We start from the raw sequence: 60,240 nt of genomic DNA, 5'->3' as shown, positions 1-60,240 counted from the left end.
CCTATCCTATATCGTTAACCTTGTATAAAATAAAAACTACTGTGGCTAGGTGGTTGCAATTTAGTATGTTTGATGATTGGAGGGCGGATGATCAACATACCAACTTGCAGCCCTCTAGCCTCAGCCGTTTTTAAGATCTGAGGGCGGACAGAAAAAAAGTGCGGACGGACAGACAAAGACGGCACAATAGTTTTCGTTTACAGAAAACTGAAAAAGTTTACTCCAAGTGTTAACAAACATTGACGTGAACAGGTGTAATTACTGAACACTTGTTTTGGTAATACCTACGTAATCCATCAACATTTGTGGGTCTCTCAGTTCGTGAATGCCGAGAGATCACGAAAAATCGTATATAATCTCTTCTTCCTTCCCAACTTCTGCTTAAAATGACAGGCATAAGGAAACTAATCTAAAGGGTCTCCCTTCGCCCCCCCACCCCCACACCGCCCCTCACTCTCTCTCTCTCTCTCTCTTTCAGCACACAACACACAACACAATAAATAATATAATATATATATATATATATATATATATATATATATATATATATATATATATATATATATATATATATATATATATATATATTCCCATCCATTTAAGAGTGCAAGGTCTCCATTTTTTCTTTTATCATTTGTTGAAATGCATCAGGAAAAACTCGCTTCGTTGGAAAGACATGGCTAAAACCCCACGAAATCTCCTCTCGTCTTCTTCTTCTTCTTCTTTTGACAGAAACCACATTTTCGGAACCGAAATTCATCCTGTACCTAATCCTTTTGGAAAAACTTCATGAAATAAAAAGGTGATTCACTTTTGCAATGTTCCTGCAAGCTGACGCTAAAAACAATGATCTCTCTCCAAATATGAAAAATTAATAAAACTTTACGAATGGCTCGAGCAATGGGATGGCATCAAAGAGTTCGGCTCCGTAGGGATGTAGTGCCGTCAGTGCACCTCACGGGGTGCACTGTAGGCATTACTAGAGGTTCTTTGAAAGCGTGCCTTCGGCTCCTAGCTGCAACCCCTTTCATTCCTTTCACTGTACCTCCATTCACAGTGCAACTGAGAGGTTTCCCTCCCGTTACATCTTTCAGACCCACCTTCCTCAATTTCCTTCCCAGCGCTGAACGACCTCATAGGTCGCAGTGCTTGGTCTTTGGCCTAAACTCTATATTCAATTCAATTCAAAGTGTTCGATTTGACACTAACAAAAGAAATATCCACTGAGACAGACAACTCCCACTCAGTGTTACAAGTAACGAGCTACTCCACGTGGATCGAATATTTCAAAAAGATAATTTAGGGTCCGGGTTTGGACAATTGGAATTGGATTGTCAAATTTAGGTCAAAAGCCAAGCGCTAGGACCTATTAGGTCATTCCGCGATGAAGCGGAAATTGAGAGTAAAATGGTTTGAAAGGTGTAACAGGAGGATAACCTCGCAGTTGCACTAAGAAAGAACTGTTAGAGGGTGGAAAGTCACATGGAAGAAGGAGAATTCGGACGGAGGTACAGTAAAAGGAATGCAAGAGGTTGCAGCTAGGGGTCGAAGGGAAGCAGCAGAGACCCTTGAGATAATGCCTGGCGCATCGCAAGAGGTGCATTGACGGCGCTACCCCCCCGCCCCCCCACGGGGAGGGTTTGGCCTCTATCGTCAACTTGCAGGTGGCCACTGCACATTTCAGTGCGTCAAGTTTTTCGTTTTGGAAAGAAGCTATGAATGATGTTTGTCAGTCTTAAGGCGAGATTTACCATTCTATAATACATTTGAGCTGAGCAGTTTTGAGGACATGCAACACAAAGCGACATTAATAATTGCAAAGACGCTTTCCCTAAACATAATATTAATTTAGCAGTCCACTGTCGTTCCTCACTTTTCTAAAAAGGCGAGTGCAGCTCTTACAAAGTTCTGAACACCTGTGCTGCAGATAATGAGTAGGAGATACCACAGTGACCTTGCTGACGAAGTACGAGTTCCAAGGTGCACTGATACAAATCCCTGAATTCTAAACTTGACATCAGAAGAGAAATTGGGCATCGGCAGTCATATGCAATACTCAAAAAGATTTTTGTGATGAAGGGAAAGGATTTTTGTGATGGAAGAAATAGATTTTTGTGATGAAGGGAAATGATTTTTGTTATAAAGGGAAAAGGGTTTTGTGATGGAGGGAATAGATTTTTGTGATGAAGGGAAAAGATTTTTGTGATGAAGGGAAAGGATTTTTTGTGATGAAGGAAAAAGATTTTTGTGATGGAAGGACTAGATTCTTGTGATGAAGGGAAAAGGTTTTTGTGATTTTTTTTGTGATGAAGGGAAAAGGGTTTTGAAAGGAAAAGGATTTTGTGATGAAAGGAAATGGTTTTTGTGATAGAGGGAATAGATTTTTGTGATGGAGGGAATATCATAGAAAATATGGTACACTTTTTTTCCACGAACGTGAAATTTTTAGCTTGCAATAACGTGATCAAAAATGGAAAATGATTAACCTTAACTAATACATAATGCTTGTTTGTTAAAAAAAAAAAAAAATAAAATATATATATATATATATATATATATATATATATATATATATATATATATATATATATATATATTGCTTTCATTCACATACAAGCAAAAGACCATCTTTACGTTATGTTTGTTAATCTATCCGCTGGTGTGTTGTATGTTGCTAGTGATCCTGCATAATTATTATTATTATTATTATTATTATTATTATTATTATTATTATTATTATTATTATTATTATTATTATTCAGAAGATGAATAATAATAATAATAATAATAATAATAATAATAATAATAATAATAATAATAATAATAATAATATTATTATTATTATTATTATTATTATTATTATTATTATTATTATTATTATTATTATTATTCAGAAGACGAAACCTGTTCATATGGAACAAGCCCATCAGAGGGGCCACTGACTTGAAATTCAAGCTTCCAAAGAATATTAAGGTGTTCATCAAGAAGAAGTAGGAGGAGGTAAAAGAAAAAAATCAATACATTAACAAACAGATAAAAATGTATTAAAAGATATTAACGTGATTATCCTCGTTCATACTGTATAAATTATAACAGATAATTTTTACTTCAGTAATTCTGTATTTCGCTGTTAATACTAAATTCAAAACTTTCATTCAAACATTCAAATATCATTTGATACCAAAAAGATTCTCAGCGTACAGGAGAAAATTGACCAGTAATTAAAATCAAATTCAATCAACTTCTGTGGGATAGGTAATTCGACCACAAAACGGAGACCTAACCACAGAAATGGAATATAAAATAAGAGTTTAGGCCAAGGGCCAAGCACTGGGACCTATGAGGTCACTCAGCGCTGGAAAGGAAATTGACAGTAAAAGGTCTGAAGGTGTAACAGGAGGAAAACCTCGCAGTTGCACTATGAAATAACTGTTAGAGAGGGTGGAAAGCAAGATGGAAGAAATATAATATGAATGGCGGTATAATTAAGGGAAGGAAAGGGGCTGCAGTTAGAGGCCGAAGGGACACTGCAAAGAACATATATAGTAATGCCTACAGTGCACCACCCGTGAGGTGCACTGACGGCGCTAACCCCCCTGCGGGGGACCCAACCATAGGACCGCCTTCGTCACGTCACTGACTGAGGCCTTCTGTGGCCATAGGGAACAAGTAAACAAGTAAAAAATGAGCCGAACTTTCCTCGGCGCAGTCGAGTTTTCTGTACAGCGTACAATGCTTTATGAAACTCAGCCACGGAACATGAAGCTCTCAGCCGCGGCCCATGGAACTTTCAGCCACAGCCCGGTGCTGGCATGTGCTGTTGGTACTTATAGCGGTGCCAGACGCACAATTATGGCTAACTTTAACCTTAAATAAAATAAAACCTACTAAGGCTAGAGGGCTGCAATTTGGTGTGTTTGATGACCGGAGGGTGGATGATCAACATACCAATTTGCAGCCCTCTAGCCTAAGCTTTTCGATGAAAAAACGAAATCATTAGAAAAACGAAATCACCTGGATTGAATTGAATATAGAATTTAGGCCAAAGGCCAAGCACTGGGACCTATGAGGTCATTCAGCGCTGAAACGGAAACTGACAGTAGAAGGTCTGAAAGGTGTGACAAGAGGAAAACCTCGCAGCTGCACTATGAGTCAATTGTTAAGAAAGGGTGGAAAGGAAGATGGAAGAAAAGATAATATGGAAGGAGGTAGAGTAAAAGGAACGAAAGGGGTTGCAGCTAGGGGCCGAAGGAACGCTGCAAAGAACCTTAAGTAATGCCTATAGTGCACAGCATGAGGTGCACTGACGGCACTCCCCCCTTCCGAGTTTCTGTACCTGTAGAATGAGATATGGCCAACCCTTGAGCTACCAAACACGCAAAAACAAACAATAAATAAATAAGTAAATAAAAATAATTATTCACAATTTTGTTATACACCTACACAAATGACCTTCGCTGGTATTCGTCAAGAAAAGTTAAGTACACCTTAGTTTAACCAGACCACTGAGCTGATTAACAGCTCTCCTAGGGCTGGCCCGAAGGATTTTATTTTACGTGGGTAAGAACCAACTGGTTACCTAGCAACGACAGCTTATTGTGGAATCCGAACCACATTATACCGAGAAATGAATTTTTATCACCAGAAATAAATTCCTCTAATTCTTCATTGGCTGGCCGGAGACTCGAACTCGGGCCTAGCAGAATGCTAGCCGACAAGCATCCCATTGTGGCTCCTCCGTTAAAACAAATTTCTAGGGTTTTAAGTCAATGGCTTAAAAAAAAAAGTAAGCCATTTTCTCCTCAAAAACTTAAAAAAAAAAAATTGGATACAGCAGTTCGTCAAATCAGGGACGAAGTTACCTTCACAGAATCACTGTCAAATGTACAGTTCATTTCACGCACTTATCGTACACGACAGGAATTATTTGAAACTTAAAACCAAGAAAATAAAATAAAATAAATAAACGTATCAAGTTCAGTTTTTGTAAAATTCATTTTTTGAAAATAATCACTCAAGCAATTTAATAATTTAAGTTACTCGTATCTAATATAAAAAGTCAAACTGAACGGGAGATAATGTTCAGTATTTTAGTTCGCATCAGTAATTGGAGCATGAATATCCTAATCCCTACGACATAATTGTTGCTACTTTCTTTCAATGTCTTGACTGTATAATTGTTTTGTAATAAAATATTGTACAGACACGAGAAAACTAAATTTAATCGCCTAATAGGATGAATGGTGTAACACACACACACACACACACACACACACACACACACACACACACACACACATATATATATATATATATATATATATATATATATATATATATATATATATATATATATATATATATATATATATATATACGTACATACTTGCAGGTAACCCAGGGAAGGCACAGTACAATATACACTTTATATTACTAACGCCGACGTTTCACAACTGCAGTGTTGCATCTTCAAGGCTGAAAAAGCATACAGGAAATTGACTCTGCGATGATTATACATAAAAACGTTTATTAAAACTAATTAATATTATTATTAACTCATTTATTAATTAAAATGATTATTACCTCTTTTATAACATCAAAACACCATGACACTAAAAGAAGGACCTACCAAGACGGGAGCCAAAATTAGACAACAAAAACAACCGGGTAATGATAAGAGAAATAGGACCATCATGCAATAAATAGTTGAGTGCCCTGTTGTAGGAAACTATTGATGGTCTTACTGAACAATCAGAATTAGAAATTAATACCAAATACAAGAAACTAAATAGACTGAAAGACTTGGTGGCTGAAACTAGGACTACAGTGCAGTGCTGGGATCTTGGTGGCTAAACATAGGACTACAGTGCAGTGCTAGGATCTTTGACACCTTTAGATTCAATCATTTTTACCCCGTTGTTCAATGCGTCCACCAATAGCTTCCTGCAACAGATCACTAATAGGAACAAGTGGAAGTTAAAAAGTTTGTGTGTTGTTATCCCTGTCTTTAACCAAAATTCACATTCTGTTTTTTAACCTTTCAAATCGTGTCTTGTCTAAATGGGAAGAATTTTTACTCTCCTTAGGGTTGGACTTCTGCCTACCAAATTATAAACTGATATACTGTACCAACAATTTCTCCTCCCGTTAGTCACTACTCCATAGGATTAAAGACCTTCCTTTTTGCTTTAACTCTGACAATTCAAGATCGCAAATTTCGTCAACATCCCACAGTACTTCTAGCAGTTTACGAACTAAATGGACCCCATTCCTCTTAAAGAACTTAGCCAGTGAGGAAGATATCATTACAAGACCAGATAAAGTAAGGGTACAGTCCCTCTCCACAAACAAGACCATATCAATAAAATGGTAAGCATGCTATTCTGGTCCGCTGGGACGGTGGCCAGCGTCGTGGCATGCCACTCAGATGTCACGGGTTCGCATCTCCCCCAGGCCGATGAAAAATCACTGGCTCTGTACCATGATCAGTTACTGCTGCAGTGTGGGGTCTGCAGTGGGAGGCTGAGACCAACATTCTTTGAAAGCTTGAATTTCAAGTCAGTGACCTGTTCCATGTGAATAGGTTTCATCTACTAAAATAATAATAATATTAAACGACCAAACAAACTTCGAGAAAAAGTAGGCTCTCCAGATCTATATAATATCATCACAACGGAGGACAAGATAAACAGATTTTTAAGGACATTACAACAAAACAGTGTCACAGAAACACAAACCTACCAAAACCTTTTTGTCACAGGTTCGTCATATGGAGTATTGCGTGGACTGCCGAAAGTGTGCAAGGTAGGTACTCCGATGCGGCCCATACTCTCTTCTGTGAATACACCAAGTTAAAGAATGCATAAATACCTTGTACCAATATTAGAACCCTTAACCACAAATTCTTACTCTATGAAAAACTCGGCTAGTTTTAAAGATGACTTATACATGGTTAGCCTGGGTGTGGAATCTCTGTTCACCAACATCATTGTGGAAGAGACCATTTTAAATAAGTTGTTTTTCAGTGAGAATGTTTTATTTCATAAAAACACAGGACGTTATTCAAGCAATTTTTAGAATGTGCCAGGCTAGGCACAGGCTTCACTTTTAATGTTACTGTGTATAGACAGGTGGCTGGGATGGCAATGGGTTCCTCTCTGGGTCCAGTGTTCGCCAATATCTTTAAGAGCAGGCGCTGGATAGTTGCCCCTCTTTCTATCCACCCCTTGTTTTATAAACTTACGTTAATGCTGACTCTTTTTTAGACTATGTTAATACCCGACACCCGGACATAAAGTTTACGCTGGAGAAAGAATCCAATAATAAATTACCATTCCTGGATCGTCTAGTCTCTAGAAATGAACAAGGTTTTTATACATGTTTTTATAGGAAAGATACTTTTACAGGTTTGGGTACAAATTTTTATAGCTTCTGTTATCTTAATTTTAAATTAAACTCCATTTCTACTCTCCTCCACAGGGCCTCTATGCAATCATCGAATTGGATGACCTTCCATAAAGAGATCGTAACCCTTTACCTCCTTTTACTTCTTCCAAATGTATACCATATTCTTTGGAAGCTTGAATTTCGAGCCAATGGCCCCTGTGGGCTTGTTCCATATGAATAATAATAACAATATCAACTTTAGAGTCCATTATGATAAAACCAACTGTTTCATCGTTAAACACCCAAACATCTTCTATTTATCGCTTGAAGGTCCTATTTGTCTTATTGTTACGTTTCGTTTTTGTTTTTGCTTTTTTTTTTCTCCTCGTTTCAATATTGTAGTGATTTTAATTAGTTTTAATAAATGATTTTTTGTATAATTATTGAAGAGTCAGCCTGAAGATGCAGCAAAAGTAGTTGTGAAACGTCAGCCTTAGCAATAAACTAGAAATTGTATAGTGCCTCCCCCTGGACGCCTGCAAGTATGAATTTGAGAGCTGCAGCTCTGGTGTTTTAGAATGTACGTAATCTTATAAGACTGTACCTTAACAAATACAAGAAGGCACAACAAGATAACAGAGAATAACAGAGAAAAACAGAGAATAACACTTTCTAGTCTGCAGGTGTCTGTGTAGTCGCAAAGGTGCCAATCGAAATGGTGTTTGTGTACAGTGAATGTGAACAATACTTAGTCAGCACCCTCTACTGAATCCATCAGAGGGTCAAAGGTTAACGGAGAACAGAGGAGCCGTTGTTCGCTCCGAGACATATGGTCGCTCGCGAAAGGAGCCGTTGTTCCCCTACGAGGAAAACACACTGTAGAAGCCACTAATAGAATGACTTATCGAATGAAATGTGAATGTGAAAATTAACGGGAAAAGAACCCACTGAGTGAAACGAAGGGAAAAAATGCATAAGGCTTTAGCATCACCTTAAACAGTGACGTCATAGCAGACATAACCCAGAATTGCATATAAGGAGAAGGGATGAACAACAGACGGGCAGAACAGGGCATCAAGGGCAAGAGTGCAGAGATTTTGTGGAGTAATTCTAAAGACAACCCTAAGTCCAATTTATGGACTTAGTGAAATTACTGCGTGCCCCTCTTAAGATAAAGACTAAGTGAAAAGATTCTAAAGAAAACCCAAGTCCAACTGTGGACTTGGTGAAATTGTTGAGTGCCCCTCTCAAGATAACGACTAAGTGAAAAACCTAAGTCCAAAATTACTGTGTGCCCATCTTAAGATAAACACTCAGTTACAGCTACCCAAGAATAAGATGGAAATATAAATTTTAAGACACTAACAAATGTAGAAGGGGAAAACACGACAACAAGTATAAGGGTCATTGAATTTCATTACAATTTGGACGCCACATAAATGATGGTCACAAGAATTGGCTACCTCAGGCAGCAGTAAAATCCAGGTTAAACCACATTCTATAATTGTTAAGGCCACCACAGTCGACCTGTGCAAGGAAAACTGAACCCACCAACGTTCAGTTTTGCCTGCACAGGCATAACTGCACAGGTATAACTGAATGTTAGTGGGTTCAGTTTTGCCTGTGCAGGCCTCTAACCTCACCATAAGGCATGGTATTTATATGGTTAAAAATCTAAGACAAAAAGAACTATACTGGGTAGTTATTTGTCATTTTCTGGTTTCAAATGGTATTTGAAAACTATTAATTTGTACCCTGCACTGAGACAACATTAAATGAACTAACAGAGAAGAGGATACACTCAAGATGGGATGGGGCGGAGCATACCTCATCGAGACCCTCCTGCCTATATGCAGTTATGATACACTCGGATGGAGCGATGATTGCTTACCAATACTATTTCCTCCTCATTAGAAGTCAAATGAGCACCTTTAATGGTTTGAAGAGTTGCAGAGTGTATTTGATGTTTTCATACACACATTCATCATGTGTATTTAATTTTATTCATTGTCTTACCATCTAATAGGAGGAATGCATTATTATAGCCACATTATTTCACCAAAGAATATTTACTCCCTGTGCTGAAGCCATGCGACGGGCAAGACGGGTCTCAGACTGGGGCAACCTCTTTTCCAGAAGTTCAGATCTAAATGTCTGTCAACTCCCTTTCTCTTTTATCATTACAGTATTAATTCAATCTCTTTGAGATTTTATCAGCTTTCTTCCACCTTACTCTCCAACCATCTCAACCTTCCCTTCACTGTCTTGATTACTGAAAAGGGATACCATTACTGGGATTGGAATCCATTTCCAAAGCCAATAGTAGGGAATCTATACACTGTATTGATATCTCAGGTGTGGGAATAACTCTCAGAGCTAGTCCCTGGATTCCAGAAGTGGGCTGGTTTCTGAGAATAACTCAGATTTCTCCTGGCTTGCCCACCAAGATAAATGAAAATTTGGATGACTGTATTCATGTAATACTCTCAGACCCATTAGGTGGGTTTAGCCTACACTTAAGCCACCCTGCTCAAATTGGTGCCACCCGTTCCAAGTAAGGTAAGCAATGGACATTTGGGAATCAGTTCTTATCTGTGTCACTGGTAAAGAAATCACCTCTTTTAGAGATCATCAAATTGGAATGCCAACCCTGTGACGACCTAACACAGTTGGCAACTTTTACTCCTCACAAGGTTATGGATACTACAGTGGATGAAGATCACTCTTCAAATGATTCTTTGTTGCCAAGCAATCTAAATTCTATTATAAATTTGGTAGAGAAACTGGAATAATAAAACATGTAAAGAACCTAGACCAAATAAATTATGAAAATATTCATAAAATGACAGGCTTTCACATTACATATGTAGCACTGGAAACAAATTATGGGGTCTTGTATGAGATTTTTCAATCTTCTGGGGTGAAGAAGGAAACCAGAATGAACCTAGACACCGGTAAAAACATGGTTGCCTAAACAAAACTCAGCAATCATGAAGAACCTTTCAAATTAAAGTGTGACATTAAAAATATATAAATTTATTACTTGAAAGTAAGTGAAGCAATTTGTAAAATGTCTTCAAAAAGTTTAGATGTACCCAAGACCTTGTGATGTGGCTTGTAGCACCAGCGAATGAGTAATACTGTAAATGTATCAAATCTACCACATCTTGAAAAGGAAGGTGGGTACAATACAGATGGGAGATATTTTTCGTTTTGGTAAGAACACTGTGCTTAGCCATACAAAATCAAAGACTCAGTCTCATATGCTTAGCCAAAGATTATGATTGAGATAAAGCCATACTTAAACCTCAACTATGGAAGAGGAGTTATATCTAATAAAAATTTCTACAATTCTAAAGAGGATGCCTTATTGGAAATGTACCAAAGAAACGTTTGGAAAGTACGGAAAGTACACAACGCCCCTTGAACCACCATTTTATCCTGAATTTTGAGGACTGTAGCATACTCTCACCTTACAATTGAGAATGAGAGAATATCCATCCATCCATTCAAGCCAAAGCCTTTGCAATGTTATAAATGCTTCAAGTATGGTCACCCATGCAATCTGCAAAAACAAAAATATGTAGCACTTGTTCATCACCGGAATATGGTAACGGCACCTCTACCCAAACTATTCTAACTGCAACTTGGACCAAAGGGAAAACAGCTAGGTCAGGTTAAGAAGAGTGCAAAGGATGTTTGTTGTTGTAGTACATTTTATGAAATAGACATAATGAACCCACTTAACGTCTATGCTAGATGTCAACATTAGTTGGGAAAATAAACTTGACTGAAGACATACCTCTGTCCAAAAGTGGTCTCCGGTGGTAGGTTTCTATTTCTTAACGACAGGTGTTTGAAGTACTAAACTGTAGGAGCAGTGCTTTACAAATCACTAACTGGCCACGTACGAGCAGGCCTTTTCTCTCTTTCTTTAAATTCTCAGCTGTAAATCCTTATTGACAGAGTAAACAGACTATAAACACAAAAAGGTTTAAAGGGAAATCAGCTTGCAGAGAGAGACAAGTTATAAGAAAAGGTGATAAATAATTAAATATGAGGGATTAGAAAATAAAAATGATACACCTGAATTCAGGAGGCGTCAGTAAAATGCTGGAATGAACTCTCCCCGCTTACACATTTGTAGATCAGAAGATTCCATAACTGCACTAGGCAAATTATTCCACATTTTAGTTGTAGCCAATATAAAACTCCTAGCAAACTGAGTAATAATAAACCTGGGGCTAGAAAACATCACATTGTTCACAGCAACACTCTGCCTAGTACTGCAAGCAAAAACAGCTAGGTCAGGTAAAGAACAGGGCAAAAGGACGTTTATTGTTGTAGTACATCTATGAAATAGACATAACGAGCCCACTTTACGTCTATGCTGAAAGTCAACATTAAGAGCTGGGAAAATAAACTTGATTGATGACATAACTCTGTCCAAGAGTGGTTCTTGGTGATAGGTTTCTACTTCCTAATATTAGCAGTTATGACTTGGACCACTGACGGATGGTCTCTTTTAACAGAGATCTTTCACATTCACAATTGATCTCTGATCCCTTTTTCCTACAGAGAGCAACCAGATTTGTTGAAGAGCAGCAACAATATGCAATAAAAATGCCTCACTGTCGAACTTCTCAGTTCCAGAGGTCCTTTATTCCTCACAATGTTAGACTGTGGCAGTCTCCCTGAACATGTTGAGCAGCTGGAGCTTCAGAATGCATTTCTACCCTAATGCAATTCTCCTTGTATTTTAATAACTTTATTTATTTACTTATTTGTTGTTTTGTTCTCCATTTTTTAATAAGCGATCTCTTCCAACTGTATTTTCCGTTGCTTCTTACTGATGAACACCATTTTCTCTGGAAGCTTGAATTTCAAGTCAATGGCCCCCTTGTGGACTTGTTCCATATGAATGAGGTTCACCTTCTGAATAGTAATAAAAATAATGAGACGAGAGCCAACACCTGAAGACCACACTAGAGAATAGTACTCCAAACATTTAGATATATTAGTGGAACATTCTAAAACATTTCTGCGAGATATCAACTCTTTGAGAAACAGAGGAAGCAATATTCATATATGCTTCTCAAAAGTCAATTCTTATCAAAAGTTAACCTAAGATCTTAAACAAGTCACTGACATTTAAAAATGTACCATTTAAAAGTAAACAGGATGCAAAGACAAAACTGTTTTGGATCAACTGACTAACACACTCTGAGTTTTAGAACAAGCGTCATGCCACAAAGCCTGCTCCACTCAAGGTGCAGAGAAGGAACAACAACCAGAAGAGTAAAATTATAGGCATGTTTGTTCATCAGTTTGTACACCAGAACATGCCAAATGTCACTACTATAGATAATAAATAGCAAAGGACCAAAAACACCACCTTGAGGACCATCTGAAATGACATTATACGAAAGCTACTATACTGGTCATCAACACAGACTCTTTAGGTTCTGCAAATTTAAAATTGATTTTAAATATTAATAAAATATCTTCCAATAATCTTAGCTTGTAGATAAGCGCTTCATGATTCACACAATCAAAAGCTGCACTGAACTCGAGACTGACCATGCATGCCTCTGCGCCCTCATCAAGAGCACTCTGCAAGAGGTTAGATGTTGACAAGAGTGCATCACAAGCAACCAAGGTCTTTACAAACCCAAACTGTAATGCTGGTAGCAGGTTATTACTGTATCCACAGTAAACCTACAAAGACGCTTAGATAGCAGTTTCTCAAAAACCCTACATAACACAATGATAATTGTAATCGGTGTACTGTATATTCAGAGAGGCATAAGGACAGACATAGTCCCTTAGGTATGACAACTATTGGCCTTCCTCCAAACAGAAGGAACTCTTGCAAGTCCAGCTAATGTTCTGAAAATAGTAGTAATCTTAGGAGCATTTGACTGACTGTTTTATGGTCACTAAAACTGGATTCAAAATCTTAGGAGCAATGAAATCAGCAGTCATTTAAAAAGATGAGAAAGATACCGTTAGGATCTATGCCACCAGAACTGTTAAGACCCAGGAGCAAAGTTTATACTTCCCTAGGCTTGAAGGCCATTGAACACAGCTTAGGCTGTGGAAAGCATGACTGAGGAAACACCAAGTATTCACCACAGTGTTTGCTCACAAAGACTTGACCCAAAAGTTCTGCCTTCTGCTTAGGACAATATACAGCAGTTTCATCAGCTCCTACAAGGGGAGGGATGCTTGAATCAACTCCAAAGAGTGATGAATTATGGTCCTTCACACCTTCATTATAAACTCACACATCTCTCACAGACAGCTTGAGCATGATTTCTAAGCTTAATTAAATTACTCTACAAAATGTCCAGTTGACTGTTCCTCCATAAATGATCAGCTTCTTGCTTTTCATGGCAGGCAAGCTTTTATGCAATTACAGAGGATTTTAGAAGGAATTCTCCTCTCGATAATAGTCTTGAGGTGATCACTTAAACATTCAACATTATTTAGACTTCTATAAATGTCATTCCACCTGAGATCAATAAGACCATGGTGAATACTGTACCATCCCAACTGCCATGAGATTTCAAGAATACCTTTCTTGAAAAGCTGACATCAGAAACAACTTGATCCATCTCCATATTAACTTCGATCAAACAATGATCAGATGAATCCCAAAAGATTTTAGATAGAACAAAAAGTTCTATTACGATCTTGAAAACAAAACAGATGCCTGTTGAAACCTCTTTAAAACCTAGCAAGTCTGTTACATCACCTACAAGTATCAAAAGTCAATTTGGAGAAAACATTCACTACCCAGAGAAGGAAAAGACCCATGTTCCCAGTGCACTGCACCCTGAATCAGACCTTCCACCTCCTGCTGCTGAACCTTGCCCTAGTACTAGAAGCAGCTTAGTACTATCACAGGCAACTTTGCCTGAACTTGAGAAGACTCTACAAATGGAGATCTGTCAAAAGCACCTATTACCAAAATGTACCCCACAAAAACTCCACAGTAACTGAAAGAGAGGAAGAACTCTATCTCTGTCACCTCAAGCTGGACACAATACCAAAATACCAGTCTTTAATATATATGTAGTACCTGTTATCAAATGCTTTAATGAAAAATGCACTACTGAGCCAGCAGTACATAAGACATCAAGTAACCTAAATTTAGACTGAGGCACTGATGAGAGCCACCACCCTCCTCATTAAATGAAAGACATCAAGAAAAGAGGTGACAAGCGTAACATTACAACAACATCTTCAAAATCTGAAGGCAGCATGAGACTAAGAACATTCATTAGAAATGAATCTACAACAGAAGATTTTAGAACAAAGTTATGGCTTCTTCATTAATCCTCTCATGGAATAGTCAAGGTCTTAGGTCTAAATATGAAGAATTGAAGCTTTTGACTAATGAACATTCATCTATAACCTTACGTCAAGAGGAAATACTGAAAGAGTATATGAATTTTAGAACATCATATAATCCATGGGTATGAAGCCACTGTGAAAGTCTTGTACTTGTTCTCCATGACATTTCTCAGATACAAATACACCTGCAAACTTATCACCTAATGATTCTGCAAGGATGATATGGCTGATCTGATTCACCATGTTCCTAAACCATTCCTACTGATTTGAGGCATGAACGGTTTACATCCTCTATGGAAAGACGTTTTGGCCAACTCAAAAAGAACTATTCTACCATCACTTGTAGAAAATGAAGACAATGGGTTGATTAACACTGAAGAGCAAACACATTTTTATATACAGACAGGGACTGTCATGTACTGACCTATTGATTAACAGCTCATAAGGCCTTGTTGACTGCAGTAGGAGAATTTTGGACAACTGGCATACAACTGATCATTCATCAATTGCTACCAATAGTAACGGCTGCTCATCAATGCAAAGGCGGTGCTTACACAGAGCAGACTGGCCAAAATTTTAAGAACTCAGTAATATAGTTAGATGCCAAATAAATTTCAAACTGCTGATGATGCCTTTGATTTACTCAACGGTACTCTACATACATCAGGAATATAACTTTTTCCATGAACCACTGGTTTATTTCTTTGAAGACTGGTATACTGGTAGTCTTTGGAAGAAAAAATCTGACATCGAGCTACATGAAAAGCACTGACTAGGTGCTGTAGACATCATACAACAGATTATAATATATAAAAAATATAAAAAGTACACTTCACAGTTTTGTCGAGCAGAAACATCAGCTCGACGTCAATCTTGGTCATCCTTTGTGTCATCTTAAGAAAGTAGCAGGAAAATTCACACCAAGTCTGCCACCAGTTTTAAAAGTTCATGGTCAGTGTTGACAGACTTTATATGCAAGTAGCAATTAACTGAGCCACTTTGGTAGAATATCATGCATATCAGAAGCTTCCCTGGGTTACACACAGATTTTGAAATCACAGACACCTAGTTTTTAAAGAAAGCAGAATCTTATTTTCAATGAGAAGGTTTGACTCTGCACTGGCAACCAGCAACGATACAGCCCAGTTATGAATTGGCAACCTGCAATGCTACAGCACCAGGCCTTAATGAAAACTTCATATGCAATGATGACAATGTATCAAAGAACACAAAACTTTTTACAAGTAGTATTAGCAGAACATGGCAAGACATCAGCTATCCAGCAGTGTGGTAACTGGATGTTATCTAAGTTTTCTGAAGACTGAAAAATAAAGAACTTAAGAGCTTCAAACTGCCACCCAATTGCACTGACATCTTGCCTAACTAACATCATCGAGATGGCACAAAAATGTTCATGATGACAGTGATACTTTGGACAGAATCATTTAAGGAACTGGGATCAGCATGGAGAGGTGGAGCTTAGGGTGCCCAAGCACTGCAACTTTAGACCTGTGTGTTATAGGTGTCCTTTTTCTGGACTGTAGCTACAATGCTTAACACACTGAAGGATAACAATGTCAATGGGATAGCCCCAAATTTCTTTAAGCTACACAACTGATAGATCAAAATGCCACATCAGTACAGAGGGGAAAGAAAAAAAGCCTTTTGATGGACAACACACATGACTTGTACTACCCTTTCCAACAGAAACATGGGCACTGAGGTGTGACTACAGAGTGTATTTTAATATCCACAAAGACCTCAAAACCTCCTGATTTCTCTGCACTTTGGGATAAGCTTGTCTCTACAAAGTACAAGGTCGAAATAAACAAACTCTAACTCTGATGTCTGACAGGATTTAAACCCACACCATGTAAGTCAAAATCAAATAACCACTTGACCATGGAGAAGAAAGTAACTCTATCCTCCTCATGCACACATTTATCTGTGAAATTCAGATACTGTACAATTACTAGAGCTGGAGTAGACTCTTCCTCATCATCATCATGGCATAGTGTTCAAGTATTTGTGATTTTAAGCTGAAATATATACATATCAGTATCTACTGGTCACTTTTTTACCAGACATATAATGTTAGAATTCGCGGCTAGAGTATGGTGGGAAGATCGTATGACAAATAAGTTAGTGATGGAGAGTTCTGGTGAACAGACCTGGAAAACAAGCCAAGACCAAATAGGTCGAGATAGTTTGGTATGAAGAAGGGGTGAGAAACAGTTAGTCAGAAAAGCAGTGGATATGGAACTAGAACCCCACATCTACTGGAGTTTTGACAGCAGGGGCCCAAGAACGAAGGAAGTAGTGAGAACCCTATAAAGGGGAAAAGCTGGTGCAAAAACGCTTATGATGACGATGATAATACTTTTGAAAGCATTATTTAAGGACCTGGGGTAGGCACGTGCGGAGAGGCGGAGCTTTTGGGACGCTCGAGCACTTGCCTCTTTAGACCCAAGTGTTCTAAGTGCCCTTTTTTCTGGACTGTACCTACAAGGCTTAACACACTGAAGGTTAACAATGTCAATGAGATTGTCCCAGATTTCTTTAAGCTATTGGAAACTTATGTTTCGCTGCCTGTCACATCTGCAACTGCGGAAAGATTTTTTTCAGACTCGAACTTGTTCAGGCAAAGATGTTCAATCTGTGCATTAAGGAGAAGTTGTTGGACCTCTTATTGGTGGTTATAAAAAGAACGAAATTTAACACTGAGACGTTATAGTACATTATTTATTTACAACTACTGAAATAATATGAGTCTGAGTCATGGGTGATTATATTCTGACACTCATACACTGTAGTTTTTTGTCTTATGATATTTACTTCTCTTTATGTTAACACTCTACCGATGTATGTTTCCCTCTGTCAGTCATAAATAACTATTTCTTAGTTGAACTACTGTTTCATAGTCATAAAGAGGTGCTATTTTATCATTCTGAGTCCCTGTCCAGCCCTAAGTCTCTGCATGGCCCTGCACTGAGGCATATGAAATACTACTGAAGGTGTAACGCCTGTGGTTGGGATTCAGTTGCTTGCAGTAGTATTCCCAGCCCTCGTCAATAAGCTCCAAGGGTATTAGCATACCCATACCCTGGGAAACCTTCTTGGCGGATGTTTGACCAAGTGATGGTACCTGTCTTGGAACAGACTGTGGCAGTAAGATGGGTATAGATGAGACAGCGAAGAAGTGACAGTTTTTGACAGTTGCTTTGGAACATCAGGGATAAATTTGGAATCCCTTCACAACTACATTAAACTTTCAGTCTGCTAAATTTAAATGTTCATGTTGATAGGAAGAAACAGAGTGGTAAGCTGCGCTGTGGATGGCTCTATTTATTATTGGAAATACTGTCAAGTCCATTAATCCAGTCTCTAATTCACTAGACCATGCACACTTTGCTACTGAACAATTTTCAGCATTTCATCTTCCTTGGCTGCTAATCAGAGGTTCTGGGGTAAATGTGAGATAAAATGGCACCCTAGCCCTCAACTGGAAAGAAATGATAAAAACTGCACACAAAAAGTTCAACAGCCTGGCAACAGCAGGAATGAAAATGTCATAAAACCAACCAACCTCAAGTTGCTAATTACCACACTGAATGACAGATGCAGTGGGTATTAAACGACTACTTGGAGTGGTTCCTTTTCTAGGCTAACTACATTGGTGACCATAACACATGACAAAAACATTAAAAAAACAAGTGCCTTCAAGAAATCAGTACCTTTAAAAATAAATGGATGAAAAATTGTGTAAAATAGTCTAGGATATTTTGTTTCCTATTAAAGAATAAAAATTTTTAAAGTTCCCTTACATGGGGGCCCACTTATGGGAATTAATGTGGCACACCTAGAACAAACAGCTAAAATAGTTTTCAGCCAGTCATCACGGTACAGGAGTGATATCTACCAAGTCTGTTACCAGGAACCGTCATGAATAGAGTGGAAGTTGTTGATCACAATCAAGAGAAACAACACTCAAAAAGGTCAGCACCACAGCTGGTGTTTATCTGATGGGCTGGAAAATAGAATGTGCAGCATTTAAGTTCGGAAGTGATATTTACCACTTAAGAGTTTTATTTCAAATTAGCCTTTATATGCCTGTGAACATTAATAGTGAGGTCTTATTACAACAAAAGTAAGATGAGAAGAAAATGGTCCAACTGTTCGTGAACCTTCACAAAAGGAGACAAGTATAAGACCTAAACATGAGAATAGAACCTCAAATACACACACATGGCTAACTTCAAGTTGTGTATGTGTTGAGCCAATTGTGACTCCCTCCCTATATAGCCTACTGTAAATAATTAAGTAATTTCATGGGTTATTCCAAAATTACATTTCAAGAAGTCCTAATTAGTTTTCATGAACGGATAAAGCCTGAGCCCTTAAAAAAGAAAAAGGCTCAAAATAAGCTTGATGATCAAAAAGTTAAAAAGTAAGAAGACAAAAAGTTAAAATGGCAACCCCACCCCTAGCGTAGTTTTCTAACGTGTTTATTTCCTCCCCCAGTTAATTATCCTTTTTTTTTTTTATTCTAGACCTGAAAATCCTTTGACATTAATGGTAACCTTGTCATCTACTAGACCCTTCAGATTTATATGTCGACTAGCCAATGAAATAAAATCGAGAACATTCAACTGAAACATCTTTTTAGGATCATTAGCCTTTAAAATTACAGTATGCAACACCTGCAGAAAATGTCCGGTGCATTTAGAACACCCACGTCACCTTAAATGATCAACCTGAGATTCCAGATCATCTTGGAGAAATGCCGGAACTGTGACCATCAAAAATCTTTCTGTGAATTAGTAATCTTATCCACCAGAACTGGTCCTAAGATAACAGGTTACAGTGTTAGAACAACTTGTGACAAAGTAGCTACCACACAAATACTGTTCGCAAGGAATTACCAAAAAGCGATCATTAACAAACTGGCAGAACAAATAGGCCAAATCCTGGTAACTTCCACGAAGACAGTTTTTATTAAAAAAATAAATCATGTGGAAATCAAACGCGTATAACATCCTGCACATAACCCTTGGCCTCTGTACAGGGCAGCCAACAGCAGATAGAGAAGTCAAAATAATGAGAAAACCGTAGTTCTATGCAAACTTACACCAAGAAGTGAACCCCATCTACATGAAAAAAAAAAAAACATTAAAAAAACAAGTGCCGTTTCAAGAAATCAGTAACTTTAAAATTAAATGAATGAAAAATTGTGTAGGCTAGGATATTTTATTTCCTATTAAAGACAAAATTTTTAAAGTTTCCTTACTTGTGACTGAAGGGATATCGAGTATAATAATAAAAAGTGTCTTAACCGTAAATAATTTATAACTGCAAAAGACAAACCAGTATTTTTTTTTAAGGTGCGAAGATTTCAGGGGGGGGGAACCTCGCTGCATTCTGTAGAAACACAGATTTGTTAGTACTGCGCGAAGGATAATTTACCTATTGGGGAGCAATTAATGATATCAGACATTTAGAAACAAATCGTAAGGCCTGTCATAAAGAAATGCGTGTCTAAGTATAGAGGGAAGAAAAAGCAGTCCAATTTGACAAAAACTTAAACTTCTTTACCCTTAAAGCAAGAAAGTAACTACTTGCTGAACCAAACCATTAAACTTGAATCAAGCAGACAATAACTCGAAAGCCTTATATCCTAGGTTTTATTTCTTGGCAACAAGGACTATGCCGAACACGGGTCTAGAGTGCTTCAAATTTAATCTCAGCTCGCTAGTTATATTACCGTACTTTTTGGAAAGCACAGGATCCAGACTCCGGTTTTGGCCGAAATGCAAACATGGTGCGTCATTCAAGTCAATACTGTTCGTTTGAGAGCAAAATAGGTCCTACCTGAAATGATCCTAGGTGATAAATATGTAAGTCATGTCAAGTTCCTCAGTGGAGTACTTGTGAATAGCGGTCACGTACTTATTGGTCATTACTTGCCCTCACTGCAACTTCTCTGGCGGAGAGGTACCTGAAAGCAAAGCGTATTTAGGCGATGTCAACTGGGTTTGGCTGAAATACAACTTATGAAAAGGTTTATATAGGAAAAGTTTTGTTGTACCATAGACATTCATATAGCAACTACTACAGTTCGGCTAAGTTTAATCATACCTTGGGCTTGACAAAATCCTTTACAAGAGTTCTAAACTGTTTGGGCCCGAGAGCAACAGGTTTGCGGCAGATGTAGCAGTTTTTTTACCGCAGACTTTTGGGCGGATTCACGCCGTTCTTTGTATTACTTCGTTATTAGAAGCTGTCGGATTTCAGCAAACAGTTTGTTTCCATTTGATATGAACTCTTAGCAGCCGAAGAGAAGTCAATTTCTCGGTTATGTCAAAACCCACCAGAATCTGTTGTACCCTTAAACCTTGGTGTTTACTTGTCAATTTCTCCCTCAAGGGATCACAGTAGTTTTACGAGTTCAACCCATTCTGACACCTCAATAGGTTCAGTTTTCGGAGTTTTCATTATTTGCTCCAAGATATTTTACATTTATAGCAATGACATTAGTCAGCTGGTTTTAATTACTTTTTTGAGCAGCTTACTTGGATCAGTCATCAAAACTTGTACTACTTCCAATCTTCATAGTTAACTCAGGCCTTCAATAGCAATGTGGTCAAATACTTTCCTTAAAGTTAGGTAGGTTAACCAAAGCATGTCTGTAGAAATGAATTTATTCCTTATTAAATAACACTTAAAACTAATGGAATAGAATAATGTAAAAATTTATCCTAAATCATGTACATTTGTTAAAGACCTAGACCTAAATTAGAAGCATTTCCTGTGCACAATTGAGGGTCCAGACTCATCGTACTCTTGTTTGCTGATCCACATCTGTTGGAAGGTAGAAAGAGAAGCCAAGATTGAACCGCCGATCCAGACGGAGTATTTGCGCTCGGGAGGTGCGATGATTTTGATCTTCATGGTGGAGGGTGCCAGGGCAGTGATTTCCTTCTGCATTCTGTCAGCGATTCCTGGGTACATGGTGGTGCCACCGGACAGCACAGTGTTGGCATACAGGTCCTTACGGATGTCGACGTCGCACTTCATGATGGAATTGTAGGTGGTCTCGTGAATGCCGCACGATTCCATACCCAGGAAGGATGGCTGGAACAGAGCCTCTGGGCACCTGAACCTCTCGTTACCGATGGTGATGACCTGACCGTCGGGAAGCTCGTACGACTTCTCCAGGGAAGAGGAGGAGGCGGCAGTGGTCATCTCCTGCTCGAAGTCCAATGCGACGTAGCAGAGCTTTTCCTTGATGTCACGCACGATTTCTCGCTCGGCGGTGGTCGTGAAGGTGTAGCCACGTTCGGTCAGGATCTTCATGAGGTAATCGGTCAAGTCACGACCTGCCAAGTCCAGACGGAGGATGGCATGAGGAAGTGCATACCCCTCGTAGATGGGCACAGTGTGGGAGACGCCATCTCCAGAGTCGAGCACGATACCTGTGGTACGACCGGAAGCGTACAGGGAGAGCACGGCCTGGATAGCCACGTACATGGCTGGGGTGTTGAAGGTCTCGAACATGATCTGGGTCATCTTTTCCCTGTTGGCCTTTGGGTTCAGGGAGCCTCCGTCAGGAGGACGGGGTGCTCTTCGGGGCAACACGAAGTTCATTGTAGAAGGTATGATGCCAGATCTTCTCATGTCATCCCAGTTAGTTACGATACCGTGCTCAATTGGGTACTTCAGGGTAAGGATACCTCTCTTGCTCTGGGCCTCATCACCGACATAAGAGTCCTTCTGACCCATACCAACCATCACACCCTGAAAGAAGTGGCATTATTATTGTGTGTCCCATATGAAGGGGGGGGTTGGTTGCATTAGTACTGATATGAAGGCGTGTTTAGCGACTTCAAAAAAATCAAAATACACTTTGAATCACATTAACGGTGGACACCGCTAAGTACAATTGTGAACATTAAAGTAAAATGTTACATGGTAAGGCAAACTTAATTTATTGATAATGATGGGCAAACTTGCAAACATTGATAATGACAAGACCCCACCCCTGGCAAAATTAATCTATGTACACCTGGAGTGTCTAGGCATATCTTACAACATTCAAGTGAATTGACACACAACCGCAAGAGAAAAAACCTGCCATAGGCCTTTCATTTTCTCAAAAATTTCATGTCTTCAGTTTTTCAAACAACCAAAAATCAGCACAGTAATTACCTGGTGACGTGGTCTGCCGACAATGGATGGGAACACAGCACGGGGGGCGTCATCCCCGGCAAAACCAGCTTTGCACATACCGGAGCCATTGTCTACAACCAACGCGGCTACTTCGTCGTCACACATTTTGTATTAGCTGCAAGAGAAAGTAATAGTGTTAAGTAAATTTAAAATTAACACACTGCTTGGATATAAAACGTGAGTAAAACTTCATCAATGAAATTCAGGTCTAAACCCTTCAAGCTTTCAAACTAAGCTTCAAGTTTTCAAAATAAGCTTCAACATGTGTATTTGATGGTCAAAAAGCTAGAAGCCTCGAAATCCGGCAACAATTTACACGAAAAACTCTTCATAAGGATTCTAAGGAATCGAAACCTGTATCCAACACTGAAATCAATGCTAGACATTCACTTTACATGCCAGTGTGCAAGTAAGTTTCCATCCAAAGTTGTCAAATATAATTTATATACAAAGATAAACCACAACGATGCCATCACAACTTCCAAACCGGTTGGTGGCACATCGTTTCAACACAACACTCCATTGAACCAAGAAATTTCACAAGTAAAAGTTATATCTGTAACTGCACAAAAAAACCACAAGATATTTACCAGATATTATCACAGATAATGACTAAATGGAATGGGACAAGAGGCCCAACGAGCACCAGTGATCACTTCGGGAGCAAGTGACAGACTGAACCAACACCGGAACGGCCCTAGCATATAAAGGGCCCCGCCCCCTTTTCCTCCACCGTCAATGAGGTGGTACGGCGGTGAGGCCGTCGAGTGGGGGTGTGGGGGGGGGTGTCAGCCCCGTGACCGCCAGATTGCCACGTGACGTCACCATGCGCTTGACACTCCCTAACCACGAGTCTTTCATTTTAGAAGGATTTTATCGTCTCAAACTTCAAAAAATACTCCCAAAACAGCTATATTCACGAAATCGGTCACTTAAACGACTCTGGTAAAAATAACTTAACGAGGGGAAAGGAAGTAAAGTTACCGGTGAAAGTACATTGTTCAATGGCGGTTTCGGGAAGTGACCTAACTTATGGTTGGAAAAGCAAGTTTCCTTTACTTATACGCGATGTAAAAATGACTGTATTAACTACTAAATCATACACAATAACCGGTTAGGTTTTAAAGAATAACTGGATTTAAAAAGCATATTAAAAAATCACGGACTCTCCTACTTACTAAATGAGATAAATTATGGAACAATAATACTCTATAATACTCTCGAAACTTTGCATATAACCAAACCAATAACTCATCACTCTGCAATTCTAATAAAGTTAAGCCTGAAGCCTTCCATAACCCCAAAATCTAACCAATATCCCAAACGAAAATCATACCTCTACACAACACCACATTATAAATCTTCCAATAAAACTACACATCGACGAAGATACTTGGTAACAGCCAACGTGTACTTACCTCAGGTGAGAGTGTACGTGCTACTCCTGAAGATGTCGAAGAGCGAGTGAGAGAAGGAGAAGCGCGCCACTCCAAACACCGACCGTCTCTCTGACTTTCCAGGTGGGGGGAGGGCAATATATCACTTTATCTTTCACCGAGTTTCCCGTATATTAAAGGAATATTTCACGATGACCCGTTGACACAAACCTCGCGATTAACATCTGAAATGAAAGCGGACGAAACTGCGGCGTAAATTTCGCGGAAGGGCGAAATTCTTTGCATGTGACGAGTGAACTCCCCTATTATTTTGCCGCAATGGCCTCGTCGGCCCCGCCCAGACAAACGTCTTGCCTTATATGGACATGGAGACGATCTCGGCCGCTGATTGGTCGAGCAGGACGTTGAATGCGAGGCGGGAATAGTAGAAAGACCGGGATTTCTTTCGGTTGAAATGTTTCCATAATGTTTCGGCGAACTGGGCGTAACTACTATGCCTCTAAAGTGGCTTGTACGCGTGATTTCAAGACTTTTCTTTTACCTGCAATATTGTACAGCCTACCAGAATGTTAGCTGATAAATTAAATCGTGATTTAGTCGAATTTTCTACGCATATTTGATGGATTCCGAAAAGCATCGGTTGAAGGGAAATGTACTGAGAACAATGGTGTAGCTGGATCCATGGCTGCCAACCGGCCATGGGAGCTTTCTATATCCTTAAACGTCGTCTCCTATTTTAGAAAGGGTGTCCTTTTAAAATGTATTCCATTCACTCACACTATATATCACATCTTCGCCCCACTCCTTAACGCGTGACCCTCATCATCATCATCTTTACCATCTGTAACTCGAAAACGAAGTTAGAACTATGTGCTCAAGTTGAAATGGGTGATCCTTGAATATTCTTTATACGGTTATGAACTGAGTCGAAAATGAAGTCAACCTTACGATCGAGAGAATGATGAAACAGAAATGTCAAACCAGACGTTATAGCAAAAAAAAGAAAAGTTTGATGTCTTTTCAAATTTGTTTGTTGCACAAGACATACGAAAGGGAAACAGGGAGATAACTAGTATATCAAGCAAACAGGAAATGTGTAGCAATCGATGAAAAAATTAACTTATTTTCTATCATCCTCACATGAAAACAATCTCGTGGTTAGTTCGTATGCACAATTGGGGTACAGAAACGCATTATGTGAATGTTAAGGGAAACCGTTTGGGAAACATCAACTAAAGGTAACGCAAGGAATGTCTTGTTGATATCAAATTGGGTTGCAAATAACCCTATTGATGAATAAGTTATGTATTTGGTAAAAGCAGCGCAGCTGACTTCGGTATATCTTCATGTTATGCAGTAAGTGCGTGAGACACCGAGGCTTCATGGCGATTCACATGTTCGCCTAATACACTACGGTGTATGTATATATATATATATATATATACATATATTCATATGTGTGTGCGTTTGTATACAGATAACTCTCTCTCTCTCTCTCTCTCTCTCTCTCTCTCTCTCTCTCTCTCTCTCTCTCTATATATATATATATATATATATATATATATATATATATATATATATATATATATATATATATATATATATATATACAAATGCGAACAATTCGTGTGACTACGGAGAATTCATATTACACATCACGGGCTCGTGTGTCTGTCTCCGAAATCTATAGCTCACGTGGTTATTTTTTCAAATAATCCATGATCAAGTTTAGGCTATTTATGGAGGAGCGGACATTCGGTATATTATTGGATGTTTATTTCAGCATTATTTTGTTTCTCTGGAGTAACTATTTTTTTTATTATTATTATTCATTATTCTACATCGTTATGGTAGACGATGTTACATGGTTAGAGTGGTCGAGAGCTTTTTTTAAAAAGAGTATTTGGTAAGATCTTGTTCGTTGAAGACTTACATAGGCCAGTACACTAACTTTTAACGGAATACTCTTCCACGGACAGAGGGAGTAAGTCGTTTCCCGTAACAGAAATGAGCGATTGTTCAATATTTGGTGACTCAGCCATCAGGTGTTTCTCGAGTGTGAGGTCTCTCTGTGTGAAATGTGTACTGTATGATATTAGCGAGGATGCTAAAGGAGAATTAATATGCTTTGCTCGTCATCATACGGTTCCAGTTTACCTGTGGGCACGCCGTGGAAGGTTAATTGTTTTTAGATAATTGAAATCACTACTCGTGCCCAGGTAAAGCAACGGAGATATCGATTTATCACGTTTTACGGTAATCTCTCAAAACTATCTAGAAAATTGGACTTGTACCGCTAACATTCCTTCATAATGAGTGCTCACTTGTGGGCAACAGTGGTTGAGGTGCCTTGACCTGAATTTTGTCCCATATATGTACACATGGTGGCCGGGCGTCGGATTTGCTGTACCACAGAACTGTTACTGTCTGTTGGGACGCTGGCTCGTTTTCTCCGAGCCAAAGGATGAGTGATTTATAGGTAAAATAACTGGCAAAGTTTCGTATGTAAGGTGGTTCGGTGAAATGAAGTTCAAACAAAAGTAACGGGAGGTTACGATGGCGGAGATCATGTTTGAACGATGCAGCCTCTCGAGATCTGTCATGCTGACTTAAAATTCTAGCGCATTATATATATATATATATATATATATATATATATATATATATATATATATATATATATATATATATATATACATATGTGTGTGTGTATGTGCACGAAAACGTAAGTGGGAGATACACTTACTTTTCTGTTACATGCAAACTTCATTCTCTGAATTTAGAGATCATGCAACTTTCATACGAGGTGTGAAACTTGATTTCTTTGTAAATCTGGGTATAAAGTAAGAACATGGCAATGTATTTTGCTTTGCTTAAATTTGAGCCGTGCGCAGTTACTGACTAAATATTTCTGTAACAGAGAGAATTGGATGAGCTGTTGGTGGAAGATTGATTAGCTATTAAGTATATCTGTAATTTATGAGAAAACAGAAAGCCAACCGATTGACTGTACATTACAAAATATGCCATTGCAAGAGGGATAGCGTCTGTACATTTGATTTTGAATTCAAATTTAACATAACATCTGTGCATGTGATTTTAAATTCAAATTTAACTAAAATGAAATGAGTCAGTCTATAGCATAACCTTATATGAACCTGTAGACGAGTGGAAATAGCAGATGTTTCAGTATAACGCTTAATCATATCGGCTAAAGTAAATGCTGTATTAGGCCACCTTCGTTTACGAGATGCGGATCGATGGATTTTTCGTTAGGTCTAATTTAAGCCTAGCATTCAAATTTCCAAGCCGTTTTGTCTTCGTAACCCGTTGCACCATTTTTGTAATTGATGTTGCTTCTAATTCACATTGCTTTAGACTACCCGAAGATTTCGACACGACAGAAAGAACCAAGATTTTGGCACTTGGGTATACGCCAGCTGGTCGGGCAATGAGATCTTACCGGGTGAACTAGAGAAAGAGAGATTTACGGGATTTTATAACTCCCTACCTTTCTTTTTTTTTCTGAACTTTTGAAGATAACGATAACAGAATATAGACGGACGAACTGAAGAGGTAAAACTTACGATCTGCTCCGATCAGTGCGACAAAAACGATAAGTCCGAACTGATTAAAATGCGTTGCACTTCAAGAACTATTTTCTTGTTAGTCTATGGCCTTTCGTCCCGTAAAGGCTAATTCTAGAGGGTGTAAACTTTCTTCTTCTTAGGAAGTCTTTTGGTACTACGAGGTGTTAGGCCAAAACACTTCAGCGTGTATGCAACCCGCAACAGTTAAAAATCCATTAATCCAACAGGAGATAAAAATATTAATACACATATATATATATATATATATATATATATATATATATATATATATATATATATATATATATATATATATATATATATATATATATGGATGTGTGTACGTGACAATTCGATGAATATAATAGTAAGAAACATGATGGATGAAACTGACACTGAACATTTTAAAGAAAAATTGACTAACACCAATTAAGAACCGAATGAATTCAAATTCACAGGTTTCTTATAAGAGAACTGTTTCTGAAACTAAACCAAAAGTAACGTTTCTCCTTTTAGTATGTTACACGTAAGTATAAACGAGTAAAGAAAGGCCACGAACTCATAAAATACACACACGATCTGGGATCATCTCCACTAAGGGATTATTTAATGTTGCTGCTTATCAAGCCATTGTCACGAGCATTTTACCTCTTGACAAGACTGATCTTTCCTAGAATCAGGATTTGAAAGTTACTTGTCAGATTCAGCGGTCTCTCTGAACTTAGTCTCGTCCCTCCACAAGATGTTGCGAGTTAGTCTCAAATTCTGATACAGAGAGCAGAAATTTTTATCTTTATTAAGTGACATTTCGAGCTGAATGAATGTTCTTCCGGCAATGGTATTTAAGAAAAAAGTATTTGATGTGGGCACTGAGGGTTTCTCAGAAGGGCTATTAATAATATAAAGGTAAATTACTACCGAGCACCAGAGCTAAATGTTCTGTTGGATATTTGGATATTCTGGTCAATTTCGATAAGTATCTCCCGGCTGACTGCCTAAACCTAGACTCAGTCGCAAATGGCTATACGTCCCGTGATTCGAAGAAGTAAACGGGCAAGTCATCCAGGTCAAACAACTTATATGAATGTTAATGATGACGTTATTCGAAGTTTCAGCTTGTCAAATTAGTTGAAGAAAGTTGACGCTGAAAATACCACGCCAGGGAGATTTATGAGAATGCCTAACTTATGAAAGGAGCAATATGTCCGTTTCGTAGATAGGAAGGATTTTTAAATAAGTTCAGCCAGAAGATTCACTCAGCAAAGAGAGGCCTGATTACTGCTCTGTTGAAAGAGTGAACATAATTTAGCAAATTTACTAGAGACTTTGTAAGTTGCAAATTGACTGCTGCCTATAAAGGGGAGAGTTTTGTAAAGTGACCGTAACTTAGCACGTTACCGTGCCAGGTCAGCATGTTTGTTGCTGGAGGAAATTTATGTGTATTTTCTTTACATGGGGAAGTTAGCCATCACTCAGCGGTGGACATAGGGTAGGGACTTCTCTTTTCGGGGTTTCTGTGACCCATGTCCTTTTCGAGGAAAAGGTTTGTCGATGGATTATACATCAAGCATGTCCTCTCTTCTATTATTCAGTTGAAATCATGCTATTATAATTAAAATGAACGCACGCACGCACGCACGTATCTCCATTTCTATTAGGACATTTTCCTTGACCTGATCTATTCATCCAGAAAAGAGCTATTTTTTGTCCATCACAAAGGCCCAGCCTACCAAGTTACCAACAACGATCTGCGTCCTAGAAAAAAAAGCGAAACTTTGCTTCGTTAACATGCTAATTTCGTAAGCACGAAGATACACATTAGACCCATATGCAAGCACACATTAATGTTGTTATTTTATGGACACGCCCTTTGTTCCCATGCATAACCCTGGGAAAATTAAAGCCCTCGATGAAGATAAAAGCAAGGTTGTATAGATAAGCATAAAAACGATTATTGTTTATTTTTCACTTTTTATTTGGCAAATTTATCATCTGACATTTTTGCTCATAATATTTCTACTTTATACTAGAGTATTTATCCAACCTTCTGACGATAGGAATTTCTATTTACATAAATATGTTATGTACATGATATTTTTCTCGGGATGATGAATATTTGTAAAAATGCAACACTGCAAATGTTAATAAAACATGTGAGATGCTGAATTTTTATTTGATATTTTTCTGTAATCTCTCTCTCTCTCTCTCTCATCGCTGGGAAAGTCCATTATTTTTCTCCGCGAACATATTTCGAGAGGGCCTTGAAGAAGTTGTCCTGACCTGCCCTTGGCAACATCGGCCTAATATGAAAGGCCTAACCCGGAGAAATGATTCACTGCCATCAGATAATTTCCTCTCGATCGATATGAGGAACAGAAGAAAGCTACACTTTTGGGGGAATGTTTGGCTTATTTCTCTTCATTTCAGTCTGACACTGAGCTTTCTTTGATCAAATTTCTGCTTTAGACTGAAATGATCTTCCAGCCCTTATTTCTGTCCTCCCTCAGAGCTTAAAAACTACTGAGGCTAGAGGGCTGCAAATTGGTATACTGATCATCCACCCTCCAATCATCAAACGAACCAAATTGCAGCCCTCTAGCCTCAGTAGTTTTTATTTTATTTAAGGTTAAAGTTAGCCTTAATCGTGCGTCTGGCACTGCTGTAGGCGCCAACGACACATGCCAACCACCGGGCCGTGACTGAAAGTTTCATGGGCCGTGGCTGAGAGTTTCATATTATTCAGTGCAGTTACATTTTGCAGCGCATTTATTTAACTAATATTTGTCTGTGGTGCTGTTATGGTGACAGGCTTGTGCTCAAATACACACACACATACATATGTATGTATGTATATACATGTGTGTGCGTGTGGTGTATATATACGTAATTGCGCACGCGCAAAAACGTTCAGCATAAAAGAGAGAGCATGTCACTTGTACCTCAACTGGTATTCGAGCTCAGATACCCAGACGACATGCTAATATTTCCTTATATAGAACTGATGTTGCAAGCAAGGGCAACTGTCTCCAGAGCAGTGGATGTGTGTGTGTGACGTGTCGGTCACTGTTGCTCTGCCAGATCTGGGAGCTTTAAGTAGAGGCTGTCTTCTTCTTCTTCTTCACATCTGCTCTTTGATGTGCTCTACTTTTATAGGCCTAGCTTTCGGCAGAGGCTGAGTAATTGAGGCGAGGAATTTATCGTTCTTAACGGATATTTGTACATTACAAGCTAGCTCTCTCTCTCTCTCTCTCTCTCTCTCTCTCTCTCTCTCTCTCTCTCTCTCTCTCTCTCTATATATATATATATATATATATATATATATATATATATATATATATATATATATATATATATAAATGTATTTATATATGTGTATAACTGAATCACAAAAATATGGAACGTGACGAATATACAAATAAAGACAATCTCTATTGTTTCTCTTTCCTTCGTGGATTTTGTCTTTATTTATATAATATATGTAATGTATATATATATATATATGTGTGTGTTTATATGAGTTTACTTATATCCCCTCTAAGAGTGAAAACTCAGACTTTTTCCCCACGTTCCCAAATCATTTTTAACACGATATGCAGTTCTCAGGTTCATGTCAACCCTACCACTGCAGTTCCACTCGGTTGAACTCCTTCGCCTTTTCCTTTCAAGTCGGTCCTCGGAAGACAAACCTGCAACTAAAACCCCCCAGCAGACCTGCGAACCTCGAAACCTCCTCCCATTGAGAAGTCCTCCCCGCCCCGACGCCCCTCCCCAGCAAAGAACCCCTCCCTCCCTCCCCCCCCCCAAAAACCCGTGACGCTCCTCCTCGGCGGGCCAACGCTCTTCGCCGCTTGGCTGCGCATCGCAAGAGAGACAGTTACTCACTTGATCTCGCTTTCTCCTCGTTATCGGGGTATGTCTCACTCCTCCTTCCGTCTTTCCTCTTCCTGCGTTTCTTGTCTGCATTCCTCTCTCGAATTTTGGTTTCCTTTGAGGAAGCTGATTGAATGTATTCGTTGTGGCACCAACACGAGGCACGGGTTCCCCATGTCTTTCTCGAATAGAGGCCGTCGTTGTAGTCTGACTTGCACAATGCATAGGTCTATTATTATCTATAATGATACATAGGCCTATTATTTCCCAGGAGTTGAGTTCGCAAATACGTTACTTTCACGTAGTCCTATTGTTCCTTTGCACTTTCTCGGATGCTTTTCTTAAAGCATCCGAGAATATTAAGTATCAGTTTTCATTGTTGAAATATTACTGATATGCCAGGAACAGGAAGTTACAGTAGACAATAAAGAAAAATTTCAGGCAAAAAAAAAAAAGTGAACAGGTGGAGAGAATACTAAAACATCAATATATATCCAAAATTACTCAATGTGAAGCCTACAAGATGGCAGTGATGAAAATACCAAAAAAAAAACATTGTCAGAAGACTTTCGTTTGCCCTAATGATGGCACATTTTACATCATTCGAATTATTGTCATAAAATATCAATACCAATTCTTCCACTACTTCATTGCAAGCGCTTACAAGCAAGAGATAACAGCCGAAGTTTACTTATCCATTTGCATATTTGCATGTCTCCGAGTTGTTCTAGAATTCCGTTGAGGTTCCCACGACGCTGAGACAGGCACACTCGGTTGCGGTCTTCTGTTAAGAGCGTAACATGTGTTAACGAATTTGCTTGCTTAGTTTTCAAGTGGTGTTTGCTTATTCTTCATTCATGTCCCGCAAAGATAGCATATCTTGTTATCTTGATTCTGTTACAAGTGTATATTTTTCCCCCTTACAGATTTTACAGTTCGTTCGGGTTGCCCCAGGTCCCTCAGTGTGAGGGTTAGCGCCGTTAGACGGTTAGTTGCACCTCCCGCGGTGCACTGTAGGCGTTCCTTGAGGTTCTTTTGCGGCGTGCCTTTGGCCCCTAGCTGCAACCCCTTTCATTCCTTTTGTTGTGCCTCCGTTCATATTCTCTTTCTTCCATCTTACTTTCCACCCTCCCTGTCAATTGTTTCATATGCAACTGCGAGGTTTTCCTCCCGTTACAACTTTCAAACTTTTACTCTCAATTTCCGTTTCAGCGCTGAATGACCTCATTGGTCCAAGTGCTTGGCCTTTGGCCTAAATTCTATGTTCAATTCATTTGTTAACGAATCTGCCTTCTTAGTTGTCGAGCGGTGTTTGCTTATTCTTCATTCATGTCCTGCAAAGATAGCACATCATGCTATCTTGATTCGGTTACATGTATATTTTCGAAAGGCAATTTTCGTTGGGAATGCAATTCCAGCAATCGTAGTCAGAATAAAGATAAACAAGTAAAATATGCACCGAAGTTTCTTCGGCGCAATCGACTTTTCTGTACAGCCGCTACAGCGTATAATCAAGGCCACCGAAAATAGTTCTTTCGGTGGTCTCGGTATAATGCTGTGTGAGCCGCGACCCGTGAAACTTTAACAAAGCCCTGGTGGTTGCCTATCCTGCATCGTTGCCAGAAGCATGATTATGGCTAACTTTAACCTTAAATCAAATAAAAACTACTGAGGCTAGAGGGCTGCAATTTGGTATGTTTGATTATTGGAGGGTGGATGATCAACATACCAATTTGCAGCCCTCTAGCCTCAGTAAATTTTAAGATCTGAGGGCGGACAGAAAAAGTGAGGCAATGCAGTGAAGAATTTAACCCAAAATATATTTTTTTTTCCATAGAAAAATATTAAAATCTATATGGAGAGCTTTCGATAGCTGGCCCGACACCCTTGATCAATATCAATGTATATGATAATCAGCTCTCAAAAGCCCCGCATAATAATTTGACTGAAAAATGTTTATGTATTTCACTTTTCAATATTGTGTAAACACAGTATTTCCTCCCCTTCCATCTATGTTTTTTTTTTTCGTTCATTTTTTGTTCTCAAATACTCATCGCTTCCTCTGCAGGCGAGAACGTAACCCCGTTTTCTCGCGCCGTTATATTAATTGCATTAACACACAGAAAGAGGTTGACATCCTTAGAGCGTTCCTTCGCCGAGTTTCAGCGACAGACTTGGCTATGCATGTTGATTAGCGGAGAATTTAAATGTATTTAAACACGCACGTGTGTGTATATGTGTGTGTGTGATTGTGTATATATATGTATGCATATACAGTAAATATATATACAGTATATATGTATATATTATTGTGTGCGTTTGTGCCTGTGAGTGTTCAGCAATTTTGTTTCTCACTAAGTTTTTTTCTCAATTCGCTTAAAGCTTTTCATTTCATCGACCTAACTGTAACGTTTTTGTGAACCGACGCGGTTTTAGCAACTCATTTCCATCAGTCGGAGTCTATGAATAAGAGAGTAAACAGAGATTTGCCACTTTTTAATTTACACACAATCACATACTTTACAGTACTCCTCTTTCTCTCAGGATTGTCTCCAGAGTGAAAAAAGCTTTCCGTCGTTTGGCTAACATTTAGCGTTGAGTTTCCTACCCCCTACGCTCTTTTCAACATTCCTTAACCAATTGATTCTTAGCCACGTACAACAAGTCTAATCCTTCGGGCCAGCCCTATAGGAGAGCTGTTAATCAGCTCAGTGGTCTGGTTGAACTAAGGTATACTTTTGCGACCTACAGCCATGGATTAGTTGCCAGGTACATCATTCACTGGGAGAGTAGGCAATCTGTTTTTAATTGCTATCATTTTTTAATATTCTTTTTGTTGATATTTTTACTGTTGTTCTCAGTAATAATACTGTCACTACCAGTAATGTAATTACTATATTTTTTCTCTATTACTGCCTCAGCAACTGCGTGGATATTGCTAATTATCATTTTTTTTTTTTGTATTGATTGTGATGCCTTTACTTTGCATATTCCATGTATATGGCCTCGTGCTGAAAATAAAGGTTATTATTATTATTATTATTATTATTATTATTATTATTATTATTATTATTATTATTATTAGCTACCCCGTATTCTCTCGAACTGTGAAACTAAATTAAGCAGTACTTGGAAGGGTGACCACTTTGAGATCACGGGCATATAAGCAAAGCACTCCTTCTCAAAATTCAGGATTCAGGAGCAATGAGTCCGGAGAAGTCTGCTCCGTGAGAATTTGTTTACCTCCCTCTGGTCCTGTAGGGAGTGGGGCTGCAAGCCCTGCCAATTTCTATGAGAACAGACGAGCAACTGGGAGACTTTCCTCCCGTTACACCTTCCAGACCGACCTACCCTCAGTTTCCTTTCCAGCTTTGAATGACCTCACTGGCCCCAGCGCCTGGCCCGTGGCCTAAAGTCTGTGTTCCATTCCTTCAGGAAGACGCGATGCGTTGGACGTCCTTGTACCACTTCTCAACGTTATTGTCACTCATTCCTAATTACCGCTGACAACATCGTCTCATCTTCCGGCACGTGCGGTGATCATTGCTCATCATTCGAGCTCATCATCGTTAAAACCCTCTATTCTTCCTCTTCTCTGATCAGGATGTGTAGTTAGGCCCAATCGCTCGTCTAGAACAAAAATCAATCGCCGACGATAGCTGTCATGTTGTTTTCTTCCCCTGTCGCAGCTCGAGTGCCCTTGAGAGAGAGACTGAGCCTCTCTCACTCTGCTGCCACCCCTCAGAGAGAGAGAGAGAGAGAGAGAGAGAGAGAGAGAGAGAGAGAGAGAGAGAGAGAGAGAGAGCAGTTCCCTTAGTCAAAACCCCGTCGAATCGAGGTCCAAAACCTCGTGATCAATCGCCCGTAGCTGGGCAGTGCCGTCAGTGCACCTCACAGTGTGCACTGTAGGCATTACTAAAGGTTCTCTGCAGCGTGCCTTCGGCCCCTAGCTGCAACCCTTTTTATTCCTTTTACTGTACCTCCTTTCATATTTTTCTTCCATCTTGCTATCCACCCTCTCCTAACAACTGCGAGGTTTTCCTCCTCTTACACCTTTCAAGCCTACCTTCTCTCAACTTCCTTTCCAGCGCTGAATGATCTCATAGGTCCCAGTGCTTGGCCTAAACTCCATATTCCATTCCATTCCTCATGATCAACCCCACAGGGACCAGTCGAAGAGTCCGTTTCTTAAACCCTCTTCCCCTACCCAACAATCCGAAACAAGGTCATTACATATCCAACCCCCCCTTTTCTCTCCATCCCCCCCCTCCCCCAGAATACCTCCCTTCCCACTCATCACTCAGGTAATGACTTAATGGGAGGCATCTTTTTCCTCTCACTATTTTCGACCTTACGGTTTGGATAAAGTGGCCTCTCTCTCTCTCTTTATATATATATATATATATATATATATATATATATATATATATATATATATATATATATATATATATATAAATATATATAAATATATATATATATATATTTATATGTATAAATAAATACATATATGTATATGATTATACATATATATATACATATATTTATATATATACATATATATATATATATATATATATAATTAGATACATATATGTATATATATATAAACATACTTATGATTAAAATGACCTCAACGAGTCAATCCTATTATCCCGCAGGGTGTAATAACCATTCATCAGATATTCCTGATCTCTCTCTCTCTCTCTCTCTCTCTCTCTCTCTCTCTCTCTCTCTCTCTCTCTCACACACACATTCCTTCCGGCATCATAGCTATATTCGCCTAATAGCTGCATCCTCCTTTGCTTACTTCCTACCTTTCACCTCTTCCTATCTTCATTACCGCTTTTTCCTCGTAATAATTCTTCGTATCCTTCCTGGGCCATTTTTCTTTGCCACTTATTATCTGCCGTTTATTCTTTGCCATTTTGTTACTGCGACATACCTGAGTGCAAGAGTGTGAGGAAGTAATGTATGTATGTATATATATAAGCATTAAGCTACAAACGTCCTTTAATATCCAATTCGCTCTACCTCGGAAATAATAGATTTGACCCGAAGGGGAATTCTTTAGTTGATAATAAGTACGCCGTCCCGTGGGCTCGAACCAACGAAGGACAGGAACTCAGGACTACAGGGACGCATTAACCCGCGCGGCCACAAGAGAGGTATAAGTGGATATCGGCTTAATGCTTGTATATGAATCACGGTGATGTGATAAAAACTTCATGTATATGTATATATAATACATATGTGTGTGAAATGTGAAAGCAAATATTTCCGGGTTACATCTTCCGATTATTTTCTTTTGTAATATGGCATAATGAAAAATTCTAAAAATTATTTAGGCTACATTTTCTTCCGGCCCTTATTCAGAGTCTTTTCAGGCAGTTATTGCCGTCGAACTCAGTCGGTAGAAGATGATGGAGAACTGGATCAAGCCGAGGCGCATTTGTTCTTTGGAAGCTTGAATTTCAAGTCAATGGTCCCACTTTGGGCTAATTCTATATGATTAGGTTTCATCTATTGAATAATAATAATAATAAGCTTGAGGTCTTGAAACTAATCGAAGCTCCTGCTATCAAACCGCGAGTTAGTACTCAAATTTTTATAGAAACAGGACGAGGAGAGAAAGTCTTCTAACCTCTTTGAATCACAGACTGCGTCGACTGGTGACGTTTTCGCGGATTGGAAGAAGTCCCGTTATGCGACATTCATACCGATATCCGTTTTGCTGCGGAGAGAGAGAAACGTCTCGCCTTTCTTTTCAATTATAACGGCTCACGTAAAGGAAACAGGTGAAAAATGCGCCGAAGTTTCTTCGGAGCGATCGAGTTTTCTGGACAGCGTGTAATCAAGGCTACCGAGAATGGATCTATCTTTCGGTGGTCTCGGTATAATGCTGGATGAGCCGCGGCCCATGAAGCTTTCACTTTCAGCCATGCCCTGCTTTGCCTGTCCTAATGCGTTGCCAGACGCACGATCATGGCTAACTTTAACCTTAAATGAAATCAATACTACTGAGGCTAGAGGGCTGCAATTTGGTATGTTTGATGACTGGAGGGGGGATGATCACCATACCAATTTGCAGCCCTCTAGCCTCAGTAGTTTTTAAGATCTGAGGGTAGATGGACAGACAAATTGCCATCTCGATAGCTTTCTTTTACAGAAAATAAAAACGTCATTGATTTGTCGAACGCTAAACTGGCTAAAGTATGACCCCACAATACTGTCACGGCGAAGTCTTTTAAAAGACATAAAATGAGAAAAGTCAAAAGTTCTTGATATTCCGGTGTGCGATTATACCAGTAGATACACGTGGAACTGAGGGTTGACCATCACTCTATGCTACTGGGGATTTTTTTTTTTTTTGCGTTCCTCTGTACTTCCGGAATTATCGAGTCATGTATGTATATAATAAATGGAATTCCAAACTGGATTTTGAAAATATTAAAGGATTAAGACTTTCGCTGAATATGGTGTGCTATCTGCTCGCGAAAAACCTGACTCGTGGATCAAAATGTCTGAATCTCTCTCTCTCTCTCTCTCTCTCTCAATCTCTGTCTGTCTCTCTCTCTCTCTCTCTCTCTCACCCTCTTTCTCTACCTCAATTTCTCTCTCTCTCTCTCTTACCCTCTTTCTCGCCCTCAATCTCTCTCTCACCCTCTTTCTCTCCCTCAATCTCTCTCTCTCTCTCTTCTCTCTCTCTCCCTTCTCTCCCTCAATCTCTCTCTCTCTCTCTCTCTCTCTCTCTCTCTCTCTCTCTCTCTCTCTCTCTCTCTTCTCTCTCACCCTCTTTCTCTCTCTCTCTCTTGATTTCACAAGGTCTGAACTGGAAGCGAGTTGCCGTGGTTCACTGAGAAGGAACCTGCCTGTCTGACATTATCCGGTCACGATGAAAATCAAATGAAAGAATTAGGCGACCAAACAACAGCCGAGCTATTAAAAGCAACTTTCCGGCATTGCAACAACACCGCAATTATGAAGTCGGCGGTGGACATATTTTGCTTTGCACTGCGGCGTTCCCGTCCATTGATTTATGCGACCCATCATTGTCTTTCATTTGATTTTTCTCCGTCAACTGCCAATTTATTTTTTCGTACCCTTTCGCCATTGCTACTTCGCTGGTATAGTGGTTAGTGTCGTGGCGTGCGGCTCAGATGTCGCGGCGGGTTCGCGTCTACCCCAGGGCGATGAAAAGTCACTGGCTCTGTGTCACGATCAGTTACTGCTGCAGTGTTTGGGGGGTCTGCTGCGGTGGGAGGTTTAGACCAACATTCTTTGGATGCTTGAATTTGAAGTCAATGACTCCTTTGGTGTGCTTGTTCCAAGTGAATAGGTTTCATCTACTGAAATAATAATAATAATAATAATAATAATAATAATAATAATAATAATAATAATAATAATAATAATAATAATATTATTATTATTATTATTATTATTATTATTATTATTATTCAGTAGACGAACCTATTCATTTGATAATAATTATTATTATTTACTATTATTATTAACCCTATTATTCATGTTGAATAATAATAATAATAATAATAATAATATTATTATTATTATTATTATTATTATTATTATTATTACTACTATTCAACATGAATAGGGTTCGCCTGCTGAATAATAATAATAATAATAATAATAATAATAATAATAATAATAATAATAATAATAATAATAATAATAATAAAAAAGTGCAAAGGAAAACAAGCAAGGTCCAAGGCCTATTTTTAAAAGGAACAAGACAACAGCAACAGATGTTTGGTGGAATTAATGGTTGGCTGAGGCCTCTCGCCTTTCGCCTTTCGTATGGTTCACTGTTAGGTGGGATGAGCCGGCAACCCCGCCCCGCCTCCCTACCGTCCCCCACTTTAAATGCCGTAATCGGCGGGAAGATTTTTTTTTTTTTTTTTTTTTGGCCGGCTGCTATATTGTGGTACGCATTCCGAATCTGTATCTGAGCAAGTCCGCATATATATATATATATATATATATATATATATATATATATATATATATATATATATATATATATATATATATATATATATATATATATAAATATATATATATATATATATATATGCGTCGTAGGATCTACTGGTCACTTTTTACCAGATGCGTATGTAATTGTAATAGCCACAGTGCCCTCTTAAACTTCTCGAATTCTTAGCGCTTATTTGGGTACGCTTGCCACTACAAAGCCTGAAGATCCAAGTGCAAGAAATTGAAGTGGTTAAGAGGGCATTGTGGCTATTACAATTACACACACACGTATATATATACATATATATACACATATATATACATACATATATGCATATAAATGTATATATATACACATGTATAAACTTCTTCACCATACATCTTTTCCCCCGGTTTGCAGCATGTCTTTTTGGGATGCGGCTGCTAACCTTGCCCCACTGAGGTTGATGATGCTTATGTGACAACGTTTTCCTTGGCTCTCTTTGCGGTCACCCATCCAACATGATTTAACTATGATGGTGGAAGGAGCCGTGTTGAAGACGAACGCCGGTTTATTTGCGAAGTTCGGCGCAATCGAGTTTTCTGTACAGCCACCGAAAACAGCTCTATCTTTCGGTGGTTTCGGTATAATGCTGTATGAGCCGCGGTCCGTGATTCTTTAACCACGACCTGTGGTGGCCTGTCTTATGTCGTTACCAGAAGCACGATTATGGCTAACTTTAACCTTAAATGAAATCAAAACTACTGAGGCTAGAGGGCTGCAATTTGGTATGTTTGATGACTGGAGGGTGGATGATCAACATACCAATTTGCAGCCCCCTAGCCTCAATAGTTTTAAAGATCTGAGGGCGGACAGAAAAAGTGGGGACAGAAAAAAGTGCGGACAGAAAAAGTGCTGACAGAAAAAGTGCTGACAGAAAAAAGTGCTGACAGAAAAAGTGCTGACAGAAAAAGTGCGGACAGAAAAAGTGCTGACAGAAAAATTACGGAAAGAAAAAAGTGCTGACGGCAAAAGTGCTGACAGAAAAAAGTGCGGACAGAAAAACTGCGGACAGAAAAAGTGCAGACAGAAAAATTGCGGACAGAAAAAAGTGCGGACAGAAAAAGTGCTGACAGAAAAAGTGCTGACAGAAAAAAGTGCGGACAGAAAAAATGCGGACAGATAAAGTACGGACAGAAAAAAGTGCGGGCGGACAGAAAAGCCGGCATAATAGTTTTCGTTTGCAGAAAACCAAAAATGAATGCGGTTCCTTAAGACCTGGGAGTTTTTTCAGCAAGTCGATCATATGACAATTGGAAGGCAAAAGCAAATAATAATAATAATAATAATAATAATAATAATAATAATAATAATAATAATAATAATAATAATAACGACATAGAAACAAAGAGAATAAGAATTAATCAGGAAAAACTGGTAATTATGTATATCCTCTTTTTGTGCGACTGAAAGACAAACATTGTTATTCAGTACATACATGCATGCGTGTATATATATATATATATATATATATATATATATATATATATATATATATATATATGCATGTACTGAATAACAATGTTTGTATATATATATATATACATAATATATATGTATATAATATATATATATACATATATATATGTATATATACTGTATATATATGTATAAAGCATACTAATACCTTAAAAAGTCATTGATACGTGAAAATTCAGTTTGACGCTCGTCCCATAAACACGCAAAAAAAAAAATAAATAAATAAATATAAAAAAAAAAAAAAAAAAGGTGAACGATCTCCTAATATTGTCGCTCACCACGAGAAGGTTTCATTCCAGAGCAGAACGCAATGCGAACACAGATCACAAAAGCGACCAATAATCCTTTCGAGCTGAAATTCCAAGATATTTTCAGCTGCGGATTTCATTTATCGCCCAGAAACGTTCCTATCGATTGGGCGCCCCGCATGCCGTTCCGCTCAAACATTCCGGTAAACATTGACGGAACGCTTTGTAATGATTCCTTTCCGCAACTCAAATAGGCAATGCATTCATCTGTCTGCGCGAGAGAATGTTTGGTTCCCCCGCGCTCCCCCCCCCCCCCCAACCCCCCGCGAGGGAATAAAAATTCAGAATTTTCACTTTTTACGGTCACGTCTCCTTCGTTGCGGATCTGTCAACTGGCAGATACTTCAGTGTTCATTGTACGTGTTTTATATATATATATATATATATATATATATATATATATATATATATATATATATATATATATATATATATCTGTATATATATATATCTGTGTTATCTGTGTGTATAAATAAATGCACGCAATTATAACAATTATTTTATACACACGCATGCACATATACATGCATGCATAATTACACGCAATACATAAAGCATTATACTAGTCACTGTTTTATTTTCTCAGCAGAACGAAATCGGTAATACCTATAAATCTTAATCTGGTTCCGTCTAATGGAGAAAAGGATCGTTGTCTTACTGGACTCGTCCCCTTAGGTGATAACATGTTGCCTATCAGAGGTTGATTGATGGGGCCAGCTCTACCTGAATCATCTACGGAAGTGCATAGGAAAATGAAACTGTGGTGGCTGTATCTGAGAGAGAGAGAGAGAGAGAGAGAGAGAGAGAGAGAGAGAGAGAGAGAGAGAGAGAGAGAGAGAGAGAGAGACGGTTTGCTAAAGAAATTCAGGGTTTGATTTTTCAAAAGCTTTTCCATGGAATATTATATAGAGATCAGAAGTGAAGTAAACTTATCATTTTTAGTTTTCTGTAAAAGAAAACTATCGTGCCGACTATGTCTGTCCGTCCGCCCTCAGATCATAAAAAATACTGAGGCTAGAGGGCTGCAAATTGACATGTTGATCATCCACCTTCCAATCATCAAACATACCAAATTGCAGCCCTCTAGCCTCAGTAGTTTTTATTTCATTTAAGGTTAAAGTTAGCCATAATCGTGCCTCTGGCACTTCAACAACACAGGCGCCACCACAGCCGGCTGAGAGTTTCATGGCCCGCGGCTCATACAGCATTATACCGAGACCACCGAAAGACAGATCTATTTTCGGTGACCTTGATTATACGCTGTGCAGGAAACGCGATTGCGCTGAAGAAACTTCGGCCCATTATATACTTGTTCTATTCCCTTAATGAAATCCACCTTACGCCTAGCAGGTCTTAGCTTTTCGACAATTTCGTACACCTTTTAGGTAGCCCACGTAAAAGGAGAATAAGATCCAAACGCAATTTAAGCAAGCAAAGTTACACACGCAAACGGGGAAGACTGTAAAGGAACAAACGCGTGCTCAGGAAAAGCATTTAAAGCAAAATCTCCAACCGCAGTCTCTGTGATGTAGGGAGATAGAGATAGACCGAGTCAGGTAGCTGGTAGACAACCAGTAATCTCCCTGGGAAGGAGCTCAGGCAACCGACCGCTTTCCCTAACCAGGAAGCGGACGGGAAACGGAAATAAAAGTTAGAGAGGTGTTGTCCTCACAGGTCAAAGAAAAGATGAGAGAGAGAGAGAGAGAGAGAGAGAGAGAGAGAGAGAGAGAGAGAGAGAGTAAGTTAAATTCATATCGGTCTAGGTATGAATTTATGGACGTATGTAGATTTCTGAACATCATTTGATATATGTTTAGCTTATATATGCAAACGCACACACACACAATCAATCAATCAATCAATATATATATATATATATATATATATATATATATATATACACAAGGTCTAGAGTCTATACTTCTAGACCTTGAATATGTGTATATATATATATATATATATATATATATATATATATATATATATATATATATATATATATATATATATATATATATGCCAGATACGAATCTATGTCCATATGTCCATTTCTTGACGTCTTTTGATATTCATTTCACACTCTTTCTTTTATATAGCTATCACTGAAGGTCTTTGCATCACCCAGGCCGAACATTACGCAAAAGTGTGACGATAAAAGCGGGCGTCAGGTCTTTATTGAGCGAGGGACTTACGTACCCCCGTGTCACCATGACGATCAAACACAGCTTGACCTACGTCATAACCTTATTTTAGAAATGGGCGATTGACATTCAGGTGATAGGTCGAAGTGAGGACGGGACGTCCTCGACTGGATTGGAATATAGAGTTTAGGCCCAAGGCCAAAGCACTGCGACCTACGAGGTCATTCAGCGCTGGAAAGGAAATTGAGAGTAAAAGGTTTGTAACAGGAGGAAAACCTCGCAGATGCACTGTGAAATGATTGTTAGGAGAAGGTGGATAGTAAGATGGAAGAAAGAGAATATGAATGGAGGCACAGTAAAAGAAATGAAAGGGGTTGCAGCTAGGGGCCGAAGGGACGCTGCAAAGAACCTTTAGTAATGCCTACAGTGCACCCCGTGAGGTGGGAACCCCCAAGATTTGGTCCGTTGGGAGGAATTCCTCGGACGGGTGACTGCGGTTAAGTAGATTTGATAAATGAAGTTCTATAAAATTTATACTCTTTTAATGAGATGCTTCATGTCCACCCTTTCATCTGTGATTTGATTCACGTCCGAGTGAATGAGAAAATCCTAAAATTTTCATATATTATAACTGTAGGTCCAAGAAAATAACGAAGCAAAAAATCGAGTTAAATGTAAGGCATTAGTGGTTTCGTCTGACAACATCGTCGAGACATTCCGACGTTTGTGATCCTCTTGACATTCTTAAATATAACAATAATACTCCTTAATAGTCTTGTGGCATTGAAAAGTACCACCTGATTTGTTAAAACACTCCAGATGGCTGAGATTGGAGCTGTGGGTGAGTGAGAGTTAGCCTACTTATTTAAGCTCGATTCAGGAAGACGGTCATCTGTTTTGAATTGAGGGAGAGAGAGAGAGAGAGAGAGAGAGAGAGAGAGAGAGAGAGAGAGAGATTCTGTGGGGATGAGCTTTGATCCACCACGATGAAATGTACGATTATCGCAGCAGGTAATATCCCAGAAGCAGTTTGGGACTGAAGACGTATTTAGAATAAATTGTAAAAAGTAAAGACACGTTTATACGATTCCGGAAGCCTCTGCATAACAGAAAAGATTACGGCTAAGCATCAGGTGTTATTACGGCTAAGCATCAGGTGTTATGAGCAGAGAGTATTCGATAGAGTTGCTTCTATAAGTATGAACACATCTTTCTAGCAGGATTTGAAAAGTTCAGATCACTAATAAGTAATGTTTTATGAAAACATGACAAAAAAAAGTTCCTTGGAAATCCCTCAGGACATTTTGCTTAATCATTGTTTTATTTTTTCTTTATAAGTGTTTTTACATTTCTGTTCACGCCACACTTATCTACATCTTTTTCATTAAAAGATCAGAAAACGAAGAAACATAGGTGAAAATACTCTAGGTCTCCCTACAATACATTTTTGTCTTTTAAAGTATTGTTAAGCAAATTAAAATCTCACGAGCCTGTAGCTCTAGAACCTGTTTGTCCGTCCCGGGTGGGACTGGGTAGGATGGGGATCGGGAGGGTAGGGGAGACAGCAGCGCCGAGTTCCAGCGCAGACAGATGATGGTAAGTATAATTATGAGGATAATAGTCCATGGGACGCACATGAAATAATTCCGCAGGCATAAGACCAGATAATGCGCATCTGTTGCCACGTCCATGTGACCAGGATCTATCCATTAATAAGGGCTGTTCAAAGAACCGTTATTTGGAATGGGTCTAATGAGGAAATGGGGATATATGGGTTTGGCGAATGGAAAGGTAAGTGGATTTGTTTGTAAGTGAATTGAGTAAAATTAATGAATTAGTGTTAGGGAGAGAGACACATTGTGAGGATATTGTTTATTGGACATGTATAGTCTTTCACGATGATGTAAGAAGGAAAGATGGGGTTTGTCTGAGAGAGAGAGAGAGAGAGAGAGAGAGGGGAGAGAGAGATTTGTAGAGAGAAAAAGAGAGAGAGAGAGAGAGAGGGAGAGAGAGAGAGAGAGAGAGAGAGAGATGGGGGTTTGTAGAGAGAGAGAGAGAGAGAGAGAGAGAGAGAGAGAGAGAGAGAGAGATACTGTTTACAAATAAAAAAAAAAATTATAAAATTCCTTTTCCAGCTATGGAAGATAAGCTTGACCTGTCTGTGGTTTGATCAGATGACTAGGCCTACCAATCCTTTATAGGCGTTTTGAAATCGTAAAACCAGAAATCAAATACGGCACGCGTAGTATTTGATAAACTACATCTGACATCCTTTCCCCTTTTAGCGACGCCCCAGAGCAAAGGCAAAAGAATGAGGTATGACGTAGGCTCCATTGTTGCTAAATCCTGCCAAACACTGCCGGCTTATATTTGAAAGAAGGAAGTCTGTCGAGATAACGGCAAGCCAGAATAAGCTTCGTGATACACCGGTAGCATTCCATGTAAGCTTATCTATAAATACAGTGTCAGTAATGGTTACTGATAAAGAATCCTAAGCCGAGGCGATACAATTGACATTCACAATAACTCCTCCGGCATAATGGCTCTTGAAATAGAATTCTCCGCAGTTGCCGCAAATAGGCCTGTTTTCCCGAAGCAGCTGAATATGGGGCGTGAAGAATGGTCATAGACTGAACGTAATCTTATTTTGTGGTCATAATTGTCAGACATTTTTATTTCGCCCTTTCGTTTTATAGCCTGAGCCGATTATGGACAGCCCCACTCTCATCAGCAGTAACGTACAGCAGTGGGATTAGGTACTGGTACTAATTAATACATTCTTCCCCAATCTCTTTCTGTATACATTTGCATCTATGTATATAGATGTGCGTATATGTATATATATATATATATATATATATATATATATATATATATATAGATATATATATATATATATATATATAGATATAGATATAGATATAGATATAGATATAGATATAGATATAGATATAATATTCCCGGTTGTCTGTCTGGAAAGATTTGCTGCGGCGTTGAGCAAATATCCACATCTAGATTGTCACACTATTTTTCTCATTATGTAAATGACATGTTATATTTTTCTTATTATGTAAGAGAAATGTAATATTTTTCTAATAAAAGATAAAAAAAAAAGATCGTCACTATCATTTCCATCCTGTACCAAAAACTCTGTAACGAGATTAATGCATCGTTACACCGAGACTGCTTCCATTAGTGAAGCTTTTTGTACTGAAAACTATTCAAGCACGCATGCGCAGGCCACGGTAATCTGAATCGTTTCTTGACAGGACTTGGAACTGAAGTATATTCCGCCTTGTTATGAGCACGTAACTGACAGTTATTGGAAGCTGTGATGTATTGTGTATAAAGTTTTAAAATTCGTCCATAAACTGTCCAGTTGAAGACAACAGATTGGGTCAAATTTGAACTTTAAATCTACCAAGTCTTCCTAAAGAGAGAATGTTGTAATAAGTGTGGAGAAATATAAAATAATTTTCATGTTACGTATTTTTACCCATACATTAGACAATTATGGATTTGGTAACGGGACTACAATAAAAAAATTGTTGATGTCAAATGCGAACAACCTATTAAAACATTAATTTGGAATTTAATTGAAAACTAGAAAACAAAAAACCCATATCCCTTACAATTAATATATATGTTAATGTAAGTAGGCAGACGGAGATGATAACTTATAAAATGTAAGTGAAAAAGTAAATGTGGTTAAATATAAACTAAAATTTTAACTATGTATTCTATCACAGTGCTCTAATACTGACACCTTTTTAACAGAGAAATCTCAAAATGTAAAAATTTTATATACTTACAAAGTAAAAATCAATGTAATACTCTTAACAATAAACTTCAAAAGAAAAAACTCCTTTTATCTTTACATTTGTATTTACGGATATGTAAAGTTTCTTTTAATTTTACACTGTATCTTCTCTCACATCCTGTTATTATGCGCTTTCAAGAGGTATGTCAGTGGGTAATGTATCTTTGCTCATTCTTAAATAAATCGTATCTAGTCATTGTGTCTAAATGAGCGAGCCATGTCTCCCCTTTCAACAATGAATCTAGCAAAATGGAGACATGAAACTAAATTAAGCTGACACGTATTCATTGGAAATTGACTTAACCTGAATCAGAGGGCAGATCTTCCACCGAAATAATCATCACAAATCTAACGTTCAGCAGAAAAATAAAACAAATGCTTGATTTTTCGTTAGTATTTTTCCTAATGAACTTAAAGGAAAGATGAGTATATCGGACGAGGCTGAGTGTTTTTAAAGTGGAGTCCGGTGCTATTAGGTCCTGGCCGTAAGTCATTTAGGCCGTAACAGTCAAATGGCCGAAATGGGAGTATATACTTTGATTCCCGAGGGGCTAGTACTAAACACGGCGTCCCAAGGAGCTTCTGCCATGCCTTACGGCCTAAACTTCGTATGGCCTAAAGTTGTGACGGCCTAACAAGTTCACGGCCGAAAATAATACGGCCTAATCGTCCCGAACTCGACCTAATGACTGCTTAATCTGCAATAACATTAATATATTCTCCATCAGTTCCTCGTGTGGGGGTGATTTAGATTGTGCGGTTTAGTGTAAGGGGTTGGACTGTTTACCGCATGCAACGGTGCACTGTAGGCATTACTTAAGGTTCTTTGCGGCGTGCCTTCAGCCCCATCTGCAACCCCTTTCGTTCCTTTTACTGTACCTCAGCTTGTATTCTCTTTCTTCCTTCTTACTTTCCACCCTCTCCTAACAATAGATTCATAGTGCAACTGCGAGGTTTTCCTCCTGTTACACCTTTCAAACCTTATACTGTCAATTTCCGTTTCAGCGCCGAATGACCTCATAGGTCTCAAGTGCTCGGCCTGTGGTCTAAATTCTATATTAAATTCAATTCAGTTCTACTGCACCTTACAGCAAGTAATGAGAAAAGTTTTTCGTGGGATTCTTTCACCCTATAGCTACGTTGCTCTCTGACTTCCATATTTCATCGGCTCCCTTCATGTTTATGCCCTTCCCTCCGGAGCAAATCCTTCAGGAGGGCCATATGAGTCTACAAATACAACTCTGTGGTCTTGTTATACGAACTGATAACTTTAATGTATTTTCTTCGAAACCTAGCCTACAGTACGCGATAAAATCCTTGTTTGGCGGAACTGACTACTAAATCGTGTTTTCTAAAAGTTATGGCGTTTTTATTAATTGTCTTGACTCTCAGAAATGTGAATATACAATATTTTACGGAATAAATAGCTAATCTCTGTCGCTTGTGACGCCATTTGAATGTGTCGAAGTTCCGGTGGGTTTTATGATGAAACAGGATTCAAGAACCAGGATTCATAGTTACATTTGATACGATCTCACGCAGCGAGATGTGGATTCATCGCGTTTAAATAGGCACATTGTTGAACGTCTCAAACTCCAAGCTTGAACAACTAAATAACGCCGAGTGTACATCCGCTCAGATGTGTACTACCAAATAAGGTCGTCTGTGTAGTTTCCGGCACTCCCTCGAGTGTTTTCCGATGTGTCAACTAGTGCACAGTTACTTCGTATGCCCATGGTTGTAAGAGTTAGAGCTCGTGTGAGCCTATGGACAGCTTTTGATCCTGCAATAGCCTATTACGGGCTGCCAGTTCTCTTTCACTGGTCTTGTAAACATGAAATAACAGTCTTCCACATATATAATTTTTTCCATGTGAGGGACTGCTTTCAAAACCCGTTATCAAAGTCTGTCAAGGGGTAGCTATAGTTCTATTCCATTCCTATCGATTGCGACCCACTGCATCAATTCTCCCTAAGAAAGATGTCGATAATGTGAATTCGTTGAGGGATAATGAGGCAGAGGATGGAGTATTGCTATATGATCCAACCTGGAAGAGGAAAGATTCGGTGATCTAGGCTGATTTTAAACATGCAGTGAAAAAAAATGTTTTAAACAATATTTTACTGAAAAGCCCCCAGATGTCATTAATTAACAAAATCACGTTTATATGAATTGCCATTAGACAAAAGATAAAACTATATAATCACCGGGTTTTTCATTACCAGAGAGAGAGAGAGAGAGAGAGAGAGAGAGAGAGAGAGAGAGAGAGAGAGGCTGGGTAAAACGGGTCTGCTTTAAGGTTCGCTGGTAATTTCAGATTAAACAGTTGATTATTATTTTATTATTGTCGCTAAAAATACACTGAGCGTTGTTATCATAATATTAGACCCAATGACTGTAGCAGCTTCAACAAAGACAAAAGACGGAAAAAGGTCACTCTCGATGACAAAGGTAGAATCTATACACTTCAGAAGGACAGTACAAAATATTTCTGGGCATGCCTTCAGCAAAGATAACAGGAATTCGGGACTAGAGCCACTGACAGATACGAGACAGCAATAAAGAGTTGAAAACAACGGTTATATGGCCCCCACCTGCTGTCTTGCTAATGAGTACAACAACACTTCAGTGTTGTATATATATATATTACAGATGTTCTCTTCAGATGAGATTGCAGTGTCATTGCGGTGAGTGGACGCGAACATTGAGCAACAGGCGGCCAGTATTATGATTAGACTATATTATTTACCCAGAAAAAAAAGAACTTAGGGTTAACATTTGCAACTTTTTATTTTTGTTTTAGTTCACCTTTACTGTACAGGAGGGCTTAGATCATTTATCAGTTCGGAAAAGCACTGAAGAAAAATGGTATAACTTTTTTGACTACCCTATAATCAAGATTTCAACTTTTCTGTTCGCGAAGAACGTAATACTGGAGAGAGAGAGAGAGAGAGAGAGAGAGAGAGAGAGAGAGAGAGAGAGAGAGAGAGACTACGACTGATGTTAGTGTTTTGTCAATCTGGAGTATAAATTACCAACTTATATGCAAAGTTTGCCGGTCCAAAAGCTGTAATTTTACTTTACGGAGTAGAATGGTCGCAAGCCTCACTCAAGTTAATTGCAATGCAAGTTAGTGCGATTTTAACACGTGATGCATTCCTCGAGTTAATGGCGCTGTGTCATGCAATGGAACCTCGTCCAGATAATACTGGGATCTTCGAAGAGCTCAAATTCGACAAGTTTTCTGAGTTATTTATCGTCTAAATGAACTGGGCCTAGGAATCTATCCCCGCAGAGATTACAGTGGCTCTACTGAGTCTACTCTCTAGCTGTCTCGGTTTATCTAACTCCTGAAGGAAGTGGTTACGTCCAAAGGAGAATAGATAATCCGTAGGTAGGCATATGCGCCTAAGGCCTCAATGTGATGGTTTTCGGCTTGGAAGGTAAATAAAAACGATTCTGTTCTGCTGCGACGGCAGGCTACACTCACATCATGATCAGCAATGCTCTCTGAATCTCTTCACAGTGAACCGTCTACGGACAAAAAACTGCATTTTGCTAATACTGTACTAAAAGCAGCAGAAATTCTATCGTAATAGTTTTGTCATAGAATAAAGAATGCTTCTGCGTCTGTGAAGTGATCAAGGAAAATAAAGGGATGTGATGTCTTCCCCTGGGTAGAACCCCGTGGGAAAAAGATTCTTGATTATGATAAATATTACTCCTTAAAGATAATATATTGCATCATCCCTTACTTTACTGCAGCTGGTCTTTACAGCGCGCGTGATGACAATTATCTGATGAAAAATTGTACCAGTGTGAAAATAACAACTTTCCATGCGACGAACAAACTGTTATGTGAACAATTATATAAGACACAAGAGTTCTCGGTATTTATATGTATGTTTGAGCCAAACAATACATATATTTTTTTATCTTTTATTAGAGAAAACATACAGTATATTCAGTTACTGAAACTACCGTCTTAGCAAAAGGCGTTACTAATCACAAATACTTTCATATATCCATTCACGTACTAAGTAAACACCTATTTCGAGTAACTAAAATGACTCAACGTGTCTTTTTCTCTGTATGTCGGAAATTTCGAACAAGTATTCACAGCTGATGATTAATAACACGCATCGGAACGAAGTCGTCCTGATGCCCTGCACACAAGCACGCAGTGCCCCTCTTGAGTTCGGGACGATTAGGCGGTATTATTTTCGGCCGTGAATCTGTTAGGCCGTCACAACTTTAGGCCATATGAAGTTCAGGCCGTCAGACATGGCGGAAGCTCCTTGGGACGCCATGTTGAGTGATATAATTATAGCCCCCAGTTTGGATGTTACGGCCTAAATGACTTACGGCCGAAGAATCTTTCACCTAGTGCTTTGCAGAACTATTTGTTTTCTCAAGATAACCGTCAACATTCAAAAAGTGAAAATGTGAAATCTTGAAATAAATCCTGCAACTTTATACTTCACTTACTTGTTGAATACCGTTATGAGATTGCTTGGAAAATGCTTTCTAAGCTTCGATTTCCCAGAGATCCATTAGTTAACATAAAGAAACAAGAATATCTTTCTACTTATTTTAAGAGACTCATGGCTAACCTCAACAATTTTCAAGATATGGCCAAAGTAAATAAAGATTATGCAATGAATCCTTACCTCAGGTTATCACACTGATGTCTATGGTGGGCTGACAGCTTGGCTAGGTATCTTCCTCGCTTACTACACGACGTCAACTGGGAGATTAATGTAGACGAATTATTTCAAATAACGTAAAAAAATTTTGTTTTGAACCTCTATAACAAAAGCATCTCTCGCTTTCGCTCTTATGTACTGTGCATACCTACTTGTAAAATCCCAATGATGACCAATAACAATTGAAATGGAACATAGAATTTAGGCCAAAACCCTAGCGCTGGGACCTATGAGGCCATTCAAAACTGAAAGGGAAATCTGGAGTAGAGAAAGGCCTGAAAGGTTTACAACAGGAGGAGAAAACATCGCAGCTGCACCACGAAACAATTGTCAGGAGAGGTTAGACAGCAAGACGGAAGAAAGAGAAGGTGAAAGGAATGAAAGGGGTCGCAATGAACCTCGAGTAAATGTCTACAGTGCACCGTATGAGGTGCTATATACCAACCTAGGGGTTACGATTATAATTAGAGTGATATATATACAATAATTCCAAATGGTTTGGTGAGCCGTTACAAGGGCTGCGCTGCTTGACAACCCCGAGTGTCCGGTAACGGCGGAACTTGCTTAAGGTGCTTCGTGTGTCCTGCGACCTTTTTCGTCCATTATCCCCAAATGGAATCGGTTGAGCAGCTTTATCTTAGACGAAAAGGACTCTGGAATTCCTCGGGAGGAAGCGGGATTAAATAATAACAGGTAAACAAAGATTATTGAGCCGTATTTACCCATAATGGTCAGGAAGGGATACTCTCGCATAGTTAACATGTCATATTTCCAGCATGTTTCGGTCCGTAAGTACAGTAGCGACTTCAGTTTTGAAATCAGAACATCTGTAATGTTATATATGCATCATAATACACAGTTAAAAAAAAAAGTATCGTTATTAAAAAAGTGGTAAGTAGGCCTATATAGGCCGTGTCAGCAAGCCTCTTTACCGTGTTGCCTGAGGACATTCCTGTATTTTGCTCATTAAATATTCTTTGCAGTAGGTAGGCCTGTAGGATATTATCTGTGCCATTAACTTATAAAGTTTTTAAAAAGCTAAGGCGGATTTAGAGTTGTTTAACGAACTGCATTTTAACGACGGCGATTTCCGAACGAAATTCTGAATCAGAAAATAACGAATTCGATTCAGAGTGGAAATATGTCTATTTTCCGACGGGATCAGGCCTTTCCATGTATGGCGCTACTTGAAAAGGGGGTCTAAGCCCCCCTCCCCACCTTGACCAGGCCGTAAATGAAGTCAGGAAGGTAACGTCTGGTTACGTCAGGTCATGGCAGCCTATACATATAGGAAAGGTTAGGTTTGTTGTCGTCTGCCGGCCTTTTTCGCATTGTTCTACTATTTTCCCCGTATTTTTATTTGCGTAATAAATCCTGCACGCTGTTTCAAGTCGTCTGGCATCGAAAAATTGCCATTCATTGACGGGCGGCCATGGCAACGTGGCAACAATATGTGATTGCAGCTTACTCGGCTGTTGACGGAGGATGAGAGGATTTGTTCCTCTCATCCCCCCTTGCCGGGGGGGAGGATATGTGAGAGGATAAGAAACGAGAGGAAGATGAGAGAGAATAAAAAGGAATTTAAGGAGAGAGAGAGAGAGAGAGAGAGAGAGAGAGAGAGAGAGAGAGAGAGAGAGAGAGAGAGGAATGACGGTGATACCAATGTCTTGTATGGCACCGTATAAACGTAGGACTAAGCTTCGACTTTCTTTTTTTTTTTTTTTTTTACCCAAAATGAGGTAATTCAACGTGTTTATCTAATATAAAAATTGCAACAGTAGAAAAATACCCTACCCCTCTATAAGTTAGTGCTCATCGAAAAGCCCATATGATTTTCAGGTAGGCTTAGCTTTTCTTGATTAGCCTTCATTAACTTGTCTGAAGTAAAACCGTCACGACGTGGAAAAACTTTCATCTCTAAATGCCTCTCCAAGTAAAGATTTTTCATTTTCTTCTTTTGGATTACCACATGCATTTCCAAGCAATGATGATAAGCTTTTGCTGTGTTCAATACGAGTGAGGGGGGAATGCTTGCTTGTACTGTGCATAGACCTAAGCTTATTTACCTCACACCAACCATGACGACTCATAATATCTATTCCTTCAGTAAATCTCTAATTTTCTTTGTTTGGATTAACAAATGCAATTTCAATGATGATAGGCTTTTGCTGTGCTTGGTACGAAAGCGGGGGGAATGCATTCATGTGCATAGGCCTAGGCTGATTTCACCTCAAACCAGCTGGTTTGAGGTAATGTCTATCACCGTCAACAACATAAGGAGACTGATACTTTTTCTCAAATCCCGATCATATGTATATGGTTTTCTAGGTTTGTTGCCAAGAAATTACTGATATGAGAAAAGTCAGAAACGCATTTCAAACCGTTAAAACTGAGGTGCTCCTCTTAGCATCAGTGGGGAAACTGCCGTCATGAGACGAAGCATTTTGAATGCTTATCTCTTGGTTTCATAAAACAAGATATTACTTAATTTTTCTTTTTAAACAAATCGATATAACTTTTATCACTTAAAAAGGACAATGCATGAAGAAAAAGACGTAGCTGAATCATGCACGTTAAACCTTTTTGAGTATGACAAGGATCTTGTACCAGCTCTAAAGAAATCACTAACAAACCTATGAAGAAAAAGACGTAGTGACTGTAGGCTGTAGTTTTATTTCATATTACATTGGTTGTCAGTTATAATTAAATGGTTATGAAAATCGCGGTTAAAAATGTGTGCATTCAAGTCTTTTAGCATCATTATAATAGTCTCATACATTTTCAAGGATGTTTGCATTTATGTATATATTATATATATTATTATATGTATGTATATATATATATATATATATATATATATATATATATATATATATATATATATATTTACCATATTTCTTACTGGTATATATATTCTTATCATTATAGCTCAGTTTTCTTACTGGCACTGTGTTTGTTATCATTGTGTGTTTTGTGTGTGTGTGTGTGTGTATAATCCCGTTTCTTATACGTAAGTGCTATGGTAGGAATTCAAAGTCTATTATATGAAAATGATTTTTCGGCGGTCAGAGTTGTCGTACCATCGTGCCTTGGAAAACATAGCCTTGAGGAATGGTAACAGCAATGAAAAAAATTTTGGTAATGCAAACGCTGGGCCTGTATCTATCGATTCGGTAGGCATTTTTAGTTTTTTTCTTTCCTTCGTTTATGAACAGTTTTATTCAAAATTATTCTCTTGTGATAGTCATTATTAAACAGTTCTTTCTAAGAATCGTTTCAAAGCCTTGGAATAGAAGGGAATGACTTTGATAACCTTTCAGTCGCCGGTTTGTGTACAAGACGATGATTGGTAAACGTGTTTTTTTTTTTTTGTCCAAAGAGAATATATACTTATTTATAAGTATTAGATAACAAACTACTTAAGGCAATACATTTTTGTAATGAAGTTGTATTTGGCAAGGTTACTTGCGGTAAGGGAATCGAACTCTTCCAAAATCTTTGGCGCGAGATCAAGATTATATTTCCATTTTCATTATCACTGCACAATGAAAAACTTAACGGAAAGGTGTAGGTCTGTACAATTGCAACTGAGCGACATTCTGCCAGTTATGAGATATCTGAAGAATTTTTGATTCGTTGCTCTCCCATGACCTGGAATAAAGATTCAAATAGAGACTTCATCGATGATTCATCAGCTAAAAGGTCCCCGAAGAATTTTTAGTCGTTGCCTCTTATAAGCGCCTCTGTTATAGATTGTTCATGGACCCATCAACCTCCATTTCTGTATCAGCTTTGGAGGTGATGCCAAGCACGTAACTGTCATTGACTGACACGTCCTGTGTTATTTCATCTCAATAAACATACTGATTACACACACACACACACACACACACACACACATATATATATATATATATATATATATATATATATATATATATATATATATGTTATACTAAGATTGTGAAACCAGGGCTTTCACGAAATCCCTGAAATTTCCAGGGAATTCGTGAAATCACCAATTCACTTAATTAAGAACGTTTGATCCCAGAGGGGCTAGTACTAAACACGGCGAAACACATTTGATTCCAAGGGCTAGTACTAACACGTCGAAACAGTGTAGATGAATCCCTGTTTCGTCGTGTTTAGTACTAAGCCCCTGAGGGGTCAAATGTCCCTAAGTGATTGGTGATTTCATGAATTCCTTGAAAATATAGTAATATATTCAGAAGCTATATATACACTTTCTTCCTTTTTTGTATCAGATGTTGCAATGATGTAAATGATACTGATACTAGCAATTTTAGTGAAAAACAACTCGTAAACACTGTTTTTATTACTTTTGTCTCTTTTTTTTTGACAGCTGCATAGACGCCATTTAGATTAATGTGGAGGATTTTTTTTTATTTATACCTTACGGCTAGTCCTATAACGCTACTGCCATGCAGCTGAATAGACCTAGGGGTAGCTAATCACTAGTTAACGCTTTTTTTTTTATTTACTGAACTTCGTATCCACACAACAGCTTCGAAGAAAGAGCAAGACGAATAGGTCAGGATGTGGTCCGCTGACAGCGCCCATTCGCGCTGGTTCGTTATCTGAGCTTAGCCTCCTAACCTGCAGGGCCGGCGCGGTTAAGTAACTGCCGAACCAGGCTAAGGTTGTGCGTCTGAGCCAATGAATTCTGTATAACGTCATCTATAAATTTCAGAATGTCAAGGTCATATCTCTTGAATTATTCAAGGTCAGAACCACACTAACTGAATAGGTCAAAGGCCACCGAGGCCAAATCTACACCATTTAAAGGTGACCATTTCATGAGTCTCTCTCTCTCTCTCTCTCTCTCTCTCTCTTTGTGTGTGTGTGTGAGTGGGTGTGCGTTATACGCTATGACGTAGGCGCTGGTCTAATTATAGTACCTTGATTGGAAAACATTGTTCCTAGCGTCGCTCCGTTCATAGAAACGATTTCGATAGTTAAGAATAATTAGATGCGCTTTTTGCTGTGATTGATAAGTCTGTGGGCGAGATTACCTTCTCTCTCTCCCTCTCTCCCCCTCCCCCCCTCCCTCCCCTCTCTCTCTCTCTCTCTCTCTCTCTCTCTCTCTCTCTCTCTCTCTCTCGACCATGGCAAACAAAAGTTCAGACATTTTCACGTTATTACGTCAACAATTGTATTACATAACAGTGCGCTGTTTCTCACACCTTACGTTACGGTAATTGCTCTTCGTTTCATAAGGGATATTTCACTTATAGGTTGGTTTATTGCATTATTACATTATTCAAGTTGTCAACATTTTCTTCACCAAAACTTATATTTCAAAAATCTTCCGCGCAATTATCTAATTCACCCGAATGTCTTAACTATGAGATGATGGTCAGACCATTTTAAATGTAACATACTAACCAAAATTCCAGTGCCCCCGTTGGTTTTACTTTTTTCCAGATTTCCAGGTTTTAGTTTTTCTGTAAAAGAAAATTATTGTGCCGGCCTTGTCTGTCCGTCCGCCCTCAGATCTTAAAAATTACTAAGGCTAGAGGCCTGCAAATTGGTGTGTTAATCATCTACCCTCCAATCATCGAACACACCAAATTGCAGCCCTCTAGCCTGAGTAGGTTTTATTTTATCTAAGGTTAAAGTTAGTCACAATCGAGCATCTGGCAACGATAGAGGACAGGCCACCACCGGTCCGTGGTTACAGATTCATGGGCCGCGGCTCATACAGCATTATACCGAGGCCACCGAAAGATAGATCTGTTTTCAGTGGCCTTGATTATACGCTGTGCAGAAAACTCGATTGCGCTGAAGAAATTTCTGCGCATTTTTTACTTGTTTGTAATTATAAAAACCCCAGTAAAGTTTCGACAAAAGGAAAGAAAGCATCCTTTTCCCATTTTCGATAACAGCAGCCCTCTCTCTCTCTCTCTCTCTCTCTCTCTCTCTCTCTCTCTCTCTCTCTCTCTCTCTCTCTCTCTCATCAACAGTGCTTTGCAAAAACGGAGTTAAAATTTTGTATTTCATCGGTTCGGCATTCACATCAGCGCTGTTCACAGACTGTTCTTATTATAGAACCAAGGACTGAAAACTTGATTACTATTTGTTTTCCATTCCAAGGAAACAAAGCGACGACTTCGCATCGTCAGGATGACTGCAGAATCGAAATTAATTTCCTTCTGAGGCTCTGAACGGCGAAGGGATCTCAGAGACTTCAACGCATGACAGTGATTGGCGTTCAGTCACATCGCCCGCGCTCCAAATCACAAGCGGTGTCAAGTTCGAAAAGGGGGGAAGATAAGCGCTTGGGTGGGAGGAATTCAGGAGAGAGAGAGAGAGAGAGAGAGAGAGAGAGAGAGAGAGAGAAGAGAATTTAGGCAAGCTTTGAATTTTGTCTTGTGAAGGCTTGTTATTTGGGCACCCCCTTCCCATTCTCTTACAGGTATAGCATAAAAAAACGATACATAAATGGAACGCAGGAAAGAGAGAGAGAGAGAGAGAGAGAGAGAGAGAGAGAGAGAGAGAGAGAGAGATTCACTGGTATCAGTTATATTAAGGAAATTTTTGTTTCACGATAACCAGATTGGCCTGACATTAAAGTATTGTTTATAAGAACTGAGTTAGGAAATCCTTTTACTGTACCTCCGTTCATATTCTCTTTCTTCTATCTTACTTTCCACCCTCTGCTAACAATTGATTCACAGAGCAACTGCTTTGAGGTTTTCCTCCCGTTACACCTTTCAAACCTTTTACTGTCAATTTCCGTTTCAGTGCTGAATGACCCCATAGGTCCCAGCGCTTGGCCTTTGGTCTAAATTCTATATTCAGTTTAATTCAGTTTATCGAACGAAACAAAATAAATAAAGTGGGCTTCTTGCCAATACTTCCACTCTGTAACATCTAGATATTTACCCTAATCAGTAGTAGAAAGAAAACGAATGAGGAATGCTATTAATTACGTGACAGTAAGGCCTCGATGAAGTTGAGCCAAGTTATCAAATTCAGCGGCGTTATTTGTCATAACATTACGTGTTGTTATTTGCTTCGTTTCCTGTTTCACCACTGTTATTGTCTCTCGCTATCTCGTTTTGTATATTGTCCTTTCCGGTGGCAAAGTTCAGCTCTTGGAAATCATCTCCAGAGTCTGTTGCCGGCCGAAACATTTTTTTTTTTTTTTTGATTTTTTTTTTTTTTTTTTTGGGTTTTGTTTGTGAGTTTGAAGTTTTTTGCCTAAGTTTTTGGATTGTGTTTGTTTTGTTTTTCATAGTATAACTTTTTGGGTTTTGTTTGTGTGAGTTTGAAGAAACGGTTTGTTTGCCTAGTAAAACTTTGTTTTTGGATTGTGTGAGTTTTAAGAAACTGCTTGTTTTTCTAGTAAAACTTTTTTGGGTTTTGTTTGTGTGAGTTGTAAGAAACGGTTTGTTTATCTAGTAAAACTTTTGGGTTTTTTGTTTGTGTGAGTTGTAAGAAACGGTTTGTTTATCTAGTAAAACTTCTTGGTTTTTGTTTGTGTGAATTGTAAGAAACGGTTTGTTTCTCTAGTAAAACCTTTTGTTTTTGGTTTGTGCGAGTTTTCAGAAACGGTTTGTTTTCTGATTGTGGTTGTAAGTTCGTTTTGTAGATGCTGATTCTTTCTCTTGGTGCAACATTATTCTTACTTGTAATTGCGTCATAATCAAGAAGAGAAACCGGCTCGGTTGAAACCTGGATTCAGCAACCGGACCGTTACAGCAAGTAACAGGTGATATATGTATGTTCATAGAAGTCCTTACGCCGAAGAAATGAAAAAATAATAATATTTTTTCTTCTCCACACCTTATCTTTTTTTTTTTTTTTTTAATTTGTAGTATTTTTAAACCACAGCTAGGTCAGTTTTGCATCACTGAAGGTTCTTTGCAGCGTCCCTTAGGCACCTAGCTGCGACCT

General features: G+C 38.7%; 1 protein-coding gene and 1 long non-coding RNA gene across 2 annotated transcripts; both read right to left on the bottom strand.

Annotated features, from left to right (window-relative positions):
- Positions 1-5,510: 5,510 nt before the first annotated feature.
- Positions 5,511-20,742, bottom strand: LOC136855693 (uncharacterized). Its single transcript, XR_010858102.1, has 2 exons — positions 20,614-20,742; positions 5,511-6,835 (listed from the first exon to the last, which is right to left on the bottom strand). It is a non-coding gene; the product is annotated as an uncharacterized lncRNA (long non-coding RNA).
- Positions 20,743-21,429: 687 nt separating this feature from the next.
- On the bottom strand, positions 21,430-24,528 carry LOC136855692 (actin, clone 403-like). The gene is given in 6 exon segments (XM_067133006.1): positions 21,430-22,337; positions 22,340-22,375; positions 22,378-22,419; positions 22,422-22,539; positions 22,951-23,086; positions 24,390-24,528. Coding segments are annotated over 5 exon segments (1,122 nt in total). The 5' UTR covers positions 23,077-23,086; positions 24,390-24,528; the 3' UTR covers positions 21,430-21,537.
- Positions 24,529-60,240: the final 35,712 nt, after the last annotated feature.

The sequence above is a fragment of the Macrobrachium rosenbergii genome, chromosome 32 (assembly GCF_040412425.1).
Source record: "Macrobrachium rosenbergii isolate ZJJX-2024 chromosome 32, ASM4041242v1, whole genome shotgun sequence".
Taxonomy (NCBI): domain Eukaryota; kingdom Metazoa; phylum Arthropoda; class Malacostraca; order Decapoda; family Palaemonidae; genus Macrobrachium; species Macrobrachium rosenbergii.
The sequence above is the reverse complement of the archived record's forward strand: the minus strand, read 5'-3'. Positions and strand labels throughout refer to the sequence as shown.